The sequence below is a fragment of the Pristiophorus japonicus genome, chromosome 4 (assembly GCF_044704955.1).
Source record: "Pristiophorus japonicus isolate sPriJap1 chromosome 4, sPriJap1.hap1, whole genome shotgun sequence".
NCBI lineage: Eukaryota > Metazoa > Chordata > Chondrichthyes > Pristiophoridae > Pristiophorus > Pristiophorus japonicus.
In genome coordinates this window covers 182,991,744-183,063,832 of record NC_091980.1, presented here as the reverse complement: position 1 = coordinate 183,063,832, position 72,089 = coordinate 182,991,744, and the positions used below count along the sequence as shown (strand labels likewise).

The following is a 72,089-nucleotide window of genomic DNA, read 5'->3' as shown; positions in this document are numbered from 1 at the left end:
TCCATTGGTACTCCATGAATTTCATTGCCAATCAGATAGAGGGGAGATGCCAAAGACATTTAGTGCAATCGCAATTCAGGCATGGCTGGAATGCTGCTGCTGAGGGAACGCATATATTGGGCCCAAGTTTCGGGATGCGCCTAAAACGGCACAGCCCGGACCTGGACGCCCGTTTTTCGCGCCAGAAAGTGCGCCTAAAAAAAACTTCCCTATTCTCCGGCTCCCTGCAGGTCTTCTGCAGCCGGGCGCAGCGCAGCATGAGTTGTAGGGGGCGGAGCCAGGTCCCTGCGCCGAAAACAGTGCCGGGACCTCTGCACATGCGCGCTACAGTAGCTCCAGGTGCCCAAAACTGTGTGGGAGGGGCCCGAAGCACGCATCCCCTAGCCCTGGCCAAATGGCCTCACTGGGGCTGCGTGCATAAGGCTCCTCCCACGCTCCTCCTGCTTCCTCCCGACCCGACTCGACTCCCGCTCCCCCCCCCCCCCGGCGACCCGACTTCCGCGACTCTCTCTCCGCACCCCCCCCCCCCGGACCTCCGCGACTCTCTCTTCCCCTCCCCGGACCTCCGCGACTCTCTCTCCACCCCCCCCCTCTCCCCCGGACCTCCGCGACTCTCTTCCACCCCCTCCCCCCGGACCTCCGCGACCCCCCCCCCACCCCGAGACTCGACGCCACCGACCTGTAAATCTAGCCCGAGGTCTTGGGCCCGGCCGTTCAGCCTCCTTCTCTCCCTCCCCCCCTCCCTCCTTCCCTTACCCCCTCTCTCCTTCCCTCCCTCCATCCCTCCCCCCTCTCTCCTTCCCTCCCTCCCCCCTCTCTCCTTCCCTCTCTCCTCTCTCCTTCCCTCTCTCCTCCCTCCTTCCCTCCCTCCTCTCTCCTTCCCTCCCTCCCTACATCCTCTCTCCTTCTCCCCCTCGCCCCCACCTCCCTTCTCCCCCTTCCCCTCCCACCCCCCTTCTCCCCCTCCCCCCTTCTCCCCCTCCCCTCGCTGTCAGAAACACAGACACTGACAGACAGAGAGTGAGAGACACACACACAGACAGACAGAGAGATAGAGACACTGACAGAGACACACTGGGGGGACCATCCCAGCACGCTGTTGGAGGACTCACGGTGCTGCAGTCAGTAAGTAGAAAATGTTTTATTTATTGATTTTTTGAATTTTTAAAATTTTTTTATTAATTTTTTTTTGATTGATTTATTGATGTATTTATCATTTATTATTGATGATGGCTCTTTATTTGTAAAACTGAAGTGTTTAATGTTTGTAAACTTCCCTTTAAACCCGCCCCCCATTCCCTATGCCTAATTTGTAACCGACGCCTGATTTTCTAAAGTGTAGACAAGGTTTTTTCGAACGTATAAAAATCTTCACTTACTCCATTCTAAGTTAGTATGGAGTAAATTTTCACTGCCGAAACTTTGAAAACAGGCGTAAGTGGCCGGACACGCCCCCTTTTGAAAAAAAAATTCTGTTCCAAAGTGAAACTGTTCTAACTGACTAGAACTGGAGGAAACTAAATGCCGAGAATTTGAATTTCTAAGATACTCCGTTCTACACCAGTTGCTCCAAAAAATCAGCAGCAACTGAGGCCGAAACTTGGGCCCATTAAGAGGCACACTCCCAAATAAAGACAGCTTGGTTCATCACTGATATACACTGCAGCAAGCAGCAATGACAAATATCCCATTAAGCCAGCATAAAAATGTAAGTGAATAAAGTATGTGTTTATGCAGTTCGAAGCATCTTCCTGCTTTGATTCAATGTGTAAGAATCCACTATGCAGTGAAGTGCAAGTAAGCAAATTAGCTTAATTATAGACTGAAATTAAACTAATGTAGGATTGGATCATTATGTACACACTCCACATTCCACTTGTAATTTTCTACCTCGTCAGAGAAAATGATTCATAGCTCAAGTGGAAGTGGATCCAATTCCCTCCAGTGCCAGATGAATACAATAGCAGGGCCAAAAAATTATTTTCAAGGTGATCAGGGAAGTTAAAACAAAGGTAAGTTTTTCGAAAAATATCATCTTCTAGACTTTCCCCCAAAAATTCTCAGGATATGAGCATCCCTGGTGGCGCTTGAGAAGGCGGTGGTGGGCTGCCTTCTTGAATTGCTGCAGTCCATGTGCTGAAGGTACTCCCACAAAGCAGTTAGGGAGGGAGTTCCAGGATTTTGACCCCGCAACCACAAAGTACATGTCCAAGTCAGGATGGTGCGTGACTTGGAGGGGAACTTGGAGCTGATAGTGTTCCCATGCATGTGCTGCCCTAGTCCTTTGACATTTTCTGGTTTGAGAGGTGCTGTCGAAGAAGGCCTTGGTGAGTTACTGCAGTCCACCCTGTAGATAGCACACACTGCAGCTACAGTGCACCGACGGTGAAGGGATGGATGCTTAAGTTAGTGGATGGCCTGCCTGCACTGTCCTGGATAATGTTGAGCTTCTTCAATGTTGTTGCAGCTTCATCTATCCAGACAAGTGGAGAGTATTCTGTCACACTCCTGACGTGCCTTTTAGGTGATGGAGAGTCTTTGGGGAGTCAGGAGGTGAGACATGTATTACAGAATACCCAGCCTCTAACCTGTTGTAGTAGCCGTGACATTTGTGTGGCTGGTCCAGTTGAGTTGATGGTCAATGTGACTCACAGGATGTTGATGGTGGTGGACTTGCTGATGTTAATGCCATTAAATCTCATTGTGAGATGGTTAAACACTCTCTTACATAGAATTACATCGGACTTATAGCACAGAAACTGGCCATTTGGTCCAACCAGTGCTCCACACAAACTTTCTCCCATTCTACTCATTTCCTCTCACCCTATCAACATATCCTTCTATTCCTCTCTTCATCATGTACTTATCTAGCTTCCCTTGTTGTTGGAGATGGTCATTGCCTGACACTTGTGTAGTGCAACTATTGCTTGTCACTTATCAATCCAGTTTAGCCTGCATAGCGCAGGGCGCCATTTTGGTTAAGGAGTTGAAGGCTGTGCTAGGTATGGCTGCCCAGCAGATCGTTAAGGGGCTAATTGCCACTTAAATTGACTGCTAGCAGTCATTAAGGAGGGTTGCACGTAATTTTAGTGGTTAGCACTTGAACTAATGCCCTCTCCTCACAGCAATTCCCTGAGGACTTCACCTAAAAAGAGTAAGTGTGGTGCTACTATAACTTTATTGGACACCTTATAGGAGTCACCAGGAGAAAGGGAGTGCTTGGTCATTGGCACCTTGTTAGGGGTCCCCTTTATCTGCAGGAGGAATGGGAGGAAGACATGAGGCCAGGCAGAGCAGCACCAGTTATTGCAGGAGAGAGCACAGGAGAGCAAGGTGGGCACATTCCCCCTGCAGGTCTGAACCTCCACCTCTGGATCTCCTCCACCAGGACTTCCGGAGACACGCCCCAGGACCTGCGTGCCCTTTCTCGCAGTCCCTGAGCCACCTTGAAATGTGCCGCACACTCCACACTTTCAGTGGAAGTGGGTGCATGGAGCATGTTAGGTAGTGTTACACGTCTATTTAGTGGTGAGGGACAGGAGAATGTGACTCTGACTCCGGCAGGTGCAGTGCTAGAGGAGCGGAGGCCTTTTCCCTTATCCAACAGGTATGAGATTCTCTGTGGATGAGGCAAAATTCTGCAGGGTGGATGAGCAAACTGACCATGGCACCATGATACAGGAGGTCATTCAAGTGGGGGGAGTGAAAAGGAATGTGGTAGTGGTAGGGGACTGTATAGTCAGGGGGATATATACTGTTCTCTGCAGCCATAACAGTGAGTTCCAAAGGTTGTATTGCCTGCCCGGTGCCAGGCTTAAAGATTGTTCCTTATGGCTGGAGAAGAATTTGGAGTCTGAGTGGGAGGATACAATTGTCAAAGTCCACGTAGGAACCAATGGCATCTGTAAAACTAGGAATGAGGTCCTGCTGAGAGAGTTTGAGGAGCTAGAATCCAAATTCAAACACAGAACTTCAAAGGTAACACTCCCTGGATTGTTACTTGAGCCACGCACAAATTGGCATAGGGACAAGCAGATTGAAGAGTTAAATGCATGACTTAAAGAGTAGTGTGGGAGGCAGGGGTCTCGATTCATGGGGCACTGGCACCAGTACTGGGGAAAGAGGGAGCTGTTCCATTGGGACGGGCTCCATTTAAAGCAGGCTGGGACCAGTGTCCTGGCAAATCGAATAAATAAGGCTGTAGATAGGGCTTTAAACCAAAAAGGGGGGAGCGATCAGGTGAGGGGAAATTTAGAAATCTAAAGAGAAAAGTCAAGGCAATGGAGCAGTGTAGCTATTTAGGTAAAGATAAGTAGTGTGCGACAGGAAGGGACAGAGAGTTTAACGGTAATAGTGCATCAGCAAATAAGGTGAAAGCAGGGAACAATGATAACAAGTTAAAATTAAAGGCTCTTTATCTGAATGCACAAAGTATTCATAACAAGATAGATGAATTAGTGGCACAAATAGAGATAAATGGGTTTGATCTAATAGGCATTACAGAGGCAAGGTTGCAAGGTGACCTAGGTTGGGAACTAAATATTCCAGGGTACTGGACTTTTCGAAAAGACAGGCAGATTGGAAAAGTGGGGTAGCCCCAATAATAAAGAATGACATATGGACAGTAGTGAGAAAGTATCTTGGCTCTGAAAGCCAGGAAGTAGAATCAGTATAGATGGAGATAAGAAATAACAAGGGGCAGAAAACACTGGTGGGCGTAATTTATAAGCCCCCTAACAGTAGCTATACCATTGAACAGAGTATTAATCAATAAATAATAGGAGCTTGTAACAAAAGTTAATCATGGGGGAATTTAATCTTCTTAAAGACTGGTCAAATCAAATTGGAAAAGATAGTCTGGAGGATGAGTTCATGGAATACATTTAAGTTAGCTTTCGAGAACAATACGTCATGGAATCAACCAGGGAACAGGCTGTTTTAGATCTTGTGTTGTGTAATGAGACAGGATTATTAATCTCACAGAAAGAATAACCATAATGATAGATTTCACATTGAATTTGAAAGTGAAATACTTAAATCTGAAACTAGAGTCTCAAACTTAAATAAAGCTAATTACATAGGGATGAGGGGCAAGGTGGCTAAGGTAGATAACAAACTTAGATTAAAAGGTATGACGGTAGATAAGCAGTGGCAATCATTTAAAGAAATATTCCAAAATTCTTAACGAATATACGTTCCACTGAGAAATATAAACTCGACAGGAAAAGTGATCCATCTGAGGCTAACTAAAGAAGTTAAAGATAGTATTAGATTAAAAGAAAAGGCTTATAATATTGTGAAGAATGGTAGTAAGCCTGAGGATTGGGAGAGCTTTGGAAACTAGCAAAGGATGACCAAAAAATTGATAAAAAGGGATAAATTGGAATATGAGAGTAAACAGTAAGAAATATAAAAAACAGATTATCAGAGCTTCTACAGGTATGCAAAAAGGAAGAGAGTAACAAAAGTAAGCATAGGTCCCTTGGAGTCCAAGACAAGAGAAATTATAATGGAGAATAAGGAAATGGCAGAGACTTGAAACATATATTTTTTTATCTGTCTTCACAATAGAAGATACAAAAAGCATACCAAAAATAGTGGGGAACCAAGTAGCTAATGAGAGTGAGGAACTTAAAGTAACTAAGATCAGTAGAGAAAAGTACTTGAGAAATGAATGGGACTAAAAGCCGACAAATCTCCTGGACCCGATGGCCTACATCCTAGGGTTTTAAAAGAGGTGGCTGTAGAGATAGTGGATGCATTGGTTGTGATCTTCCAAAATTCCAGAACAATCCCAGCATATTGGAAGGTAGCAAATGTAACCCCACTATTCAAGAAAGGAGGGAAAGAGAAAATAGGGAACTGCAGGCCAGTTACCCTGAAATTAGTCATCGGGAAAATACTGGAATCCATTATTAAGGAAGTCGTTTCAGGGCACATAAAAAATAAAAATATGATTAGGCAGAGTCAACATGGCTTTATGAAAGGCAAATTGTGTTTAACAAATTTATTAGAGTTTTTTGAGGATGCAGTTAGCAGGGTAGATAAAGGAGAACCAGTGGATGTAGTATATTTGGATTTCCAAAAGGCAGTTGATAAGATGCCACACAAGAGGTTACTACACAAGATGAGGGGCCGATTTTGATCAAGGCCTCTGCCTGCCCAAGTGCCACCCAAAGTGCTGCCGATGGCCGCCGAGGTACCAGACGGTACTTTGGGCAGGATATTCATTGCCGAGGTCCCTCGAAGGTCGGCGGGCGGCAAATGGATGACGTATGCCGCCAATCTGGGCGGCAGCCGGCAGGAGGTCTCAGTCTCGGTGGCAGAGGCGCTTGCCGCCTAAGTACCACCGAGGATGGAGTCGGGCCCACGGAGGGTCGAACAGCTGAAAAAAACATCAGTAAAAAATAAAAAAACTATCGGAAGACCTTCAGGGGACCCCATCCAGGTAAGTCGCTGTGGAAAAAAATATATAAAATGTTCACTAACCTTTTTTTCAGGTTCTTCATATTTCCCGTCGGGGACAGACCAGCCTCCTCGTAGTGGTCCACCGCTGTTCTGGCGCCAACTCCCGCCGACTCCCGCCCGCATCAATATGGGAGCTCGGCGGGCAGGAGGTCAGTTGCGCCACTCAGCAATCCGCTGATGGCAGCAGGCAGTTCCCAGCGGCTCTCCCTTCCTGTCCGTTCCAGGTCACCTCGAAAGTGGTACTGGGCGGATCTTCCATAGGAATGTCGGCGGCAGTGGGTGGCAGTCGGCAGCACGGGGCGGTGAGTTGATGAATTTCTGCCCCAAGGACTTATGGGGTTGGGGGCAATGCAATAACATGGCTAGACTATTGGTTAATGGACAGAAAACATAGAGTAGGAATAAACATGTCATTTTCCAGTTAGCAGCCTATAATTAATTGTGTGCCACAAGGATCAGTGCTTGGGCCTTAACTATTTACAATCAATATTAATGACTTAGATGAAGGGACCGAGTGTAATGTAACTAAGTTTGCTAGCAATACAAAGTTGGATGGGAAGGTAAACTGAGGAGAACGCAAAGAACCTGCAAAAGGATATAGACAGGTTAAGTGAGTGGGCAATAAGGTGGCAAATGGAGTATAATGTGGGGTAATGTGAGTTTATTCACTTTGGTAGGAAGAATAGAAAAACAGAATATTTTTTAACTGGTGAGAAACTTTTAAGTGCTGATGTTCAGAGTGAATTAGTTGTCCTTGTACAGGAAACACAGAGAATTAGCATGCAGGTACAGCAAGCAAATAGGAAGGCAAATGGCAAGTTGACCTTTATTGCAAGGGGGTTGGAGTACAAGAGTAAGGAAGTCTTGCTACAATTATGCAGGGCTTTTGTGAGACCACACCTGGAGTACTGTGCTCAGTTTTGGTCTCCTTATTTGAGGAAGGGTATACTTGCCTTCGAGGTAGTGCAACAATGGTTCACTAGATTGATCCCTAGGATGAGAGGGCTGTCCTATGAGGAGAGATTGAGAAGATTGGGCCTATACTCTCTGGAGTTTAGAAGAATGAGAGGTGATTTCATTGAAACATGAAAGATTCTGAGGGGGATTGAAAGGGTAGATGCTGAGAGTCTAGAGCTAGCAGACACAGTCTCAGGATAAGCGGTCGGCCATTTAAGACTGAGATGAGGAGGAATTTCTTCAGTCAGAGGGTTGTGCATCTTTGGAATTCTCTACACCAAAGAGTTGTAGATGCTGAATTGTTAAGTATATTCAAGGCTGAGATAGATGTATTTTTGGACTCCAGGGGAATCAAGAGATATGGAGATCGGGTGGGAAAATGGAGTTGAAGTCAAAGATCAGCCATGATCTTATTGAATGGCGGAGCAGGCTTGAGGGGCCATATGGCCTACTCCTGCTGCTAATTCTTATGATCTTCTGTTCTTTTTATGTTCTGATGTTGATCCCATACATAACTGCTCCACAAAAATTGTGTTATTCAGGGCTTGAGTGCTAAACTTGCATGTGTTAGCTGTGGCTCAGTGGGTAGCACTCTCGCCTCTGAGTCAGAAGGTTATGGTTTCAAGTCCCACTCCAGAGACATAAGCACAAAAATCTAGGCTGTCTCTCAAGTGCAGTACTGAGGCAGTGTTGCACTGTCGGGGGTGCTGTCTTTCAGATGAGACATTAAGCCAAGGCTCCATCTACTCTCTCAAGTGCACGTAAAAGAGCCTATCGCACTATTTTGAAGATGAGCAGGGGAGTTATCCCCGATGTCCTGGCCAATATTCATCCCTCAATCAACATCACAAAAAAACAGATTATCTGGTCATTGTCAGAGGGGCATGATTAAAAAGTTTGCAGATGATACAAAAATTTGCCGTATGCTTGATAGTGAGGAAGAAAGCTGTAGACTGCAAGAAGATATCAATGGACTGGTTAGGTGTTCAGAAAAATGTCAAATGAAATTCAATCCAGAGAAGTGTGGGGTAATGCATTTGGGGAGGGCTAATATGGCAAGGGAATACATAATAAATGGTAGGATACTGAGAAGTGTAGAGGATCAGAGAGACCTTGAAGTGCATGTCTACAGATCTATGAAGGTAGCAGGACAGGTACATAAGGTGGTTAAGATGGCATATGGGATACTTTCCTTGATTAGCCAAGGCATAGAATATAAGAGCATGGAGGTTATGCTTGAACTGTATAAAACTGCTTACAGTTTTGGTCACCACATTACAGGAAAGATGTGATTGCACTAGGGAGGGTATAGAGGAGATTTATGAGGATGTTGCTAGGACTGGAGAAGTTTAGCTATGAGGAAAGATTGGATAGGCTGGAGTTGTTTTCTTTGGAACAGAGGAGGCTGAAGGGAGACTTGATTGAGGTGTATAAAATTCTGAAGGGCTTGAATAGAGTGGCTAGGAAGGGCCTCTTTCCCTTAGCAGATTAGTCAATAACCAGGGGACATAGATTCAAAGTAATTGATAGAAGGATTAGAGGGGAGTTGAGGAGAACTTTTTTCACCCAGAGGCTGGTGGGGGTCTGGAACTCACTGCCTGAAAGGGTGATGGAGGAAGAAACTCTCATCACATTTAAAAGGTACTTGGATATGCACTTGAAGTGCCATGACCTACAAGGCTACGGGCCAAGAGCTGAAAACTGGCTGGATAGCTCTTTGTCAGCTGGCACAGACACGATGGGCCAAATGGCCTCCTTCTGTGCCGTAAATTTCTATGATTCTGTGATCAAATTGGTTGCTGTGTTTCCTACATTGCAAGAGTCACTACACTTAAAATTACTTCATTTGCAGGAAAGCGCTTTGGTCCTGAGGTCATCAAAAGGCGCTATATAAATACAAGTATTTCTTTTTTTAGCATCTCCGGGCAAGCAAATGATGGTAATCAGCAATTAGGATCAAAATTGCGTGCTAAAACCAGACTTTTACACAGGTGTGCCTTATTATCACAACCCCCACTTAGCACCTGTTTTCAACCTTTCAGCAAAATAACCCCAGGATTTTTTTATTATCAAATAAATTTATTATCTCAGAAATTATGAATGCAATAGAGTATAAATCAAGAAATAATAGAAGCTTGTAAGAAAGGTGATTTTAATCTTCATATTCATTGGACAAATCAAATTGGCAAAGGTAGCCTTGAGGAAGAGTTCATAGAGTGTATGTGGGATGGTTTCTTAGAACAATACGTTATAGAATCAGGGAGCAGGCTATCTTAGATCTGGTAATGTGTAATGAGACGTGATTAATTACTGATCTCATAGTAAACGATCCTCTTGGGAAAAGTGATCGTAGCATGGTAAATAAAGGCAATTACAAAGGTATGAAGGCAGAGTTGGCTAAAGTGGACTGGGAAAATAAATTAAAAGGTAAGACGATAGATAAGCAGTGGCAAACATTTAAGGAGGTATTTCATAACTCTCAGCAAAGATATATTTCAGTGAGAAAGAAAGACTTTAAGAGAAGAATGAAACATCCGTTGATAACGAAGGAGCTAAAGGCTGGTATCAAATTAAAAACAAAGGCATATAATGTTGTGAAGAATAGTGGAAGGGCAGAGGATTGGGAAATTTTTAGAAGCCAGCAAAAGACGACTAAAAAAATGATAAAGAGAGAGAGATGATAGTGTATGAGAGTAAACGAACAAGAAATATAAAAACAGATAGTAAGAGCTTCTACAGGTATATAAAAAGGAAGAGGGTAGCTAAAGTAAACGTTGGTCCCTTAGAGAATGAGGTTGGGGAATTAATAATGGGAAACAGGGAAATGGCAGAGACTTTGAACAAATATTGGTCTTCACGGTAGAAGACACTAAAAGCATCCAAAAAATTGATAATCAAGGGGCTATTGTGGGGGGGGGGAACTTAAAACAATCACTATCATTAGAGAAGAAGTACTAGGAAAACTAATGGGACTAAAGGCGGACAAGCCCCCTGGACCTGATAGGCTGCATCCTAGGGTCTTAAAAGAAGTGGCTGCAGAGATAGTGAATGCCTTGGTGTAATCTACTAAAATTCCCTGGATTTTGGAGAGGTCCCAGCGGATTGCAAAACCGCAAATGTAACGCCCCTATTTAAGAAAGTAGGGAGGCAGAAAGCAGGAAACTATAGACCAATTAGCCCAACATCTGTCATTGAGAAAATGCTGGAGTGCATTATTAAGGAAGTAGTAGCAGGACATTTAGAAAATCATAATGCAGTCAAGCTACATAAGCATGGTTTTATGAAAGGGAAATCATGTTTGACAAATTTGCTGGAGTTCTGTGAGGATGTAATGAGCAAGGTGGATAAAGGAGAACCAGTAGATGCCGTGTATTTGGATTTCCAGAAGGCATTCGATAAGGTGCCATATAAAAGGTTACTGTACAAGATAAGAGCTCACGGGGTTGATAGTAAGCATGGGCAGAGGATTGGCTAACTAACAGAAGACAGAGATAAATGGGTCATTTTCAGGTTGGCAAACTGTAACTAGTGGGGTGGCACAGGGATCAGTGCAGGGGCCTCAACTATTTACAATCTATATTAATGTCTTGGATGAAGGGACCGAGTGTAATGTAGCCAAATTTGCTGATGATACAAAGATAGGTGGGAAAGCAAGTTGTGAGGAGGGCGCAAAGAATCTGAAAGGGATATAGACAGGCTCAGTGAGTGGGCAAAAATTTGGCAGATGGAGTATAATGTGGGAAAATGTGAGGTTATCCACTTTGGAAGGAAAAAAAAACAAATTATTATTTAAATGGGGAGAGATTAGAAAATGCTGCGGTACAGAGGGATCTGGGGTTCCTTGTACATGAAACTCAAAATTTTTAGCATGCAGGTACAGCAAGTAATTAGGAAAGCAAATGGAATGTTGGCCTTTATTGCAAAGGGGATGGAGTATAAAAGTAAGGAAATCCTGTTACAACTGTACAGGGCGTTGGTGAGACCACACCTGGAGTACCGCGTACAGTTTTGATCTCCTTATTTAAAGAGGGAAATACTTGCATTGGAGGCAGTTCAGAGAAGGTTCACGAGGTTGATTCCTGAGATGAAGGGGTTGTCTTATGAAGAAAGGTTGAGCAGGTTGGTCCTATACTCATTGCAGTTTAGAAGAATGAGAGGTGATCTTATTGAAACATATAAGATTCTGAGGAGGCTTGACAGGTTAGATGCAGAGAGGATGTTTCCCCTAGTGGGGGAATCTAGAACTAGGGGACATAGTTTCAGAATAAGGGGTCACCCATTTAAAACAGAAATGAGAAGGAATTTCTTCTCTCAGAGGGTCATGAATCTTTGGAATTCTCTACCTCAGGGAGCTTTGGCGGCTGGGTCATTGAGTTTATTTAAGTTGGAGATAGACAAATTTTTGAAAGATAAGGAAGAGGGCAGGGAAGTGGAGTTGAGGCGAGGAGCGGATCAGCCACGATCTTATTGAATGGTGGAGCAAGCTTGAGGGGCCAGATGGCCTACTTCTGCTCCTATTCTTATGTTTTTATGAACTGAACACTGCAGGTCAGTGTTGAAGCAGCTGCACATAGTTGGGCCTAGACTGCTGCCATGAGGAACTCCTGCAGCGATGTCCTGGGGCTGTGATAATAGGCCTCCAACAACCACAACCATCTACCTTTGTGCTAGATATGACTTCAGCCATTGGAGAGTTTTCCCCCTGAACTCCATTGTCTTCAGTTTTACTAGGGTTCCTTGGTGCTACAGTTGGTCAAATGCTGCCTTGATGTCAAGAGTACTCACTCTTATCTCACCTCTGGAAATCAGAGGGGCTAAATTGGATAGCCCCGAAAAAGGGATACGTGAATCGGGATGCGTGATCAGCGCACGCACGTTGTGTCCCATGCAGGCAGCGCGCCAACTTCGTGCTGCCTGCTCATTTAAATGATTTTATTATGCAGCCAGCACTGTTGAATGGTTGCACGCCTCAGCGAGGGGGACAATTTTGTGATAGGCTAGCAGCAGTTAAAGCTAGCCTGCACTACTTAAAGCAAGCCTGTAACAAAGGGGAGGTGCATTGTGGCTTGAGCAGGTGCTGGATGTCGGGCAGGAGTACATTCTGACATGAGAAAGGCTGAATAATGGTGCAACAGGGAAGAGAGCGTGCTGAAAGTTTCTCGGATGCTGCACTGAAGGCATTGATGGAGCAGGAGGAAAGGAGGAGAGATGTGATCTATCCACAGGAGGCCAGGAGGCTTTCCAGTCTAACTCGCAGAAGGCAGTGGGGCCAGATATCATGGCAGGCAATGCCAGGAGTCAAGCCCCGAGGACTTGGATGCAGCACCGCAAAAGTTTCAAAGACCTCACATGAGTGTTCAAGGTCACTGAATTCATCTTCAAATGTCATATCCCAGTATGTGAGGCACCACGTACTGCTCAATGCACCACATTCCCATCACTCACCTACCAACAATCTCTATCAGTCAGGACTCCTACCTAACATTCATAGCTTCACCTCACCCTCACACACTTAGCACTGCTGCAAGCCTCATCTCACAGCTTACACACACTGCCAGTTATTTAACCGTGACAGCCACATCACCCAAACAGATTGCACCACACTCACTGACAAATTTCCCACTCTCTCACAGAACAAAATGGCACACAACTGGAGGCAGCAGGAGCTACCCAGAGTGAGACAGGTGCGATTGCATGTCCTAACCCCCATGGAACAGACCGTGCTGGACATTATTGGAATGACAACCACCCCCACTCCCCGCACCGCAACCCTAGCCTTGTGCCTTTCTCCTTTCAGATACCTAAGAACTGCCACCTGGCCAGGTAGTGATGAAGAAATTTCACACTCACAGCAACCAGCTCAGGTACAGATACTGTGCATAATTTAGAGGATAGCTTAGAGGAATGAGCTGCATGTGGTGAGACACTGGGCACGAGTGGCCTGAAGCAAGGGCAGGGGGCAAGGGTAGCACAGGTGCCAGCTCACCGGAGGGCGAGGTTGCACACAGGTTCTGCTGCAGACGACACAGATGAGCACTTCGATGGGGCAGCCTGGAGAAGAAGGCTGATGGGTATATATAATGCAATGCTGCATGCATTGTCGAGGGGCATGGAGGTGTCCGCCACCAACTTTGCGCAGGGCTTGGATTCCAACATTTCCAGCATGGAAGTGGTGCCCAACACCCTTTGCACACTTGTGGACTCAACTATGATGCTGCATCTGATGGCCGATGTCTCACATTCCATTGCAGCACAAGCAGCAGCCACCCAACTGGAAGCTCAGACTGCTGCCATAATGACTGCAGATACCATTTCAAAGGGGCTTTCAGGGTGTCATAGCGGTCCAGCAATCTGTCTTCCAACAGATTATTAGGATTGCAGAGGTGCCATCCCAGGGGAGTGGCATTGGCTTCAAGGAGCACGAGCCTGCTATCCTCTCTCAGGATGAGAGCATTTGTCATCCACTACTGCCACTGCCACAGCAGCCCCTGCTGTTGCCTCTCAGCCAGCCAGCTCAGACTGCTGCCACCAATGCCAAGATGATGGAGTCTGAAGCCGGGCCTTCTAGGCCCAGAGCTGCTCAAGGTCATCATCCAAGGCCATCTGCCATCTCCCCCACTGAAAGTCAGCAGCCTTCCACCAGCCATGCTGCAACCATTAGGATAACACTGACTAGGAGCACGAAGACAGGAAAAGGCACACGCAACACAGGCACGAAGGGAATGCACAAGGGTGATTAGTTGTTGTTTGGATGTAATATGGTTTGATTAATAAATTAGATTTGGAATGTTAATTTTGTGTTGGATTTTATTTTTGCATTGTGGCCAAGAGGATGCTGTGCTGGTCAGTAACAGAGGGAAGGTAACGTGTGGCATGTTGGTGAATGGGGAATTGGGATTGCCTTCAAGGTATCACAGTTGAATGAGTCATTCATGAACAGCCCGGCCAGAAAGGTACTGTCTAGGTTGTCTCCTCCCTTTCTCTTCCTTGTCCTCCTCCTGCTCCTCAGCAGCTCGCTGTAATGCTGTTGGCAAGGGCTGTACCTTCACGATGGCGAGCTTGTCCACCACGAACCATGACTCATACTGTGCCAAGTACTGTAGGGTTCCTCCAGACTGGTCCAGGCCACAGAAGCATTGTTTCAGCATGCCATAGTGTGTTCTGTGACATTTTGTGTGGCAACATAGTTTTTGTTGTATGCTTGCTGCCCACGTTTGTGTGGGTTGCGCATCAGAGTCATGAGCTATGTTGTCAACAGATAGCCCTTGTCACCCAGTAGCCACCCTTTGGTTTGCTGCGGTGGCTCAAATACAGAAGGCACAGTAGAATGCCACTGAATGGAGGCATCAGGAATGCCGCCAGGATATCGGGCATTGACCTGCATGATTCGCTGGCTATGGTCGCATGCCCGCTGGATGTTGAGGGAGCCCTTTTGTTGGTGATAGATCTCAGAGTTGACAAGCGGTGCCCGCAAAGCAATGTGTGTGCAGTCAATGGCATCCTGCATCATTGGGAAGTCTGCGATCCTCGCAAGGCTGTGTGCTCACTCCGTCTGCTGCTCCCTGGCAAGAGAGAATGAAATGCTGTCAGCTCTCTTGGAATAGATCCTCAGTGACTTCTCTTGTGCAACAATGGATGGCAAACTCTGAGATGTTGCAAATATCTCCAGCTCCAGCCTGGAAGGAGCTCGACACATAAAGTTCATGGGCACAGTCACCTTCACAGCCACTGGAAATGCGGCCCTCGCCCTGCTCTGAGATTGCAGTTGTGGCTACAGCAGGTGGCAGATTTCAGTGAAGATGTCCTTACCGAAGTGCAGATGTCTCACACATGTTCCTCGCTGAGGTTCAGGTAGGAGAATGGCTCCCTGAAGACCCTGGCTGGATATGGACCTCTGCTGAGAGCCCTTCTCCCCCTCCTCCTCCCTCTTTTAGCAGCCTGTCCTGCTCTGTGTTGCCTCTGCTCATTCTCCCTGTCATGCTGCAGTACCAGAGGAATGCCAACTACTGCACCCATGTCTGGGAGTAAGTGCTTTGTGCAGAAGCCTTGAAGTCACAATAAAGTCTTTCAGCATGTGCCACACCATTCACTATAGACGGTAGCACCTATTAAGAACTTCAGAAAGCACTAAACACTTTTATAATCGCAGCAAGAGCCAGTAGAAATCAATCAACAACTAACTTGAAAGTAGTTGATTATAGCTTTAAATAGCGCTGGTGGAGTGGGCCCTTTCTGCTGCTGAACGCATGTTTAAGAGAGGGTGCTAGCTGGAGCAGTGGGCTCCAAAATAGCAGTGCTGGCGTCAAACCAACGTTGCACGTTGATTGACATCATGATCTACCTACTCTGCATTCTTCCGGCAGAATCTCATTGTGCGCATGCTAATGACCTCTCCAAGATGCCGCCTGGTGTGACTCACGGCAGAACAGTGAGCGCATGGCGCGGACACCATTTTGGATCTAAAGCAGTACTCATAGCACCGAAACAGCGGGCACTAAGGAGTCGAAATTTGTGGCCTAGTTCTTATGTCCATGTTTGGACCAAGGCTATAATGAGGTCTGAAGCTGAGTGGTCCTGGCAGAACCCAAACTAAGCTTCAATGAGCAGATTATTGGTGAGTGTCACTTGACAGCAGTGTTGACAACTCATTCCATCACTTTGCTGATGATTGAAAGTTGTCTGATATAGGTATAAGTTGTAAGACGGTAATTGACTGGATTTGATTTGTCTTGGTTTTTGTGGACAGGACATATCTGGGCAATTTTCCACATTTTCGGGTAGATGCCAGTGCTGTAGCTGTACTGGAACAGCTTGACTAGCAGCACGGCTAGTTCTAAAGCACAGGTCTTCAGCACTACAATATGAATGTAGCTGGGGCCCATAGCCTTTGAAGTGTCCAGTGCATTGAACCATTTCTTAATTGGCTGAAGACTGGCATCTGTGATGGTGGAGGCCTCAGAAGCAGGCCGAGAAGGATCATCCACTCAGCACTTCTTACTGAAGATGGTTGCGAATGCTTTAGCCTTGTTTTTTACAGTGACATGCTAAAATCCATTATTCATTGAGGATGGAGATGTTGATGAAGCTTCCTCCTCCTGTTAGTTGCCCAATTGTCCATCACCACTGGATGTGGCAGGACTGCAGTGGTTTAATCTGATCCATTGGTTGTGGAATTGCTTAGCTCTGCCTACAGAATTCTGCTTATGCAGAGGATTGATTACCTTTTGTCTAGAGGCATATTAGAGCTCAAAACGTGTACAACTATTATTAATTCAGCCCGGAAGAACCTCAGATCACCTCAGATTGCCTGCCTGTGGATCACTCTGCCTTACAATGGTGGATCGGGACAGGCACTGCTGAAGGGTCCTTGCAGGCACTGGTGGCCTTCCACAACCATGTAATGGACCCCAACTCTATCATTTGGGATGAGGTCTGTGGCCTACTCAGGCCAGACAGGAGTCCAGCTCCACCACGCTTTCACTGTTGAGGTACTCCAGGAAACTAAAGCCAATGATTTCTGCTCCACTTTAAAGCCACCAGAGGTCCGCAGTTTATATTAATAGCACCATTTTCCATCGATTCCACCATTTTCCCTTGTCTCTGCTTAACTCTGGTGTGGTGTTCATTTGCAGAAAGTAAACACAGCTACTGAGTATAGATTTATGATCTTTCCACTTCGTCTATTTTTAATATTACAAAATAAGACTTGGGAAATCTACTTTGATATTTCCTTCAGTGATTTTTTTTTAAGGCAATCATTTGATGCAGTAATTACATCTGAATTAAAGTTTTTCTCTCAATATATTTAGGCAAATCAGTGGTTGCTGAAGGAGCCCAGTACATTCACGGGGCGAGCATGAAGAACCCCATTTTTCAACTGGCCAAAGAATTTGGCCTTCTGGAGCAAGCACACAATAAGTCGGGCACTGAATGGTCAGTATTCACCAACACACAAAAAGAGCTATCTTCTGACTTTGTTAAACAAATTAGGAATCTATTTCATTATATATTGAGCCGTGCTTATATTCAATCTCAAGAAAAGGGATTCACAAAGGCTAAAAGCATTGGTAGTGCCTACTTAGAAGAAATAAAGAAGCTCATCACAAACTGGACTGGTGACTCTACTAACCTCAGGAGCCAAAAGCTCGGTTTCCTTAATATGATGATGAAGGAAGATTGTGTAGATATGGCATCAAATGACCTCAATGGTGTGTCACTGCAGGAATACAGTGAATATGACTATATTGAAGGTGGTAATCTCAATTCTCCACGGTTAGTAATAAACCTGTAAACCGTCTGTTGTTTGTCTTGCATTTATGTACTTGTACAAGATTGAATTAAGCTATTGCATAGGCTATTCATAGATAATTACAGTACTTTGTGCAACAAGTACATTTTACATTGAAAATACAAATTCGGCAACTGTTCACTTCTATATTTGTTCTCTGGCAGAGTGCATGGCATTGACCTTGATCACCACCTCCTGTCAGCGATGGTGCACTGCTATCCTTTTAGGAAAAATGCCCTTGAATGCAAAACTGAGCAACCCTCCTTTCATTCAGCCATCAAACAGGATGGGCACATGTCTATTACTGTGCAGTAGATGATGTTTAATGGGTTCTTTCATAGTCAGAAGGTTCCATCATATTGATTGGTTCCTATCATCTGCCACCTATTGTGATAATGTTTCAATGGGTGATACATGCAACTGGAACCATGACAAACAAGGTCACAATTGTGGGTATTTTATATACCTAGTTCTATATATATGTCAGATGTTCGGTCGTGAAAATGTGTGACAACATGGGGTACTGATTGATTATACTAATTATACATGACAATTATTCAAAATGTCTTGGGTAATAAACATTTATGTGATAGAGATGAGTTTTCAATAATATATTTATGCCTAAGAAAGTGCAGCACTTTAGATATGTCATTATTTTTAAAATAATACTCATCATGAGGTATTCACTTTGGTAGAGCCAGTATGGCTTGACAAATGCCATTCTTATTATTTTATTCATTCCTAGGATGTGGGCAAGGCCAGCATTTATTACCCATCTCTAATTGCCCTTGAGAAGGTGGTGGTGGTGAGCCGCCTTATACAACTGAGTGATTTACTGGGCCATTTCAGAGTCAACCACATTGCAGAATTACCGGATGAGATATTGGGATAGAAATTCATCTCTGCCCGAAACGGGGCGCTCCTACCATTTTTGAAGAGTTCGGGCCGTCTCAATGGATGGGGCGACCTATCCGTCAAAATTCAGCACTTTGTGGGGTTTTTGCCAGCAGGGCGGAAGTGGGGACGTCACTAGCGGGGCGGAAGTGGGGACGGGACGGAGTGTCCGCCACTGTCTGTCATCAGCGCCGCACTGATGATGTCATTGCGCTGGCGCGTCACAACATCGCTCCTCTCAGTTAAAGGGGAGAGCCGCTGCGAACTCTTCATTCATTTTAGTTAGGTCCACTGGGCTACCAGGGAGGATTTTGGCCGGGCCAGCAGCCTGGCACCCAGGAAGGGGTGCCAGGCTGCCTGTTGGGGGCCCGGCCGAACCCGCGGCCATAATTGTCGGTCTGACCTGACAGTCGGCCAACAAAAAAAAACATGCATCGACGGCAACGCCACCTTCCCTTTATGGGCGGCCGCGCTGCCATTTCACAGAGAGTGCACCGACAGCAAAAGCGCCGCTCCAACGGGTCAAATTCTGGTAAGGGGCAATTCCGTGAGGGGGTCCCCACCAGACGGTAAGGGGGTCGGTGTGTGCACGCCGCAGTGGGAAAACTGCTCCGGACCCGGACACTGCTCCGCTCCTGCGGAAGGGCAATTTCTAAAATGGCAGCCCCTCCATGGAGAATTATCGGCCATTCTGCGCCGTCCCGTGCCCACTGCTTTCCGGCGGTCACAGGCCTTATCGGAATGGGTGATTTCAGCCCCATTGTATCACATTGCTGTTAGATCCACTTTCACAGAATAATCTCAATGCTAGCATGCTTAATATGTGCTACTATATTCAGTAGATAATATTATTCTATTCCGTACTCAGCATTAAATTTTTCCAGGACAAGTAATGGATAGTGTAGAATGAATTTTATGATATTCATTAAGTCATCTTCAATGGATAACATCATAGTCATTGGGTGGTATTTAAATGGACCCATTATACTTGATGGATGCATTCAATAGGTCGAGTCACATTCAACTGATTTAGAGTCATTCGCATAGTCTGATTTAAGTTAAGATTTTGCTAGCAAGTAAATCTTGTGCTATTCCAGATTATTCTGCAAATTAATCTCAAATCTGGTGGAGGTTATCCCGAGGGAGAAGCTGCTGCTGGAGAAACCTGTCAAACAGATCCTGTGGAATGGAAGTTTCAAATCGGAGGATGGCACACACTATCCAGTCAGAGTGGTGTGTGAAGATGGAGAGCACATTCTCGCTGATCACATCATTGTGACAGCTTCACTGGGTAAAAGCAATAACACCTCATTTAAGTGCCTGCTTTAAATGAGAACTTAACGATCAACTTATTCTAAATATTGAAAGCTTGAAAGAATAACCAAGCAATAACATTATTAAAATTAATCAGATGTGATAACAGAATTGGGTCCAATCTCTATAAAGACAAACATAACTAACTTTGCAGTTAAAGGAGTTTGAAAACTGAACATTATTGAAATAGGACATTTTGGATGCTTTAGAATAAAAATCACTTGGAGCACAGCAGCTTTGTTAGAAACTCATGCTGACGGAGTGGTTATTCAGTATATTGGAGCACTTCATAAATGTCCCCACAGGAAAATCATAATGGATGCTTTGAGCAATATATGTGGTGTCGCAGAGCTGTAGGTTGCAGGGTTGATTGCCCCCTCTCTGCTGATTTCCAGATCTCGGTTGTGCTGCTGCAGGAAGGCAGAGCTGAGGAAGTTGGTGGGAAAGCGATTGTACTAAGAGTGAGTAGTACAATCTCAAAGACGATATACAAAGAAAAGTGTAATATTCGTATTATATTACTTTTGTAGTTAAACATTGGGAAGACCAAAGTAATCGTCTCAGTCCCTGCCACAAACTTTGTACCCTTGCCACTGACTCCACCAACGCCTGCCCCCCACCATGCCCCCTCACCCCCATCCCTCCGGCTATGTCTCAGGTTCAATCAGTCTCTTTGCACTTGTTCTATTTGGCCTTGAGTTGAACTTCTGACTCTATATCCTCTCCATCACAAAGACCACCCAGTCCACCTCCGTAACATCACCCACCTCTGTCCCTGCCTCAGCCCATCTGCTGCTGCAACCCTCATCCATGCATTCATAACCTCTAGACGACTATTCCAATGCTCTCCTGGCCAGTCTTCCATCCACCATCCTCCATAAACTTCATCTCATCTCAAACTCTGCTGCCTAAATCCTATCCTGCACCAAGTCCTATTCACCTATTACTCCTGTGCTTGCTGACCTACATTGGCTTCTAGTCTCCCAATGCGTCAAATGTTAAATTCTTCAAGATCCTGCTAAAACCCATCTCTTCGCCAAGCATTTAGTCACCCCTCCTAATGTCTCCTTCTTTGGTTGAAACACAGAAACATAGAAAATACATGCAGGAGTAGGCCTTTCGGCCCTTCGAGCCTGCACCACCATTCAATAAGATCATGGCTGATCATTCCTTCAGTACTCCTTTCCTGCTTTCTCTCCATACCCCTTGATCCCCTTAACCGTAAGGGCCATATCTAACTCCCTCTTGAATATATCCAATGAACTGGCATCAACAACTCTCTGCGGCAGGGAATTCCACAGGTTAACAACTCTCTGAGTGAAGAAGTTTCTCCTCATCTCAGTTCTAAACGGCTTGCCCCTTATCTTAAGACTGTGTCCCCTGGTTCTGGGCTTCCCCAACATCGGGAACATTCTTTCTGCATCTAGCCTGTCCAGTCCTGTCAGAATCTTATATATTTCTATGAGATCCCCTCTCATCCTTCTAAACTCCAGTGAATAAAGGCCCAGTTGATCCAGTCTCTCCTCATATGACAGCCCAGCCATCCCTGGAATCAGTCTGGTGAACCTTCGCTGCACTCCCTCAATAGCCAGAACGTCCTTCCTCAGATTAGGAGACCAAAATTGAACACAATATTCCAGTTGTACAGGGCCTCACCAAGGCCCTGTACAACTGCAGTAAGATTTCCCTGTTCCTATACTCAAATCCCCTTGCTATGAAGGCCAACATACCATTTGCCTTCTTCACCGCCTGCTGTACCTGCATGCCAACTTTCAAAGACTGATGAACCATGACACCCAGGTCTCACTGCACCTCCCCTTTTCCTAATCTTCCTCCATTCAGATAATATTCTGCCTTTGTGTTTTTGCCCCCAAAGTGGCTAACCTCACATTTATCCACATTATACTGCATCTGCCATGTATTTGCCCACTCGCCTAACCTGTCCAAGTCACCCTGCAGCCTCTTCGTGTCCTCCTCACAGATCACACCACAACCAAGTTTAGTGTCATCTGCAAACTTGGAGATATTACACTCAATTCCATCATCTAAATCATTAATATATATTGTAAAGAGCTGGGGTCCCAGCACTGAGCCCTGCGGCACTCCACTGACATCCAGTTTTGTCTGGTTACGCTTATGTGGAAAAATTTCCTATGTTTAAGGCGGTATATAAATGCAATTTGTTGTTGTAGTGTGTTAAGTTTCTTAAATACAATCAACAAAATTTAAAAATAATTAGCTCATTACTAATGATGGAAAGTGAAAACATATTTATTTGAGATAAAGACCTAGAAATTCGGGTCATCTGTGCCTCCCGTTAGCGCCCCCAGGCATTTCGCCCGGTCTAAATTACATGGGAGTTTAGTGGCGGCGGTAACCCGTAGCGCCCTGCTCCGCTGCGCCAGTGTCATCACCATGCGTAGCGCCCCGTTTTCTCCCCGGACCCTAAATTGGATATCACCCCCTGAAGCTGCGCCAGGCGCTGCCAGCAACAGCTCCAGGGGACAGGAACCGGGCTAGCAGGCCACTTGCGGGGCGCTACTGAGAGGGCAGGTGTCGGCCATTACAAAAAAACATTGTCCGAGTTTGCCCAGCTTTGAACGCGGGGTCCGTGCCGTGATCTGTCAGCCCGGCACTCTGCTTGTATGCCGGGCTGTTGGCACGGCACCCCAGCTCCCCAGAGGTCCAGGTAGGGCCCCGCAGACTTTGCAGCTTGGAATTAAGGGAAGAGCCCCCACGATGTGGCAGTGATATGCGGCCCAGTGCGTGGCCCTGCGCCCCGCTCCCGATCCGTCCACCCTGTTACCGCCCCAGATAGGAAGTTGAGCATCTTCTTTCGAGCTCCACTTCCCTTCGAGGACAGTAACCTCAATTTAGAGAGCGGGGCGGGACTTACACACATAGTGCAAAATGTCCCGCCTCGCAGATGTTACCACCCCCAAACGGGGAGCAACGGAATTTTCCCCAAAGGTGTGGAATGTGGCTGCCTGAAATGCTTGTTGTAAGTAAAGGAAGAGTCACTCAATAATCATTTGCAATTCTAATTTTTCCATTTAATAGAGTGAAGAGAATGTCTATAGGTAGCAAAATCTCTAACTAACTTAAAAACACTGTCTTCTTAAATTCTGATCAATACATTAAGACTGACACTGTTTTTGTTTAACAGGCTATCTGAAAGCAGAAGCTAAGGCATTTTTCCATCCAAGTCTTCCAGAAGAGAAGTTGCATGCTATCAAAAACATGGGCTATGGCACAACAGATAAGGTTTACCTGGAGTATGAGGTTCCATTTTGGGACCAAGATATCGGTCCGGAACAACGGATTGGATTAGTTTGGGAAGATGAAACTCCATTTTCTGGCCTAAAACCAAACCTAGCTGAATGGTGGCGACGCTTGTATAGTTTTGATGTGCTCCAACCAGCAGAAAGGTATTGAATAGTAAGGGAATAATTGAAGATGTAATAAAGAGTTATATAAATAGTTCTCTCTCTTTCTCGCTCTATGTTGCTTTTGACGTAGTAAGGAGGAGGAGACTGAGGCAGCTGAATGGATTGTCTCAGTCATCAAGGTGAAAGAAATCCACGAGGCCCTCATCCTTGATACCGAAAATAAGAATAGGAGGAGCAGAGGATGAGGGAAAGAGCAAGGGGGTTGTCATTGAGGACTTCGGGATTATCCTTACCCTACCAGAGGTTTGGGTCATGGAAAGGGGGGTGTTGCTTAAAGTGATCTGGCCAGAGCTGATGGTGAATAACCAGTCCAGTCATATGCCAGATCATGGTCTCAAGTCTGCGGGTCTCAGATTTAAGAATGAGGAGGTAGGAATTATACCACTGCAAATGGTACCAGTGGGGACTGAGGGGGTCAGATAGGATGAGTATTGAACTTAGAAGCAAGGGAGCTGTTGAACAGGTCAGGAGCAGCAGCAATGCTGTAACAGTGGAGGGCCAGAGGACAGGAAGTTGGGGCTTTTCAATAGGGAGCTGAGTAGGTCATTTTTTTCTGGATGTGGCTATGATGGTAGAGAGTTTGCAGGTGAGTAGATTGATGTGAATGTTGAGGAAAACAAGGCAGGGTCATGCTGACAGGATAGAATAGGACCCTACATTTGGAACTACATCTAATTTCACCTTTTCTGGAGAATGACACTGAATCATAATAAAAACTGGGGATTCTTGTCTGTTCTTCATGAAGTGCAATGAAGGAGTACTGAGAGGATAGAAATAGATCAACAGCACTTTCTCAATTGGATATCTAATCCTTAAATATTATAACATTTCTTTTTGGCAAGTTTGGGCATTGCCTGACATTTGTTATTTATTTGCTCGATAACGGTAATGGCTGAGGTTTGATCTATTTGATAGATATGGGCACATCCTCCTTGGCTGGATATCAGGGAGAGAAGCAGAGTTTATGGAAACACTCACTGAAGAAGAACTAGCATCAAACCTCACCAGGATTCTAAGGCAATTCACTGGTAAGAATTCTTAGAGTAAGTCCACTGATTCTGTGCTCCCAGTAGGAAGCTGTGCATGAAGACAATGCGGGTCAAACATAACAGTACAATACTGTAGCTTTGATTCTCCCTCCATGTTCCCTTCGACCACAGCTCCCTACCCGGGGCATTGCATCTATGAATTTCAGTAATATTATGGGATGCATATATTGTATAATCAAACACGCGGCCACCCTCTAGATCTCAATATCAAACATGATCTTGAGACTGCCACAGTCTCTTTTCAACCATTTCCTTAGCTCCCTTACAAGCCCCTGTCTCCCAATGATATTCCCACCCTGGACAAAATTACCTTCAACTGCCTCTCAAGCACCCTCTCAAACTCTGACTTCCCTATGCCAGCCACGAGAACATTGACATCTCAGTTGATCTGCTCCACAACTGTCTCATGCTTACAGTCAATGATCTTGTCCACTCCCCCATGCCCCCGCCACCCCACCCACAATCTCCTCCACAACCCTCCACAACCTCCTCCACAACCCTCCACAACCTCCTCCATAACCTCCTCCATAACCTCCTCCATAACCTCCTCCACAACCCTCCACAACCCTCCACAACCCTCCACAATCTCCTCCACAACCCTCCACAACCTCCTCCACAACCCTCCACAACCTCCTCCACAACTCTCCACAATCTCCTCCACAATCCTCCACAACATCCTCCACAACCCTCCACAACCCTCCACAATCTCCTCCACAACCCTCCACAACCTCCTCCACAACCCTCCACAACCCTCCACAACCCTCCACAATCTCCTCCACAACCTCCTCCACAACCTCCTCCACAACCCTCCACAACCTCCTCCACAATCTCCTCCACAATCTCCTCCACAACCCTCCACAACCTCCTCCACAACATCCTCCACAATCTCCTCCACAACCCTCCACAACCTCCTCCACAACATCCTCCACAACCCTCCACAACATCCTCCACAACCCTCCACAACCTCCTCCACAACCTCCTCCATAACCTCCTCCATGATGTCCTCCACAACCTCTTCCACAACCTCCTCCATAACCTCCTCCACAATCTCCATAACCTCCTCCACGATCTCCTCCATGATGTCCTCCACAACCTTTTCCACAACCTCCTCCATAACCTCCTCCACAATTTCCATAACCTCCTCCACAATCTCCACAACCTCCTCCATGACCTCCTCCACAAACTTCTCCACAACCTCCTCCACAACCTCCGCTCCTTGGGGATAAGCTTAAACACGGTGTGCAACTAAGCTGGCAGTCCACAACTAGATCAGCTTAATCACCTCAAGTTTTAAAATCACTCCCCTTCCATTGCCAAGTCTTCTTTCTAGTCCAGTAACATCCTGAAGAGCAGAACCAACTCCAAATTCTTCTTCTCACCTCATTCCTTCACAACATCCTCACTTCAATAACAGAATACATGCAAATAAGAACCTTTTTCAAATCTACAAATGAGGCCATATGCACAATTGCTTCTATCTCACTTTTCTGTCATTCCAAATTCCAGCTCTATAATTCCACCTTCTAATAGAGTCAACATCTATTTCACACTCATCTGCTTCTTCCCTATCTCCTCCTGCCCTCACTACATTCATTTTGTCCATAAGGCCCACCACGTGCTCCTGTGATCCCATCCCAGCTCCTGATCATCTTCAGCTCCTCAGTCACAAGCTCACCAGCATTATCAACTTGTGTCTAATTGGCAGCATCCCTATCCTCTGCAAAACTACCATTATCATCCCTCCTAAATATTCTCAGGCCCACCGTTCTCTCTAACTACCACCACATCTCCAACATTTCCTTCCTTAAAGTATTGGGATATGTTGTTACCTTTCACTATTCTCCCATCTTTCTCACTGTTTTCTATATGGACTTATATTTACTCTGTACAGCCACCAGAGGGCTCATCCCCTGGAGTCCCAAGGGACCCCACAATCCCTTGGGAGTACAGGTATTTAAGGAGGTTTCACAGGTTGGAGAGGCACTCTGGAGACCTGCAATAAAAGACTGTCATACTTTACTTTGAGCTCACAGTGTTCAATCTGACTTTTTCTCCATTCACAACAACTGGCGACGAGATACAGCTAGCGAACCCAAAGATGTAGAGAACAGTGGGCATCCTGGCGAAATTCTCAGAGGGAGATGATTGGGAAACTTTTGTGGAGCGACTCGACCAATACTTCGTGACCAATGAACTAGATGGGGAAGTGTGCGCTGCCAAACGTAGAGCGATCCTCCTCACCGTCTGTGGGGCACCAATGTATGGCCTCATGAAGAATCTGCTCCCTCCAGTGAAACCCACGTAGAAATTGTACAATGATTTGTGCACACTGGTCCGAGAGCATTTGAACCCGAAGGAAAGCGTTCTGATGCCGATGCGCCGGTTCTACACCTACAAAGGTCTGAAGGCCAGGAAGTGGCGAGTTATGTTGCCGAGCTAAGACGCCTTGCAGGACATTGTGAATTTGAAGGACATTTGGAGCACATGCTCAGAGACCTTTTCATACTTGCCATTGGCCATGAAACCATACTTCGCAAACTTTTGACTGTACCCCAACCTTGAGTAAGGCCATAGTGGTAGCCCAGGCATTCACTGCCACCAGTGACAATACGAAGCAAATCTCTCAGCACACAAGTGCTGCTGCAAGTACTGTGAACAAAGTGATGTTGTTTTCGAATCGTTACGTATCGGGCAGGTCACATGTACCTGCAGCTGCACGTCCGCAGATGACTGAGTCCACCATCAAGGGTGATGAATGCAAGACCATTAACACCTTGTTGGCGCTGCGGGGGTGATCATCATTTCCATTAATGCCAATTCAAAGAGTACGTTTGCAAGATCTGTGGAACAATGGGACACCTCCAACGAGTGTGCAGGCAAGCTGCAAAGCCTGTTAAACCTGCAAACCACCATGTTGCAGAGGAGGACAGATCCACAGAGGATCACGATGAATCAGAGCCTCAGACCAAGGAGGCAGAGGTACATAGAGTGCACACATTTCACCACGAATTGTCCCCCGATAATGCTGAAGGTTAAACTAAATGGACTCCCGGTGTGAATGGAGCTGGACACAGAGGTAAGCCAGTCCATCATGGGCAAAAAGATTTTCGAAAGGTTGTGGTGCAACAAGGCCTCAAGGCCAGTCTTAACTCCAGTTCACACGAAACTAAGAACTTGCACAAAAGAACTTATTCCTGTAATCGGCAGTGCTACCGTAAAGGTCTCCTACGATGGAGCGGTGCACAAGCTACCACTCTGGGTGGTACCGGGCGATGGTCCCACGCTGCTCGGCAGGAGCTGTCTGGGAAAGATACACTGGAACTGGGACGACGTCCGAGCACTATCACCGGCTGAGGACACTCCGTGTGCCCAGGTCTTAAACAAATTTCCTTCGCTATTCAAACCAGGCATTGGGAAGTTCCAAGGAGCACAAGTGCAGATCCACCTAATTCCGTGGGCGCAACTCATCCATCACAAGGCGAGAGCAGTACCGTACATGATGAGAGACAGGGTAGAGATCGAGCTAGACAGGCTGCAACGAGAGGGCATCATTTCACCGATTGAGTTCAACAAGTGGGCCAGTCCTATTGTCCCAGTCCTCAAGGTAGACTGCACCGTCAGAATCTGTGGCGATTACAAAGTAACTATCAATTATTTCTCCCTGCAGGACCAATACCCACTACCAAATGCCGACGGCCTCTTTACAACGCTGGCGGGAGGACAGATCCACGGAGGATCACGGTGAACCAGAGCCTCAGACCAAGGAGGCAGAGGTACATGAGGTGCACACATTCACCACGAATTGTCCCCCGATAAATGCTGAAGGTTGAACTAAATGGGCTCCCGGTGTGAATGGAGCTGGACGCAGAGGCAAGCCAGTCCATCATGGGCAAAAAGATTTTCGAAAGGTTGTGGTGCAACAAGGCCTCAAGGCCAGTCTTAACTCCAGTTCGCACGAAACTAAGAACTTATACAAAAGAACTTATTCCTGTAATCGGCAGTGCTACCGTAAAGGTCTCCTACGATGGAGCAGTGCACAAGCTACCACTCTGACGTTGACAAAGCTGGATCTGACTTCAGTCTACGTGATGCAGGAACTGGAGGAATCATCGCAGACCCTCACCTGCATCAACACGCATAAAGGTCTCTTTGTTTATAACAGATGCCCGTTTGGAATCCGATCAGCGGTGGCGATATTCCCGAGAAACATGGAAAGTTTACTGAGGTCGGTCCCGCACACCGTGGTCTTCCAGGACGACATCTTGGTCACAGGTCGGAACACAGTCGAGCATCTGCAGAACCTGGAGGAGGTTCTTAGTCGACTCAACCGTGTGGGGCTCAGGTTAAAACGCTCAAAGTGTGTTTTCCTGGCACCTGAAGTGGAGTTCTTGGGAAGAGGATTGCCGCGGACGGCATCAGGCCCACCAACGTGAAGACGGAGGCAATCGAGAACGCACCGAGGCCACAGAACGTGACGGAGCTGCGGTCATTTCTGGGACTCTTGAACTACTTTGGTAACTTCTTACCAGATCTCAGCACCCTGCTAGAACCACTGCATGTCTTACTACGAAAAGGGGGCGAATGGGTTTGGGGCAAAAGCCAAGAAAATGCCTTTGTAAAAGTGAGAAAATTATTATGCTCAAACAAATTGCTTGTGTTGTATGATCCATGTAAGCGTTTGATACTAGCATGTGATGCGTCGTCATATGGCGTCGGGTGTGTATTGCAACAAGCTAATGATTTCGGGAAACTGCAACCGGTTGCTTATGCATCCAGGAGTCTTTCTAAGGCTGAGAGAGCCTACAGCATGATTGAAAAAGATGTGTTAGCGAGTGTCTATGGGGTAAAGAAAATGCATCAATACTTATTTGGGCTAAAATTCAAAGTGGAAAGTAACCATAAGCCACTAATATCCCTGTTTTCCTAGAGTAAAGGGATAAGTACCAACGCATTGGCCCGCATCCAAAGATGGGCGCTCATGTTGTCTGCATACAACTACGCCATCCGCCACAAGCCGTGCACAGAAAACTGTGTCGATGCTCTCAGTAGGCTGCCATTGCGCACCACGGGGGTGGAAATGGCGCAGCCCGCAGATCTAGCCATGGTTATTGAATCATTTGAGAGTGACCAATCACCCGTCACTGCCCGGCAGATCAAAACCTGGGCAAGCCAGAACCCCTTATTATCTCTCGTCAAAAGCTATGTGCTTCACGGGAGCTGGTTCAGTGTCCCAGTGGAAATGCAGGAAGAAATAAAGCCGTTTGAGCGGCGCAAAGATGAAATGTCTATACAGGCAGACTGCCTTCTGTGGGGCAATCGAGTAGTGGTCCCCAAGAAGGGCAGAGACACCTTCATCAATAATTTCCACAGTATCCACCCAGGCATCTTAATGATGAAAGCGATAGCCAGATCCCACGTGTGGTGGCCTGGTATCGATGCGGACTTAGAGTCCTGCATTCACAGATGTAATACATGCTCGCAGTTAAACAATGTACCCAGGGAGGCGCCGCTAAGTTTATGGTCTTGGCCCTCCAAACCGTGGTCCAGGGTACACGTCGACTATGCAGGCCTGTTCTTGGGTAAAATGTTCCTTGTGGTTGTAGACGCATACTCCAAGTGGATTGAATGTGAGATAATGTCGGCTAGCACGTCCGCTGCCACTATTGAAAGCCTGCGGGCCATGTTTGCCACACGCGACCTACCCGATGTCCTGGTGAGCGACAATAGGCCATGTTTTACCAGTGCTGAGTTCAAAGAATTCATGACCCGTAATGTTATCAAACATGTCACATCTGCCCTCTTTAAACCAGCGTCCAATAGTCAGGCAGAGAGAGCAGTGCAAACCATCAAGCAAGGCTTGAAGAGGGAACATGAAAGCTCACTGCAGACTCGCCTATCCCGAGTCCTGCTTATCTACCTCATGAGACCCCACTCACTCACTGGGATCCCACCTGCTGAACTGCTCATGAAAAGAGTACTTAAGACAAGGCTCTCGTTAGTTCACTCTGATCTACATGAACAGGTAGCGAGCAGGCGGCTTCAACAAAGTGCACACCATGATAGCGCAAATGTGTCATGCGAGATTGAAATCAATAATCTTCTATTTGTATTAAATTATGGACAAGGTCCCGGCACTGTCGTGGCCAAAGAGAGGAGCAGGGTGTTTCGGGTCAAACTTTCAAATGGACTAATTCACCGGAAACACTTGGACCAAATCAAACTCAGATTCACGGACTATCCTGAGCAACCCACCTTGGACCCTACCTTTTTTGATCCCCCAAATTACACACCAGTGGCAACCGTCACCACGGTTGACCACGAAGCAGAACCCATCATCCACAGCAGCCCTGCAGGGCCCAACACACCAGGCAGCCCAGCAAGGCCAGCTGCACAGCAGCCCAGCGAGGGCCCAACAAATGACTCAACAACACCAGCTTTCATACCGAGACGATCAACCAGGGCAAGAAGGGCCCCAGATCGACTCACATTGTAAATAGTTATACCGTTGACTTTGGGGGGGGGAGTGTTGTTATATATGTGGACTTGTATTTACTCTGTACCACCACCAGAGGGCTCATCTCCTGGAGTCCCAAGGGATCCCACAATCCCTTGGGAGCACAGGTATTTAAGGAGGCTTCACAGGTTGGAGAGGCACTCTGGAGACCTGCAATAAAAGACTAAGGTCACACTTTACTTTGAGCTCACAGTGTTCAGTCTGACTCTTTCTCCATACACAACACTCACCACGTCCCGTTAGAAAGCTTCCAAACCAGCTTCCACCAACCCCACAGTCCGCCAACCTAGTCACTGTCTCTGCCTTTCCCTTTTTCCCTCCTGCTCAACATCATTTATTTTGCTCTTCAGACTGAAGTGCTTTGATAAGTTATCCTGTACGAGGAACGCTTTGGAACTATAGCAGAAGACATTCTACCTCTTTGTGTGTTGTATGGTATAATCTTCCTCCCATAGTAATGAAGAATATCCTCCAAATTACCATCAGAATCTCTACAAGGGATATGCTACTATTGGAAAACAATAGGACAAAAAACTTCTTTTATTGGATTATGTCCTGAAAACAAAGATGCTTTGAACATAAAAGACTTTCCTTGTTTTTTAGTAATGTTTTAGCATTGGGGAAGTCCCCTATAGATTGGCCTCACATTGTAATTTTTAACAATTGTGCATACCGCTAACAGATTTTTAAAATTTGCTATAAAAAGCAACTTCATCTAATGAGGTTGATGAAGAAATTAAATATTGATAATATTGGAGGCGGAGATTGTTTCAAGTAAAAATAAAACATGAATTTTATTTGTTAAATTTCCTGTCTTAGCAGTCATTGCAGGCAAGATTGAAAACATTGCATTCTATATTTACATCAACTCTACTATAAAATAATTAGCAACTGGATAATCTTCCTTCCCCATTGTTAATTTCTATCCATCACTGGTTTTGTCTCTAGGGAAACCTGTGCCAAGGCCTAAAAACCTTTACATAACAAAATGGTTCAGTAACTCTTACACACAGGGCTCCTACTCCCATATATCCATCAATTCAACTGGAGATATGATTGACACGCTGGCAGAACCTCTGCCACAGGAAGGAGGGGATAGATATCCTAGCAAGGTAAGTGAAGACAACCAGTGCTGTAACATTCTGTATCAAAGGGCAGGCTTCAAGCCACAGGGTGGGGTGATATCCCCATTTTATAAAAGGGGCAAGCTAAATTCAGTCATGAGAATGAATATTTTTATACCATAAGGACAGGAACTGTAGTTGATCAGCCATGACCTAATTAAATGGCGGAGCAGGCTCGAGGGGCCAAATGGCCTACTCCTGCTCCTATTTCTTATGTTCTTATGTTCTTATGTTGAGGTAAATTTTGATAAAATGGTTATAAGTGTTATGATTGACTGTGCCTTTGTTACCTCGAGACTTGACTACTCCAATGCACTCCTGGCTAGCCTCCCACATTCTACCCTACATAAACTTGAGGTCATCAGCAGCCCGTGTCCAAACTCGCATCAAGTCCCACTCACCCACCACCCCTGTGCTCGCTGATCTACATTGGCTCCTGGTTAAGCAATGCCTTATTTCAAAATTCTCATCCTTGTTTACAAATCCCTCCATGGCCTATCCCCTCCCCATCTCTGTAATTTCCTTCAGCCTCACAACCCCCCCGAGATGTCTGTGCTCTTCAAATTCTGCCCTCTTAAGCATCCCTGATTATATCTGCTCGACCATCAGTGGCCGTGCTTTCAGCTGCCTAGGCCCCAAGCTCTGGAACTCGCTTCCTAAACCTCTCCACCTCTCTACCTCTCTTTCCTCCTTTAAGACGCTCATTAAAAGCTACCTCTTTCTGCCGTAATTTCTTCTTACGTGGCTCGGTGTCAGGTTTATTTGTTTTGACTCATAACACTCCTGTAATGCGCCTTGGGACGTTGTACTACGTTAAAGGCACTATATAAATACAAGTTGTTGTTGTTGTTGTTGTTGTGATGCATTTAACTGGACCAACCAGTACATATTCTGGTAAAGCTACAAGGTTTAAACAACAGGAAGGCTGGGATGGGATTGAGTGTACACTTTACAATGTTCAGCCTCTGCTCTAAACCACGTTTTTGTGCAGTTTGAAAACAAAAGATTAGCAACAAAGATTTCCTGTGGCAATACATTTATTTCTGGAGATGCTGGAACAACTTGTGACTCAGCCATCTTAAAATGTACTGTAGTTTAATGTCCTCTATACAGTGTTCTTAATGAACTGGTTAATTCACATTAAATTCCAATCTGCACTATTTAATGCAGTTGTTAAATCATTTAAATAAACAGATGAATGACTCGCTAAATTACCTTAGACAAGAATTGAATAATAGGTTTTGACAAAAGCAATTTTTTGTTGTATATCAAATAAGGAAAATATTGGTATTATATTTTAGATGGTTTTAGATAGACGGGGCAAATGTGATTCAAAAATTGGCTTCTGCAAACTGCAGCTAAAAACAGTTCCTCTCACTGGGAATTTACTGAGGAATTCTCCCAATCAGCTCCATAACTTTGGTGAAACATTGCCAGACACTGGGTACATGTGTAATCCTTCCTCTTGCAGGTCAGAAATGGGCCTGTTTTTTACCTATCCATCAATCTTAAACAATAACAACATAGGAACAGGCTGAACAACATTCAGCCCTCGAGTCTGTTCTGCCATTCAGTTAGATCATGGCTGGTCTGTATCTTAACTCCATCCACCCACCTTGGTTCTATAACCCTTAATACCCTTGCCTAACTAAAATCTATTAATCTCATTTATTAATTTTCAGTTGAACCCCCAGCTTTTGGGGAACGAGAGTTCCTGATTTCCACTGAAAATTTATCAGTGGAATTTAGGTAAAACCTGATTCTTAAAGGCCTCTAAGCCTATATTACTATTACAGCATGGACACATGGGCAAAGTAAATGACTTTCTTTTCTAGTGTTGGGATACTGTTGGGGTACAGCTTGCTCTCCAAGACATTGCAGTAAAGTTCTGTATTGCATTTGGCTTGTACCCAACAAACCTGAAGTTGTTTGGTTTGGTGAAAAGTAAAAGCATAAAAATCTCCCAGCACCGCCTTTCCTTCACCTTGGGTTTCAGCCTTGGCTCAGTGATAGCAGTCTCATCTCTGTGTCTGTGGATTCAAGTCCCACTCTAGAGACTTGCACACAAAATCTCGGCCGATACTCCAGTGCTGTACTAAAGGAGTGCTGCACTGATGGAAGAGCCATCTTTCAGATGAGACATTTAACCAAGGTCCCATCTGCCTTCTCAGGTGGACGTAAAAGATCCCATGGGACAGTTCGAAGAAGAGCAGGGGGGTTCTTGTGTCCTGGTCAATATTTATCCATCAACAAACATACTAAAACAGATTATCTGGCCATGTAATTTACTGCTGTTTGTGGAACAATGCTGTGCTCAAATTTGCGACTATGTTTCCTACATTACAATAGTGACTACACTTCAAAAGTACATCATTGACATTGAAGTATTTTGAGGCATCCTGAGGTTGTGAAAGGTGCGATAGAAATGCAAATGCACACTTAAAAACTGTTTGCCCCTGCACTCCCCAGCAAATGACCATAATCATGTCCCTCTGATTGCAGAAGTTGCAGCTTTTATTTGCTGGGGAAGCAACACATCGGAGCTACCACAGCACCACCCATGGAGCCCTGCTGTCTGGGCAGCGGGAGGCAGATCGACTGATTGACCACTACTCCACCAGTGAGGAACAACATCCTCAGACTAAAGGGGTGTTTGAAGTGCAACCGCGTAGTAATAGGTCAAAGCATTTGTTATTTAGTTCATTAATATAATCAATTAAGTGACTTTTCTTCGCTTCCATTTTAAGTCCCAACAACTTTCCACCAGAAGGGCACAGCCCGAGGATCTCGCCACAGCTTTTATCAATGCAGCTGAAGAAAAGTGTTTTTATACTAAATCAAAGCTTGTCAAAAATGTCAACCATTTACATGTGATCATTATTGTGCTCGAAACAAATTAAAACCATTCTGATAGATTTCCTTCTCACCCTTTCCTCCATGGATCATATACAAACTCATATACTCTTGGTAATCCCTGGCCCAAGACCGCTCAAAGTGGAGGAGATTCATCCGAGAATGCACTGAACACTACGAGTCTCTTCATTGGGAGCACGCGGAAGCCAAGCGCAAATAGTGGAAGGATCATGCGACAAACCAAGCACCCCACCCACCCATCCCTCCCTTCAACCACCATCTGTTGTTTCCTTACACGCTACTATAAATTCACATGAGGCACATTCTGCAAACAAAGTCACTCTGTGACCTAACCTTTAGTCACAGGACCAAGAGGTGATGAAGGTGGGTGGAGCTTCCCCTTTTATACCTGAAAGACCAGGCTAGGAGTGTCTCCCACAAGTTCACCCGCTGTGGTCAAGGTGTGCATTTCTTAGGTGTATATAGTATGCAATGTTGTTACATGAAGGTTGCAGTTACATGAAGGTTACATACATGACATTACCTACCCCCCCACGTCTTGTAGGATCAAAGATTAAGTCTTCCAGGTGGTCGACACTCTCTCGTGGAGCGCCGCAGTTGGGGCTCTGGTTGTTGAGCCTTGGCATGCGTCTCTGTCCTCTGTGGTGATTCGGCTCATCCGGGCTGGCCGCAGGGACTGTGCATGCTGCTGAAAGTTCTTGTTGCTCATTCACTGGCGGTGGTGTGGGCAGCATCTCATGATCTTCCTCAGGTTCCTCAGTGTCCATGCTGAACCTTTTTTCTACTTGGACCAGATGCTTGCGGGATATCTGTCCATTGTTAAGTCTGACCACTATGACCTTATTCCCATTTTTGCCACTTACAGTACCCTCGAGCCACTTGGGCCCCACAGCGTGATTAAGAACAAATACAGGGTCATCGATTTCTATACATCTCCCTTTTGAGTTACGGTCATGGCACTCATTTTTGGATTGGTGCTTGCCCTCAACAATGTCTGACAGGACTGGATGAATGAGGGACAGCCGAGTTTTTAGTGTACGTTTCATGAGTAGTTCCGCGGGCGGGACCCCTGTGAGCGAATGCAGTCGGGACCTATAGACCAGCAGCAGGCGCGATAGGCGGCATGGAAGGGAGCGTCCTTGAATCAGGAGCATGCCTTGTTTTATGATTTGGACCGCACATTCCGCCTGGCCATTGGAGGCCGGCTTAAACGGTGCTGTCCTGACATGTTTGATACCATTACCCGACCTAAACTCCCGGAATTCATAGCTAGTGAAACACGGGCCGTTGTCGCTAACCAGGATGTCCGGCAAGCCGTGGGTCGCAAAGACCGCACGCAGACTCTCCACTGTGGTGGATGTCGTGCACGAATTCAATATGATGCACTCGATCCATTTCGAGTACGCATCAACAACAATGAGGAACATTTTTCCCATGAACGGGCCCACGTAGTCTACGTGAATACGTGACCATGGCCTGGTGGGCCAGGGCCACGGGCTGAGTGGGGCCTCCCTGGGGGCATTGCCCAGCTGGGCACACGTCGTGCACCTGCGAACACAGTGTTCCAGGTCTGAGTCAATTCCCGGCTACCATATATGTGACTGGGCAATGGCCTTCATTAGCACGATGCCTGGGTGCTCGCTGTAGAGTTCCCTGATGAATGCTTCCCTTCCCTTCTGGGGCATGACTACCCGGCTGCCCCATAGTAGGCAGTCAGCTTGGATGGACAGCTCATTCATCCGTCTGTGAAACAGTCTGACCTCCTCAGGGCATCCTCCGTGTGCGGGCGCCCAATCCCCAGTCAGGACACATTTCTTAATCAAGGATAGGAGGGAATCTCTGTTGGTCCAGATTTTGATCTGGCGGGCTGTGATGGGGGAGCCTGCGCTGTCAAGAGCATCGACAGCCATGACCATCTCAGCGCTTTGCTCCGCTGCCCCCTCAGTGGTGGCCAGTGGAAGCTTGCTGAGCGCGTCAGCGCAATTTTCGGTGCCTGGCTGGTGCTGTATAGTGTAGTCATATGCAGCCAATGTGAGAGCCCATCACTGTATGCGAGCTGATGCCTTGGCATTGATAGCTTTGCTGTTGGACAACGGGGATGTTAACGGCTTGTGGTCCGTTTCTAACTCGAACCTTCTGCCAAAAAGGTACTGGTGCATCTTTTTCACCCCGTAGACACATGCGAGTGCTTCCTTTTCAACCATCCCATATCCCCGTTCTGCTTTGGAGAGTGACCTGGAGGCACAAGCCACAGGTTGGAGTTGGCCCTCATCATTACTCTGCTGCAACACGCACCCGATCCCATAGGATGATGCATCACATGTCAAAACCAATTTCTTACAGGGGTTGTACAGGGTCAATAGCTTATTAGAACAAAGTAGGTTACGCACCCGATTGAACGCCAGTTTCTGACAGTCCCCCCAAAACCAATCGCAACCCTTACGCAGGAGCATGTGTAGCAGCTCCAACAAAGTGCTTAAGTTCGGCAGAAAGTTCCCGAAATAGTTCAAGAGTCCCAGACATGAACGCAACTCCGATGTGTTGCCGGGCTTGGGCGCACGACGAATCGCCTCTGTTTTGGATTCGGTAGGCCGGATCCCGACTGCGGCAACCCTCCTGCCCAAAAACTCGACTTCTTGGGCCAAAAACACACACTTGGACTTCTTTAGTCGCAGGCCTACCCGGTCCAGTCAGCGTAGCACCTCCTCCAGGTTGTGGAGGTATTCCTCGGTGTCTTGACCCGTGATAAGGATGTCGTCCTGAAATACAATTCTTCCAGGGATGGATTTGAGCAGGCTTTCCATGTTCCTTTGAAAGATAGCGGCTGCTGAATGAATGCCAAACGGACACCTGTTGTAGGCAAACAGCAACTTGTGCGTGGTGATGGTGGTCAGTAGCTTGGATTCTTCGGCCAGTTCTTGGGTCATTTAGGCTGAAGTGAGGTCCAACTTGGTGAACAGCTTGCCGCCTGCCAGTGTGGCAAAAAGATCCTCCGCTCTCGGAAGCAGGTATTGGTCTTGTAGTGACACTCGGTTGATAGTGGCCTTGTAGTCGCCACAGATCCTGACCGAGCCATCCGTTTTTAGGACAGGGACTATGGCGCTTGCCCAGTCGCTGAATTCAACGGGCGAAATTATGTCCTCTCTTAGCAACCTGTCCAACTCACTCTCAATTTTCTCCCACATTACATATGACACAGCTCTGGCTTTATGGTGCACTGGTCTGGCATCCGGGGTGATGTGTATCACTACTTTGGTACCTTTGAAAGTACCAACACCAGGTTGAAATAGTGACTGAAACTTTTGTAGGACCTGTGAGCATGAACTTCGCTCCACAGATGAAATAGTGTGCACATCCCCCCATTTCCAGTTCATCTCGGCTAGCCAGCTCCTCCCCAAAAGCGCGGGACCATTTCCCGGGACAATCCAGTGTGGCAGCCGGTTCTCTGATCCATTATGTGTGACCACCAACAGTGCACTGCCTAGCACTGGGATGAACTCTTTGGTGTACATCCGTAATTGCGTGTCAATGCGTTCTAGTTTGGATCTGCTAGCTCTGAGTGGCCATAGTTTCTCGAATTGTTGGACACTCATAAGTGACTGGCTGGCCCCTGTGTCCAGCTGTTTAATAGGACTTTCATCATCATAGGTGGCGTTTTTGTATATGAGCTGTGGATGTTTGCCACCTGAACCCGCTGAACTTCAGCATCCATTGCTGTGTCCCAAGCATCACCCTGCCTTGCAGACCCCTCTTGTGGTTCATCTGCCTCGTAAATTAGCCTCGCTGCGGGCTTCCTGCACATTCTGGCTAAATGTCCACTGAAGTTACAATTTCTACAGATGAATTGTTGGAACCTGCAGGTTTTTGCAGCATGTCTGCCCCTGCACCTCCAGCATGAGCTGAGATTGTTGTGAACAAAAGGGCTGTTACCAGGCATTCCTCTCTGATTGTCTCTTGAGCACTCTGTTAGTGGGTGTCAATGGCCCCATCCCGGGACGTATTGTCCCTTGTGATGGCGTAATTGTCCGTTCAACCTGCCATTGTCTCTGTTGATGACCCACTCTAGAGTCTGTTACTGCCTGGGTGGTGTCAAATTGCCTTTGCCTGCCTGCGGGGTTCTGAGTCACATTTACTATGTTAACTCCCTGCTCCATCGCCACGTTGGTAGCAGAGTTGCGCGCGTATATTATCTTGGTCTCCTCCCCCCCCGCTATAAAGGCCTGAGCCATCAACGCCGCCGCTTCCAAGGTAAAGTCCTTGGTCTCAATTAGCTTCCTGAAAATCCCGGCATGCCCAATGCCCTCAATGAAGAAATCCCATAACATCTCCCCCTTGCAGGCGTCTGTGAACTTACAGAGGCTGGCCATGCACCAAAGATCCGCAACGAAGTCCGGTATGCTCTGTCCTTCCCGACGTCGGTGTGAATAGAAGTGATGTCGGGCCATGTGTATACTGCTCGCTGGTTTGAGGTGCTCACCAATCAGTTTACTGAGCTCCTCGAAGGTTTTGTCCACGGCTTCTCGGGTGCGAGCAGGTCTTTCATCAGCGCGTATGTCTTAGGTCCACAGCTGATCAGTAGATGCGCCCTTTGCTTGTCAGCCGCTGCCTCTCCCAGCCAGTCCTTTTGACAAAGCTCTGCTGGAGCCTCTCAACGAAATCATCCCAGTCCTCACCAACACAGTACCGTTCCTCTGTGCTACCGGTGGCCATTCTCGTGAGTCGTTGATTCCCATTTCTCGTCGGCAAATGTTGTGTCCTTACACACTACTATAAATTCACATGAGGCTCATTCTGCAAACAAAGTCACTCTGTGACCTAACCATTATTCACAGGACCAAGAAGTGATGAAGGTGGGTGGAGCTTCCCCTTTTATACTTGAAAGACCAGGCTAGGAGTGTCTCTCACAAGTTCACCCCCTGTGGTCAAGGTGTGCATTTCTTAGATGTATATAGTATGCAGTGTTGTTACATGAAGGTTACAGTTACATGAAGGTTACATGCATGACACCATCTGCCCCACCTGTGACAGAGACTGTAGATCCCCCATAGGTCTCATCAGTCACCTTAGAACTCATATTCGTGTGGAAGCAAGTCATCCTCGACCCCGGGGGACTGTGTAAGAAGAGAAGAAGATATACAAATAGAAATGGTCTGCATAGGTTGAGAACAATGGAGGCTGTGGCGTGGACTGTGTCTAATACCAACAGTACCATGACGACAAACAAACCTAGGGTTGTGCAAACATTTCTGTGTATATCCGGGAGTCTGTAAGTTGTTTAGGGTGCATTCAAAGTGAAGTCAATTCAGGTGAACTACAGTCAATTTAAATGAAGAAAAGTTCAGACAATCCCTGTCTGAACAGAACATCCATTACTGTTAGTTCATTTAGTTCTTGTGCAGGCAAATCACGTCCGTTATAAGTGGAGTTCATTGTAGTGCGAAACATTTTATAATCATCAAAGTAAACCCATTGTTTACTGGGAGATGAGGACTGCCCCATCCAGGAGGTAACTGGACCACAGCATCATAAGGTTTAGATAAACTATGGAATATGACAGGGAGCAATCAACAATAAAAATACTGAATTGGAGGAGAATTGGAGGCCAATTTCAGTGGGATGAGAACAATCTGGCCCAAGTAAATTGGAATCAAAGATTGGCAGGCAAAACTGTAGTGCCTTTAAAGAGGAAACAGTTTGGGTACAGTCGAGGTACATTCCCACTAGGGGGAAAGATAGGGCAACTAAAGTCGGAGCTCCCTGGATGATGAAAGAGGTAGAGAGTAAGATGAAGTGGAAAACGAGCACGTATGACAGATGTCAGGTCGAGAATACCTCTGAGAATCAGGCTAAATATAGAAAGTTTAGAGGAGAAGTGAAAAAGAAAATAAGAGTGGCAAAGAGAGGGTATGAGAATAGAATGACAGCTAACATAAAAGGTAACAAAAAGTCTTCTATAGGCATATAAATAGTAAACGGATAGTAAGAGAAGGGGTGGGGCCGATTATGGACCAAAAAGGAGATCTACGCATGGAGGTGATGGTATGACTGAAGTAGTAAATGAATACTTTGCAACTGTCTTCACCAGGAAGAAGATGCTGCCATAGACATAGTGAAGGAGGAGGTTGAGGAGATATTGGATGGGATAAAAATTGATAAAGAGGAGGTACTAGAAAGGCTGACTGTACTTAAAGTAGATAAGACACCAGGACACAAGAACACAAGAAATAGGAGCAGGAGTAGGCCATTTGACCCCTCGAGCCTGCTCCGCCATTTAATAAGATCATGGCTGATCTGATCATGGACACAGCGCCACTTCCCTGCCCGTTCCCCATAACCCTTTATTCCCTTATCACTCAAAAATCTGTCTATTTCCACCTTAAATATATTCAATGACCCAGCCTCCACAGCTCTCTGGGGCAAAGCATTCCATAGATTTACAACCCTCTGAGAAGAAATTCCTCCTAAATGGACAGCCTCTTATTCTGTGACTATGTCCCCTAGTTTTAGTTTCGCCTATGAGTGGAAATATCCTCTCTGCATTCACATTGTCGAGCCCCCTCATTATCTTATATGTTTCGATAAGGTCACTCCTCATTCTTCTGAACTCCAATGTATTGTGTATGCAAGCACTCTCTTAATTACTTCACGAGGCAGGGGTATGGCACTTGAACTGTACAGATGGTAGTCCTTTATTGCAGCTCCTAGAGTGAGGATACCAAGAGGTGAGCTCCCTTTTATACTGGGTTACCTGCAGTGTACAGGTGACCCTTAGGTCTCCAGCAGCAGCACCCTCTGGTGTACAGGTATGGTATATACAGGGTGAAGGTACATTCAGATCTAGTGTTACAGTACAACATTAACATGCATACATAACAACACTCCCCCCTAAGGCTTTCCCAAGTCCTTATTGCCATGACTTGGGGAGGTGATCAGCAGTGGGCTGTGGGAGGTTGTGGTGAGGGTTGTGTGAGTGCCAGGTGTGATCCCTGTGCTCATGGCTGCACTCATCCATTTCCCCCCCTCATACAAAGACCATGTGGGTGTCACTGTTGGAGGATTCTGCAGTGGTGGAACCAGTGCTATGGGTAAGGTACATACACTGTAGAGTGGGTAAGTGGTGGTGTTTGGTGGTGGGCAGGGCCACAGGACGGTGTGGGCTCCTTGTCCTCCATTGGTGGTAGAAATCTGGTTATCCTAGGTTCCGCCGGGAAGGCTGGAAGGTACTGGCCTCTCGCTCCTGGTGCTGGCCCTAGTGGCCAGGGGAGTAGGGCCAATCTGGGGCAGGTTGCCAGTGGTGGTGGCAATGCTGCCCATTGACCGCTATCCCTGCAGTGGGTCTGCTCCCACTGGGTGTGTGTGGGCCCTTCCTGGGGCATCACATTGGTCCGAAAAGCGCAGGCTACATGGTCAGGTAGCCTGCTGGACCTGGGGGTCTCCCATGGGAGATTTCCTCTGGCATTGACGTTATACCTGTAGAACCTGATATCATTTATCATTCTACCTTTAGCATACATGACACATTGGCTCCAATTGCAACTGGTTGGCTCAACATTGTTATCTCTCTTTATACTTTTACATTTTGCACTTACAACATTTTCTTGTGTATCGGTATCTCTGTACAGGGTTACATTTATCACATTAGCATTTCTGGCATCACTGTTCAAAGGTACAAACTTGTTACTTACATCACTTTTAGAAGCATTCATTGCATTTCTCCCATTAGCTTTGCCGGCATCACCATTTAACATTACATTTGTATACTGCATTAATTTGCTGCACTTTTATCTTTAATATCACTGGCATCGCTGTGCCTAGAGTGGAACTGTCTCTTTAATTGTCTTGGGTTGCCAGTCTCCTTTAAGAGGGCCTTGCAATCTTTACCCCAATCCGGTTCGCCGCTCGGTAACATGTGTTGCTCCCTCAACGCTGCCCCTCGTGGTCTGATCGTGGCCATCTTGATTCCAGGATCTTCGCCTCGTGGTGCGGGCGCCATCTTCTCTCTCTCCGCGAGGGAGGCTGCTATGATCCTTTTATCCTCAGGTTCTGCCACTGACGCTGGGAATCTACCTTCTGCACCGATCTTCTTCCCTTGGAGTCCTGACATGGCCCGGAAGGTGAGGTCTGGTCGTTCAGGTTGGATCATCTCACCGTGGTGTTGTGCAGTCTGTGTCGTTGCCACGCAATCGAGCTGGACGGTAGGATTTCTAGATGCTGCGATGGATCCAAGTTTGGGGCCACGTGGGATGTCAATTGCCGGGGCCCGGAGTCCGTCGTCGCTCCGACCAATTTGGACTTGCTTCATCCATCTTCTTTGCAGCAGCATTGGAAGATCACCAGCAACGCCCCACAAAGGGAGCTTGTACATTGCGCCGCCATGGGACACCTGGACGTCCACACTGCCAACGACTGGGATGGTGCCTTTTGTTTAGGTGAGCAACTTTGCTTGGATTGGGGCCATTTTTGGTCGTTTGGCGGGATTGTCCCAGAGTTTCTCAAAGGCCATTTGATTCATCAACGACTGGCTCACCCCTGTGTCGATCTCCATCGAGACTGAAACCCCGTTGATTTCCACTTCCATTTTCCACGGGGAACTCTCGGTGGAGCAGGTATATATTCTGTACTCTTCTTCCAGGGGCTGAGCAGCTTCGTCTTCATCAGTGTCGGAGCCCAGGTGATAGGCCAACTCTTCAGTGACTCAGTGAGTAAAACTTTTTCTACACATTCGCTGAAGGTGACCTTTAGTGTTGCAGCCTTTGCAGGTATAGTCTTTGTATCGGCACTGGTGGGCCCTGTGGTTTGCTCCACAGCGACAGCACAGGACTAGCCGGTTGGCCCCATGTGGCGGACTCAGGGTTGCGGGACTCGGGGCAGCATTCTTGCCTCCAAAAGTCGCCATTCTGTTCAATGTGCTCATCGGGTTAGATTCCTGGGTGCGGGTCATCATCCGTTTGGAGTCGCAGACCGAGATCATGAAAGCCTGGCTCACTTTGATTGCCTTCTGCAGGGTGACCGTAGTGTCCGCAGCAAGCAGTTTATGGAGGAGGCCCTCGTGGCCGATTCCAATAATGAAGATGTCCCTTAATGCTTCGGTGAGGTGGTCGCCAAAATCAAACGGTGCAGCCAATCTTCTTAGATCTGCAGCATATTTCGCAATTTCTTGGCCTTTGGGCCACCGGTGAGTGTAAAACCGGTGAGGATGCTCTCTTTGGGTTTAAGTTGTTCTTGTACTAAAGTTACGAGCTCCGCATAGCTCTTGGTTGTCGTCTTCGCTGGAGCTAGCAGGTCCCTGATGAGGCCATGGATAGTGGGCCCAAAACTGCTGAGCAGGATGGCCCTGCGCTTGTTCACCAGCGAGATCGGTGAGTCCCCAGCTAGGTCGTTCGCAATGAAAAAGTGTTCTCGCCTTTCCACAAAGGCATCCTACTCTTCCCCATCAGCGAATTGTTGGAAGTTGCTTAGATTAGACATGTTGTGCATGGAAATTTGAAACCTCGTCGCCAGTTATTGTGTATGCAAGCACTCTCTTAATGACTTCCTGAGGCAGGGATATGGCACTTGAACTGTACAGGTTGTAGTCCTTTATGAGTCCTAGTGTGAGGACTCCAAGAGGTGAGCTCCCTTTTATACTTGGTTACCTGCAGTGTACAGGTGACCCTTAGGTCTCCAGCAGCAGCACCCTCTGGTGTACAGGTATGGTATATACAGGGCGAAGGTACATTCAGGTCTAGTGTTACAGTACAACATTAACATGCATATATAACACAATGTGTATAGGCTCAACCTACTCAACCTATCTTCATAAGTCAGCCCCCTCATCTCCGGAATCAACTTAGTGAACCTTCTCGGAACAGCCTTCAATGCAAGTATATCCTTCCTTAAATATGGAGACCAAAACTGTATGCAGTACTCTAGATGTGGCCTCACCAATACCCTGTACAGTTGTAGCAGAACTTCTCTGTTTTTATACTCTATCCCCCTTGCAATAAAGGCCAACGTTCCATTTGCCTTCCTGATTACTTGCTGTACCTGCATACTAACTTTTTGTGTTTTATGCACAAGGACCCCCAGGTCCCTCTGCACTGCAGCACTTTGTAATTTTCTCCATTTAAATTCTAATTTGTTTTTCTATTTTTTCTGCCAAAGTGGATAACCTCACATTTTCCCACATTATACTCCATCTGCCAAATGTTTGCCCACTCACTTAGCCTGTCTCTATCCCTTTGCAGATTTTTTGTGTCCTGCTCGCAATTTGCTTTCCCACCCATCTTTGTATCATCAGCAAACTTGGCTACATTACATTCGGTCCTTTCATTCAAGTCATTAATATAGATTGTAAATAGTTGAAGACCCAGTACCGATCCCTGCAGCACCCCACTAGTTACTGTTTGCCAACCGGAAAATGAGCCATTTATCCCGACTCTCTGTTTTCTGTTAGTTAGCCAATCCTCTATCCGTGCTAATATATTACCCGGCTTTTCCGATCTGTCAAGTTCTGGCATCTTGGGGAGAAGGACAGTCGCAAGGGCAAGATTGTGCTATTTGCCCATCTCTTGCCCAGCAAATGTCCTTAAAACTCTTACACCTGGTAAAAGCAGGCGCATAGCCTACTTTTACCAGCGTAAGTGTTTTAAAATATAAAAAAAACATGTAAAAATAAAATTAAAAAGCACATTTTTAATTTTAAAAACCCTGCCCGCTAAGGTAAGTTTATTTTAAACTCTAATTACAAAACTTTAAAAAAAAATCAGAAAAATATATATTTTTTCGAACACATTTATTAACTTTAATTTAAATTAATGTTAAATATGCGAGCTGTTTTTTAAATGTTTTATTTGTGTTTGGGTGTTTGAGGGGGTTGTTTCTCATTCATTATAATGAGAGCGCCTACTTACGGAGTTCCCATTATTATGAATAAGAATACTGTACCTTGATTGGCTGCCCAGTGCCACGTGACTCCAGCTTCTCCCTGCGCATCTGCAAGACATGAACATGCCCCGATGCGCCGGGAGAGGAAGCCATCAACCGGGATCGCTGGAGGGTGCAGCAACAAAAGGTAGGGGCGAATCTGTTTTACTATTTTCTGTTGAGCGCCCGTGGGAAGCCCAGCACCAGGATTTCAGGCCCAATATTTCTGCCATTTCACTGCCATTACTTGTGAGTTTATCATGTGTATCTTTTAGTGGCCCTATCCCTATCCTGATTTTTCTTTTGTTATTGCTGTGTCTGTAGAATACTTTACTATTTATTTTCATATTGCTTGATCATTTAATTTCATAGCTTCTCTTTGCCTTCCTATTTGTTTTATGCCTTCTTTCCTAATCCTTTCATATTTAATTTTGTCATCCTCTCCTTTTTTTGTCGATTTACTTAGCGTATGCCTTCAGTTCTTCAGTTTCAATTTTGCCCTTATTTCTTTATTCATCCATGGTGTGTCATTACTGGCTAGTTTGTACTTGCTTTATAGTGGAACTTTATAGATCACAATTTAACTGCTTCCCTCTGCTATTCTATTTCTTTTTTAGTCAGTAAAATTTTAAGGTTTATTTCCCCTAGTTCCATTCTCATTTCCCGAGGCCTGCAAAACCCGACCAACCACAGTTACATTTTAAACGGTGGTTAAAGCTGAGGCATGCCAGCCTCATTATATTATTTAAATGGGCGACCCACCTCCTGGAAGCGGGTTGGCTGCCTGCCCCCATCCCATTCTGCCTCCATTAAAACCGGACGTACAGGTGTTGGAGGCGGGTTCTGGTCAGGATTCAGTTTTTTGACACTTTAACGTCCCACGCGACCCCAGCCCACCTGTTTTTCAGGGTTAAAATTTCCCCCACTAACTCTTTTTGGACTAATTCTATTTTTATTGATTTCTAAATAATTGTACCATCAGTATGTGTCTTTCTGTTTTGATCGATTATCTTATTTGTAAGTAAATCTACTGGTTTTAGCCTGAACTTAAAAGTCTCACAATGTGGCATTTACTGCTTTTCAGTTTCAACAGAACGTGGTCTCGGGTGTGCTACACCACAATGATCACGTCGCTCCTTCGCCTCGACCCCGCCACTCCTGCTATACCTGCCCACGCTCCAATCAGCAACCTGGGTCATGGTGACGTCCAATCAAGTCGTCTTCTTCACAGCCGTCGCCCTCCCGGACCGGCTCACGCTGTACCTTGCAGTCGTATGTTCCTTTTATGGCCCCGACCTGCCGCAGATGGTTCCTCGCAGGTCGGGGCCTCACTGTGGGCTCGGTCGCCGTACCTACCTCCTCTTATGGCCCCAAACCTGCCGCAGATGTTTCCTTGCAGGTCAGGGCCGCTTTATTATACTACACAGCGCGTGTGTAGCAAATGTTCATTGTGACTGACTTCTATGGAGAATGAACCCAGCCGCGGGACCGGTGTCATTTTATTGTGCCTCGGCCCTTTCCGGAGAGGCTTTGGGGGCCCTGGAGAGGCGCGAGTTCGGGGTCCAGAAGAGGCGTGAGTTCGGGGCCCAGAACAGGTGAGGGCCCAGGAGCAGCACGGGCCAGCCCACACTGCAATATGTGTGCGCAGTAGGTCCATGCAGCAGAACTGGTCTCCAGTCGTCTTGGTTAATCCTTGCCACTGGACCAAGAGCTAGCTCTGTCCAGCCCGTATGCTGTGCAACGGCCACCATACATTAAAAAAAATCCATGCACAGGCATCTTCCACCATTCAATATGCAGTTCAGGACCTGGAATATTAGGTCCTTCATTGAAACACCTGTAAACTCATCCCTTTTTGGCATGGAAGCAAGTCATCCTCAATATGAGAGACCGTTTAAGAAGGAAGACACTATAATGGGGATATGGAGATAGGGCAGGAAAGTGGAATTCAGGTAGAAGATCAGCCATGATCATTTTGAATTGTGGAGTAGGCTGGAGAGGCTGTATGGCTACTCCTGCTCCTAATTCTTATGTTCTTACAATAAGGGACTACTGTTATTCCTGTGGCACACTAGTTCACTCATGGCATGCAAAATTGTGCAGGTTTCAATTCATAGGGACTCAGTCTGCTTATGAGTACATGTCTCTGTCTATAAACATTGAGGGGAACATCTGAATATTAAAGCTTCTGACAATACAACACTCCCTTAGCTAATTCCCTCTAACTTCTGGTATGGACCTGAAACGTACGAAGTTCTGACCCAGAGGCAAGTGGGGCCAACTGAGCCATGCTGACTTGCTAAGAACTGTTATAAGCTGAGAAAGCACTTTGTGTAAAGGACAAAGTTATAAAGAAATAAACCAATTACTATATACATATAACTGCTTGGCAATAAAATGCAAAAAGATTTGTGCAAGAAGTGCTCTGCTGTCACTTGGTGACAGTTACAACAGATTTGTGTGAAGTCTGATTTTTTTTAACCTCAACTGGAGTTTGGAAATACAAATATTGTGTTATTCATTAGCTTCAATTATATTGGACTTTCAATGTTTCATCACTTTGTACAGAAAAGCACATGAGTTGGACACCACCTTTGGCCCGCTATTAATTTATGGCTGTTTGAGGAAATAGTACTTTAACAGAAGGTAGGGAGATGGGTATTAGGTTCTCTGAATAGAATCCAGTGGGAGATACATCTGGTCTGAGAAGATCTGCCTTCTGATGCAAGCCATTTTTTCGAATCATCGAGTACAATTAAAGGTATGTAAGAAATTCCAAAATTAACAGATCTTATTGCTGCTAAATCGACAATAGTGAATACCAACAAATGGGTGGAATTTGGCAGAAAACTGATTATTTTTCAGAGACTCTCATGAGCAATGATAGAATAGATTCAAATATGAACTGCAGAATGCAGCTGAACAATTCGCCAGGTGTGGGTCACTATTGGAGGCTACTTGAGTGATTGCACATCAAGAAATGTTCTCTATCAAACTATGGATGCTATATTTTTGTGGTTACATTTACTACTTCGTTTACTGAAAAGATCTATCAGCAAAATTAATTTTGCATAAAAGTGGCTTCAAGTTGTTCAAAGAATAGTCGTTATGCTGATATTTCCCAATTTTGAACTATTTTACGGCTGCCTGATCTTGGGCTGATCTAAGAGAGATTTTAATTGTTCCTGAAACACAAAAGGATAGTATGCAGGTACAGCAGGTGATCAGGAAGGCCAATGGTATCTTAGCCTTTATTGCAAAGGGGATGGAGTACAAAAGCAGGGAAGTCTTGCTACAGCTATATAGGGTATTGGTGAGGCCACACCTGGAATACTGCATGCAGTTTTGGTTTCCATAATTACGAAAGGATATACTTGCTTTGGAGGCAGTTCAGAGAAGGTTCACTAGGTTGATTCCAGGGATGAGGGGGTCGACTTATGAGGAAAGGTTGAGTAGGTTGGACCTCTACGTATTGGAATTCAGAAAAATGAGAGGTGATCTTATCGAAACGTATAAGGTTATGAGGGGGCTTGACAAGATGGATGCAGAGAGGATGTTTCCACTGATAGGGGAGACTAGAACTAGAGGGCATGATCTTAGAATAAGGGGCCGCCCATTTAAAACAGAGATGAGAAGAAACTTCATCTCTCAGAGGGTTGTAAATCTGTGGAATTCGCTGCCTGTGGAAGCTGGGACATTGATTAAATTTAAGACAGAAATAGACAGTTTCTTAAACGATAAGGGGATAAGGCGTTATGGGGAGTAATGAGAGAATAGATTCTAGGGCGGGGAAGTGGAGCTGAGTCCATGATCAGATCAGCCATGATCTTATTGAATGGTGGAGAAGGCTTGAGGGGCCGTATGGCCTACTCCAGTTCCTATTTCTTATGTTCTTATGTTCATATGTTCTTTGTATTTGTCAAATGTGCATTTTTTACTGGACAGTTGTGTCAAATTTCAAACAAAGAACATCCATTTGTCGAAAAACAAAATCCAATATGTGAAACACATCATCAGTGCCCAGCAGTAGTGTTTTGTTTTGTCGAACTAAATGAGTCTTGGGGGACGAATTTGCCCTTTTTCATAGTCCATTAGCGTCTCTGAGGGGCGCTAATGAGCTGCAATGAGGTTATCGCCCGGGGAAAGGGATCGTAGGTGTCTCCGGGGAAAATGGCCCAGAGGTTTGGGGGGGCATTGTGCCGTTAGCGTCGTGCCCTGCGATTTGCACCCCAGACTGGTGAACGCCATCGATGACATCATCGCCGCCCCTCACCGCCCCGCACTGATCCTTTTGCGTGCCACAGGGAAAATTGCCCTGCGGGTGGCAAGGATCGCACTAACGGATGTCACTGTCAGCCTCGCGGGTCGCAAAGCTGGTGGACATAGAAACATAGAAACATAGAAAAATAGGTGCAGGAGTAGGCCATTCGGCCCTTCGAGCCTGCACCACCATTCAATAAGATCATGGCTGATCATTCCTTCAGTACCCCTTTCCTGCTTTCTCTCCATACCCCTTGATCCCCTTAATCGTAAGAGCCATATCTAACTCCCTCTTGAATATATCCAGTGAACTGGCATCAACAACTCTCTGCGGCAGGGAATTCCACAGGTTAACAACTCCCTGAGTGAAGAAGTTTCTCCTCATCTCAGTCCTAAATGGCCTATCTCTTATCCTAAGACTATGTCCCCTGGTTCTGGACTTCCCCAACATCGGGAACATTCTTCCCGCATCTAACCTGTCCAGTCCCGTCAGAATCTTATATGTTTCTATGAGATCCCCTCTCATCCTGCTAAACTCCAGTGAATAAAGGCCCAGTTGATCCAGTCTCTCCTCATATGACAGCCCAGCCATCTCTGGAATCAGTCTGGTGAACCTTCGCTTCACTCCCTCAATAGCAAGAACGTCCTTCCTCAGTCTAGGAGACCAAAACGGAACACAATATTCCAGGTGAGGCCTCACTAAGGCCCTGTACAACTGCAGTAAGACCTCCCTGCTTCAGTATTCAAATCCCTTAGCTATGAAGGCCAACATACCATTTGCCTTCTTTACCGCCTGCTGTACCTGTGTGCCCACTTTCAGTGACTGATGAACCATGACACTCAGGTCTCGTTGCACCTCCCCTTTTCCTAGTCTGCCGCCATTCAGATAATATTCTGCCTTCATGTTTTTGCCCCCAAAATGGATAACCTCACATTTATCCACATTATACTGCATCTGCCATGCATTTGCCCACTCACCTAATCTGTCCAAGTCACCCTGCAGCCTCTTAGCGTCCTCCTTACAGCTCACTCCGCCACCCAGTTTAGTGTCATCTGCAAACTTGGAGATATTACACTCTATTCCTTCATCTAAATCGTTAATGTTAACTGACACCCACGGCCAGAGCTCCCCTCAAAGGGGAGGCTGTTTGTGCCCTGGGCTGCGATATTTTTCTGTCAGCCGACTCTTCTGCCGGCCCGACAATGGCAGCCCTCGCCTCAACCGGGCTGCCATCCTGCAGCCCAGCACGCCGCTTTGGGTGCCGGGCTGTTGGCCCGGACGAGGGCGTCCCTCGTGGCTCAGTGGTGGCTGCGAAAGGGACTGCAGAGCGCGCAGTGACCCTCCCCTTTAATTGAAGGAGAGGGATGTTGTGACGTGTGAGCGTGGCGTGGCATGTTCGCAGCGCACTGATTCATACCACTTCCGCCCCTCTAATGCCCCGCGGAGACGCAGGGCACCTCCGATAGCATCCCGGATATTTTTCAGAGTTAAAGAGCCGAATTCTGGGTCACTTACCAATAATTCGCGCCGGGCAATAAATTTTCATATAATTCGAATTATGAGCCCCTAATGGCTTGTGCCATGACAGAAATATGCTGATGCTGAGTTGCCAAGACAGCACCCAGTACTGGTGGAAGACCAGCACACCCAGGAAAAATCGGGTCTTCACTACAACCAACTGAACACAAGTCAGTAGGTTTATATTTCAAAAGGCCATTGACTGTCTGAGACTTGCGCATTGGGAGATGAATTACATCGGATTAAATAGGATATACTACACAGAAGAAAGCCATTCGGCCCAACCAGTCCATGCCAGCATTCATGCTACACTCAAGCCACCTCCCATCTTTCCTCATCGAACTCTATCAGCATAACCCTCGATTCCCTTCTCCCTCATATGCTTATCTAACCACCCCTTAAATGCACCCTAGACCAATGCAACCTTGCCACTGGACCTAGCTCTGTCAAGCCTGTGTGGTGGCTGGTGTGCAACGGCCACCACACATTAAAAAATCCACACACAGGCATCCTCCACCCTTGAGGATGTAGTTTGGGTTCTCCATTCGAAACACCTGTGAACTCATTCTTTTTTTGGCGTGCAAGTCATCCTCATTTTGAGGGACTGCGTATGATGATGATGATGAAATGCACCCATAATATTTGCTTCAACTAATCCCTGTGGTAGAGAGTTCCACATTCTCACCACTCTCCGGGTAAAGTAGTTTCTTCTGAATTCCCTATTTGATTGTGTAAAGTCCTGTCCCCTCAGTACAGATTCACACGAGGTACATAGTGAAGTCAAGGTCACTCAGGACCTGCACCTTTATTACACAGCTCTCAAATGTCACACTTGCCTGAGACCTGTCCTTATATACCTGTCTGGGACAGGTATCCAGTGTCTCCTGCAAGTGCACCCCTGGTGGTAAGTTATGCTGGTGGTTACAGGTCATATTTAGTTACAGTCATGTATAGCATGGTAAGATACAGTTGTGTACAGTAGTGTGAGATACATGACATCACCCTCCCCCAAGGTCTTATTGTCTTTATAGGTTCAGTCTCTCAGGTAGTCTACGCTCTCGCGTGGAGAGTCTGAGTTGTGGTTCAGTTGTTTGCCTTGGTGCCTGTTTTTCTTTGGGTGTGATTGTTGGTGTCTCGCCTGGGCTGTCTGTTGGGATTGCCCTTTCCTCAGGTTGTTCCCTCTGTCTGTCCACCAGGTGTGGTGTGAGTTCCACATTGTAGTCTGCCTCTGGTTCAGCAGTGTTGTTGGTGAATCTGCTTTTGACTTGGTCTACATGCCTCCGGCAGGTTTGGCCATTGTCCATTTATACTATCAGTTGCCTGTTTCCTTCCTTGCCCGTTAATGTCCCTGCAAGCCATTTGGGACCCCTGCCACAGTTTAGTTCAAACACTTTGTCGCCTATCTTATTCCACCTCCCTCTCGAATTTCAGTCATGGTACTCGGTTAGCTTACGGCGCTTTGCCTCAACAATTTCGTGCATGTCTGGGAGGATTAATGAGAGCCTTGTTTTTAAAGTCCGTTTCATCAACAGTTGCGCGAGGTGGATCCCAGTCAGTGAATGCGGATGAGATCTGTATGCCAGCAGCAGTTGCGACAGGCGACCATGCAGCGTGGGACCTTGGATTTTAAGCATGCTTTGTTTAATGATTTGCACTGCTCGCTCCACCTGGCTGTTGAAAGCCGGCTTGAACGGTGCCGTCTTAACGTGATTTATGCCGTGATTAATTATAAAATCTTGAAATTCTGCGCTGGTGAAGCACGGACCATCATCATTGACCAATATGTCAGGGATTCCGTGCATTGCAAACATGGTTGCGAGGCTCTCCACACTGGTGGAGGTGGTGCTCGAGTTTAAAATGGTGCATTCGATCCACTTTGAAAATGCATCTACAACTACGAGGAACATTTTACATGACTGGGCCCGCATAGTCTACGTGCACCCGCGACCACGGTTTGGTGGGCCAGGGCCAGGGGCTCAGGGGACCCTCCCTGGGGCATTACTTAGTTGGGTACAAATGGTGCACCGTCGGACGCAGAGCTCCAAGTCCGCGTCAATGCCAGGCCACCAGACATGGAATCTGGCTATGGCCTTCATGAGAACGATCCCCGGGTGCTCGCGGTGGAGCTCCCGGACAAATGCCTCTCTGCCTCGCAGTGACATAACTACTCGGCTGCCCCACATCAGGCAGTCTGCTTGCAGTGATAGCTCATGCATGCGCCTGCGAAAGGGTTTGATCTCCTCGGGGCAGGCATTGCGAGCCTCTGCCCAGTCACCGGTAAGGACACATCTTTTTACTAAGGATAATGTGGGGTCGCTGGCCGTCCAGGCTCTGATTTGGCGAGCCATCATGGGTGAACCTGTGGACTCAAAGGCATTGATTGCCATGACTATCTCACAGTCCTGTTTGTCAGACCCTTCCGTGGTCGCCAGGGGTAGCCTGCTAAGCGCGTCGGCACAGTTGTCTGTGCCTTATGGTGTAGTCGTAAGACGCCAGCATGAGTGCCCACCATTGAATGCGCGCAGAGGCATTGGCATTTATTGCCTTGCTCTCGGATAGGAGGGACATGAGGGGCTTGTGGTCGGTTTCTAACGCGAACTTGGCCCCGAAAAGGTATTGATGCATCTTTTTGACACCGTACACGCACGTGAGCGCCTCCTTCTCCACCATTCTGTACCCATGCTCCACCCGTGAAAGTGACCTGGAGGCATAAGCTATGGGTTGTAATTTACCCGCACTATTGACATGTTGTAAAACGCACCTGACCCCGTACGCTGACGCATCACATGTGAGAACTAGCTTTTTACTTGGATCAAAGAAAGTCAAAACACTGTTGGAACACAGAAGGTCGCGTGTCTTATTGAAGGCGCGTTCCTGGGTGACCCCCAAAACCAATTGCACCCCTTTCTGAGTAGCACGTGGAGAGGCTCCAGCAGCGTGCTTAAGTTCTGCATAAAGTTCCCAAAGTAATTGAGTAGCCCGAGAAAGGCGCGCAGTTCTGAGACATTCCGGGACATGGGTGCCATGCGAATTGCTTCTGTTTTGGACTTTGTTGGGCGGATTCTATCAGCGGCAATCCTTCTGCCCAAAAATTCAATCTCGGGTGCGAGAAACAGGCACTTGGATTTCTTAACTCTTAGGCCTACCCAATCCAACCGCTTCAGTACTTCCTCCAAATTGCGGAGATGGGAGTCGGTGTCCCTGCCCGTGATGAGTTTGTCGTCTTGAAACACAACCGTCCCCGGGATGGACTTGAGCGGAATCTCCATGTTGCGCTGGAATATGGCAGTTGCCGACCTGATGCCGAATGGGCATCGATTGTACATGAAAAGGCCTCGATGTGTGTTGATGGTGGTGAGTAGCTTGGACTCCTCGGTCAACTCTTGCGTCATATATGCAGATGTGAGATCTAGTTTTGAGAAAAGTTTACCTCCAGCCAATGTGGCAAATAAGTCCTTCGCTCTGGGCAGCGGGTATTGGTCCTGTAGGGAGACTCTGTTAATGGTAGATTTGTAGTCCCCACAGATTAGTACGGATCCATCAGGCTTCATTACTGGGACGATGGGACTTGCCCAGTCACTAAATTCCACAGGTGATATACTGCCTTCCCGCAGAAGCCTGTCCAGTTCATGTTCAATCTTTTCCCTCATCATATAGGGCACAGCTCTAGCCTTGTGATGGACCGGTCTAGCATCCTGTGTGATGTAGATTTTGACTTTAGCCCCTTTGAAGGTGTCCACACCTGGCTGAAAGAGATGTTCAAATCGACTTCGAACTGTTGAGCAGGAGGTCCGTTCCTCTGACGACATGGCATGAACATCATCCCATTTCCAGTTTAGTTTTGCCAGCCAGCTTCTCCCCAGCAGTGCTGGAAAATCTCCGGGGACAATCCACAGGGGAAGTCAGTTCACTGTCCCTTTGTGTGTGACTGAGAGCATGGCGCTGCCAAGGACTGGGACGATTTCTTTGGTATAGGTCCTTAGTTTGGTGTCGACCCTTGTGAGTTTTGGTCTGTTTCTTTTGTGCGGCCACAGCTGTTCAAATTGTTGAGCGCCCATGAGAGATTGACCCGCTCCCGTATCCAGCTCCATGTTGACGGGTATCCTGTTGAGTAGGACCCTAATCATTATTGGAGGCCTCTTGTTGTAGGAGCAGTGGCCATTGATCGTGTTGACCCGCTGTACATCGGTGTCTCAGGTACTGTCCCCACCGTCTTCTGGTCCGCTTTCCGACCCTTCCGATTCGTATACCAGCCAAGCTGCCGTTTTTCTGCACATGTGGGCCAGATGCCCTGTATAGTCGCAGTTTCTGCAAACAGCCTGCTGAAATCGACACCCCTTGATGAGTGCATTCCCCCACATCTCCAGCACAGACCGCTTCCATTGTTTCCAAAGAATGAGCTGCGTCTGGCTGATCTCTCTTGAGCTTCTCTCAGTTTGTAGTTGATTGCTCGCATTGTGGGTTGATGAGGTGTGAACGGAAGTTCATGTGGCCCTTGATGGCTTCTGGCTCCACTGCCTGTTGTTGAGGGCCTGCTCTCATGCCTTTGTCTGTGTGTGAGGGTCGCAACTTGTTTCACGCTGTGAACCCCTTGTTCCAATGTTTCGTTAGTTGTCATACCCGCAGTGTAGATCAACCTCGTTTCTTCTTCTCCTGCCAAGAATGTCTGTGCAATCAGTGCTGCTGCCTCTAGGATCAAGTTCTTGGTTTCTATGAGCTTTCGGAATATGCCTGCGTGGCCTATTCCTTCAATAAAAAAGTCTCTCAGTACTTCTCTCCTTAGTTCATCGGAGAACTCACATAAGCTAGCCGACCTCCGAAGTTCCGCTATGAAGTCGGGTATGCTCTGGCCCACACAGCGTCTGTAGTTGTAGAACCTGTATCTGGCCATGTGTAGGCTGCTCGCTGACTTCAGGTGGTCTCTTACCAGCGTGCTCAACTCTTCAAACGACTTGCTTGCTGGTTTCTTGGGTGCCAGCAGGTCCTTCATTAACGCGTATGTTTTCGAGCCACAGCTGGTCAAGAGATGGGCTCTTCTCTTGTCTGCCTTGTAGTCGCCTAACCAGTCTTTGGTTACAAAGCTTTGCTGGAGACTTTCTATAAAGTCCTCCCAATTATCTCCAGCATTGTATTTTTCATCTGAGCCATTGTTCGCCATTCTGTGGATTCTGTAATCCCATAACTCGTCGCCACTGTAAAATTCTGTCCCCTCAGTACAGATTCACACGAGGCACATAGTGAAGTCAAGGTCACTCAGGACCTGCACCTTTATTATACAGCTCTCGAATGCTACACTTGTCTGAGATCTGTCCTTATATCCCTGTCTGGGACAGGTATCCAGTGTCTCCTGCAAGTGCACCCCTGGTGGTAAGGTATGCTGTGGTTACAGGTCATATCTAGTTACAGTCATGTATAGCATGGTAAGATACAGTTGTGTACAGTAGTGTGAGATACATGACAGATTGCTTGGTGACTATCTTGATTATATTGATGGCCTCTAGTTTTGCTTTTTCCCACAAGTAGAAACACTTTCTCTATATCTACTCTATCAAAACCTTTCATAACTTAAAGACCTCTATTAGGTCACCTCTTCTAGGGCTGTAGACAGGGCTTTAAATTAAATAGTGGGTGGGGGAAGGAAATTTTAAAAGTCAAAGAGAAAGGAGAAGGCAATGGTGCAGTGTAGCAATAGGAATAATGATAACCAGAGTGTGACAGGAAGAGACAGAGCATATAAACATACGAATGCACCAGAAAGTAGAGTCAGAGTAGAGAAAATGGTAAAAAGACTAAATTAAAAACTCTCTATCAGAATGCATGCAGCATTCGCAACAAGATAGATGAGTTGACGGCACAAATAGAAATAAATGGGTATGATCTGATAGCTATTACAGAGACATGTTTGCAAGATGACCAATGCTGGGAACTAAATATTCAGTGGTATTTGACATTTCGGAAGGATAGGCAGAAAGGAAAAGGAAGTGGGGTAGCTCTGTTAATAAATAATGAGATCTGTGCAGTCATGAGAAATGATATTGGCTCAGAAGATCAAGATGTAGAATCAGCTTGAGATAGGAAATAATAAGGGCAATAAGTCGCTGGTGGGAGTAGTCTATAGGCCCCTTAACAGTAGCTACACAGTAGGACAGGGTATAAATCAAGAAATAATGGAGGCTTGTAAGAAAGATACGGCAATAATCATAGGCGATGTTAATCTTCATATAGATTGGACAAATCAAATTGGCAAAGGTAGCCTTGAGGAATAGTTCACAGAGTGTATTTGGGATTGTTTCTCAGAACAATACATTGTGGAACCAACCAAGGAGCAGGCTATTTTAGATCTGTTAATGTGCAATGAGATAGGATTAATTAATGATCCCATAGTAAACGATCCTCTAGGAAGCGTGATCATACTATGTTAGAATTTCAAATTCAGTTTGAGGGTGAGAAACTTGGGTCTCAAACTGAACCTAAATAAAGGCAATTACAAACACAGAGTTGGCTAAAGTGGACTGGGAAAATAGATTAAAGGGTAAAACAGTAGAAAATCAGTGGCAGACAGTTAAGGAGATTTTTCATAACTCTCAGCAAAGATATATTCCAGTGAGAAAGAAAGACTCTAAGAGAAGGATGATCCATCCGTGGCTAACTAAAGATGATAAAGATGGTATCAAATTGAAAGCAAAGGCATACAATGTTGCAAAGATTAGTGGTAGGCCAGAGGATTGGGAACATTTTAGAAACCAGCAAAGGACGATTAAAAAAAAATAATAATAAACAGAGAGAAGATATATAATGAGAGTAAACTTGTTATAAGAACATAAGAACATAAGAATTAGGAACAGGAGTAGGCCATCTAGCCCCTCGAGCCTGCTCCGCCATTCAACAAGAGCATGGCTGATCTGGCCGTGGACTCAGCTCCACTTACCTGCCCGCTCCCCATAGCCCTTAATTCCCTTATTGGTTAAAAATCTATCTATCTGTGATTTGAATACATTCAATGAGCTAGCCTCAACTGCTTCCTTGGGCAGAGAATTCCACAGATTCACAACCTTCTGGGAGAAAAAATTCCTTCTCAACTCAGTTTTAAATTGGCTCCCCCGTATTTTGAGGCTGTGCCCCCTAGTTCTAGTCTCCCCGACCAGTGGAAACAACCTCTCTGCCTCTATCTTGTCTATCCCTTTCATTATTTTAAATGTTTCTATAAGGTTACACAAAAGGTTACTGCAGAAGATAAAGGGTCGCGGAGTCAGAGGAAATGTATTAGCATGGATCGAGAATTGGTTGGCTAACAGAAAGCAGAGAGTCGGGATAAATGGGTCCTTTTCGGGTTGGAAATCGGGTTAGTGGTGTGCCACAGGGATCGGTGCTGGAACCACAACTGTTTACAATATACATAGATGACCTGGAAGAGGGGACTGAGTGTATTGTAACAAAATTTGCAGATGAAACATAGATTAGTGGGAAAGCGGGTTGTGTAGAGGCCACAGAGAGGCTGCAAAGAGATTTAGAGAGGTTAAGCGAATGGGCTAAGGTTTGGCAGATGGAATACAATGTTGGAAAATGTGAGGTCATCCATCTTGGAAAAAAAAACAGTAAAAGGGAATATTATTTGAATCCTTCTGAACTCCAACACGTAAAGACCCAGTCTACTCAATCTATCATCATAAAGTAACCCCCTCATCTCCAGTATCAGCCTAGTGAATCATCTCTGTACCCACTCCAAAGCTAGTATATCCTTCCTTAAGGAAGGTGACCAAAACTGCATGCAGTACTCCAGGTGCGGCCTCACCAATACCCTGTACAGTTGCAGCAGGACCTCCCTGCTTTTGTACTCTATCCCTCTCGCAATGAAGGCCAACATTCCATTCGCCTTCCTGATTACCTGCTGCACCTGCAAACTAACTTTTTGGGATTCATGCACAAGGACCCCCAGGTCCCTCTGCACCGCAGCATGTTGTAATTTCTCCCCATTCAAATAATATTCCCTTTTACTGTTTTTTTTCCCAAGGTGGATGACCTCACATTTTCCGACATTGTATTCCATCTGCCAAACCTTCGCCCATTCGCTTAACCTATCTAAATCTCTTTGCAGCCTCTCTGTGGCCTCTACACAACCTGCTTTCCCACTAATCTTTGTGTCATCTGCAAATTTTGTTACAATACACTCTGTCCCCTCTTTCAGGTCATCTATGTATATTGTAAACAGTTGTGGTCCCAGCACCGATCCCTGTGGCACACCACTAACCCAATTTCCAACCCAAAAAGGACCCATTTATCCCGACTCTCTGCTTTCTGTTAGCCAGTCAATTCTCTATCCATGCTGATACATTTTCTCTGACTCCGCGTACCTTTATCTTCTGCAGTAACCTTTTGTGTGGCACCTTATCGAATACCTTTTGGAAATCTAAATACACCACATCCATCGGTACACCTCTATCCACCATGCTCGTTATATCCTCAAAGAATTCCAGTAAATTAGTTAAACATGATTTCCCCTTCATGAATCCATGTTGCGTCTGCTTGATTGCACTATTCCTATCTAGATGTCCCTTTATTAACAGAGCTACCCAACCTCCTTTCCCTTCTTGTCTAGCTTTCCGAATTGTCAGATACCCCAGTATGTTTAATTCCCAGTCTTGGCCATCCTGCAACCACGTTTCTGTAATGGCCACCAATTGTATGTAATAACTCGACAGACTGAATACTGTAAACTAAGACAGGTACAAACCTGGCTCTGCTTTATTCAGGCCCAAAGTGATTAAATTACATGATGGCTTGCCTTTTATACCTGGGCTGCACACATGTGCGTATAGCCCAATGACCTCTGACAGTGGCACCACCCAGTGGCTAGTAACCCCAAGCATACATACATGACAATATCCCCCTTTAAGATATTAGTAACAATCTTTTTATAAATTGAGAAGATCTGGGGCTTTCCGCTCCCGAGTTGATTCTCAGTTCAACTCCAGCCTTGGGCAAGCGTTCTGAGTCTGTTATGACTGGGGGCTGGGTAACCGATCTGATGGGAGTGGCAATGACCATGTCAGTGATTGAAAGTCCAGATTTATTGATGACAGTGGAGTCCTCTGATGACTGAGGGTAGATTGGTTGGTCACTGATTGTGTCTTCCTCAGACTGTTCCGGTTCATCCGTGTGTCACAGCTTTATCTGATCAACATGTTTCCTGCATGTTTGCCCATTCTTGAGCTTGACGATAAACACTCTGTTACCCTCCTTGGCCAAAACAGTACTGGCAATCCACTTGGGACCTTGACCATAATTTAGTACATACACAGGATCGTTAACAGAAATGTCGTGTGGCATAGCAGCGCAAACATACCACTGCTGACTTTGACGTCTGTATTCAACATGATCATTCAAGTCAGGGTGGACAAGAGAGAGCTTGGTCTTGAGACCTCTCTTCATCAATAGTTCAGAAGGGGAGCCTCTGGTAAGCATGTGAAGTCTTGTCCTGTAACTAAGCAATATGCATGACAAGCGAATCTGCAGTGAACCTTGAGTTACACGTTTCATACTCTGTTTGATGATTTGGACAGCATTCTCTGCTTGACCATTAGATGCGGGTATGAGTGGTGCTGACCTCACATGTTTGATACCATTGAGTTTCATGATCTCTTGAAACTCCAGGCTAGTGAAGCAAGATCCGTTGTCGCTTACAATGATGTCGGGCAGACCATGAGTGGCAAACATGACATGAAGGCTCTCAATGGTAGCTGTGGATGTACTGGATGACATGATTATACACTCTATCCACTTGGAATATGCATTCACCACAACTAAAAACATCTTTCCCAGAAATGGACCTGAAAGTCGATGTGGATCCTGGACCATGGTTTAGATGGCCACGACCACAGACTCAGCGGCGATTCCGCTGGTGCTTTACTTAGCTGCATGCAAGTGTTGCACTGGTACACACATGATTCCAGATCAGAGTCAATTCCAGGCCACCATATATGAGACCTGGCAATGGCTTTCATCATGATAATACTGGGATGAGTGCTATGTAAGTCATGTACAAATTTCTCTCTGCCTTTCTTGGGCATAACAACACGATTACCACACAGTAAACAATCTGATTGAATGGATAGTTCGTCGTTGCGATGATTGTAAGGTTTGGTCTCACCACCCATTTGCTTGGATATGGCAGACCAATCACCACTAAGGACAAAATGTTTCACAACCGATAATATCGGGTCCTGGCTGGTCCATGTCTTAACTTGTTGAGCCGTGACAGGGGTTCCTTCACTTTGAAAAGCATCTATAAATAACAGTAGGTCTGCAGGTTGTGGCATTTCCATCTCCGGTGTGGGCAACGGCAGAGGGCTCAGTGCATCGGCACAATTCTCGGTGCCAGGTCTATGGTGATTGACATAATCATAGGCATATAATGTCAGCGCCCACCTCTGGATGTGGGACGATGCATTGGTATTGGTAGCTTTGTTTTCCGAAAACAATGAAATGAGTGGCTTGTGATCTGTTTCCTGTTCAATCTGAAGACCAAACAGGTACTGATGCATCTTTTTAACCCCATATACACAGGTTAATGCTTTTTTTTCTACCATGCTGTCGGCTCTTTCTGCCTTTGACAAACTTTTACAAGCATATGCAACAGGTTGTAGTTTACCCGACTCATTAGCTTGTTGGAGCATGTAACCACTCCATATGACGAAGCATCACAGGCCAATACTAGATGCTTGCACAGATCATAATGTACCAGCAGCTTGTTAAAGCAAAGCAGATTACTAGCTTTCTCAAAAGCTCTATCTTGACTCGCACATCAAATCCAGTTGTCACCTTTTCTTAGCAGCATGTACAGCGGCTTTAATGAAGTGCTCAATCTAGGTAGGAAATTACCGAACTAGTTGAGTAGACCAAGGAACGAACACAGCTTGCCACATTCTGAGGCTTGGCTGCATTTTTGATGGCCTTGGTTTTTGAGTCCGTAGGCCTGATGCTGTCAGCAGCAATTTTCCTCCCCAGGAATTCGACTTCCGGTGCCATGAAGACGCACTTCGAACATTTCAATCTGAGTACCACTATGTCCAGACAATGTAGAACCACTTCCAGGTTGTTCAGATGTTCGGCGGTGTCACGACCTGTGACCAGGATTTCATCTTGGATAAAGACGGTTCTAGGGACGGACTTCAGTAGACTCTCCATGTTCCTCTGAAATATGGCTGCAGCCGAGTGAATTCCGAAAGGACACCCGTTGTAGTCCTTTATGAGTGTTGATGCACGTAAGTTTCTTTGACGTCTCGACCAGCTCCTGTGTCATGTAGGCCGACATCAGATCCAATTTAGTGAACGACTTCCCCCCCCCCCCCCGCTAGCGTTGCAAACAGGTCATCAGCCTTCGGTAATGGGTATTGATTCTGTTTCGAAACTCGGTTGATCGTAACCTTGTAGCCTCCACAAATCCTGACAGTGTCATCACTCTTCAACATAGGAACAATGGAGCTGGCCCATTCATTAAATTCGACCGGTGATATGACCCCTTCACACTGGAGTCTGTCCAGTTCGATTTTGACCTTCTCCCTCTTCATGTACGGAACCGCCTGAGCTTTATGATGGACGGGTCTTGCATCCGAGTCAATGTGGATCTGCACCTTGGCTCCTGTGAAATTGCCGATGCCTGGTTAAACAGCGAGGGGAACTTGCTCAGCACTTGAGCACATGGAGTATCATCCTCCAACGACAACGCTTTGATATCGTTCCAATTCCATTTGATTTTTTCTAGCCAATTCCTGCCGAGCAGCATTGGATCATTGCCCTGAACAATCCATAATGGTAAATCATGAACCATACCATCATACGACACCTTGGCTACTGCACTACCAATCACCGTTATGAGTTCTTTAGTGTATGTATGCAACTTGGCATTGACTGGACTCAGCTTAGGCCTCACAGCCTTAGTATCCCACAGCTTGTCGAATGTCCTCTGGCTCATTATTGATTGACTCGCACCCATGTTCAATTCCATTGGTACCGGCACACCGTTAAGTTTCACAATAATCATTATCGGTTGGCTCTTTGTTAGGAACAAATACAGTCCATACACTTCCTCCTCTGGTATCTCAGATTGCATATCCAGATCTGCACTATACTGGTCATCATCCATCACGTGGTGTGTCGCAGTACGCTTGCTCGGTTGTGGACACGTGCTGGAGATGTCTCCGTCTCGAACAGCCTTTACAAATGTACTGTTTAAACCGACACTGATGAGGCCGATAATTTCCCCCATAACGCCAACACAGTGAAATCGGATTCAGTCCCGTTGGCGGACTTTGAGCAGCCACAGGTTTTGCATATGCAGTCGAATAGGCCCTGCCATATGCAGCTCTGCCAAGCGACGATACAATCTTGTTTACAGTTCTTGCCAAGTTCCGATTTTTCAATGATATCTGCTTTAAGCTTTTGTCCTTCGTCATGCATGCCTGGGCAATCGTGATGGCCTTGCTCAAGTCCAGCGTTTCTGCCAACAGTAGCTTATGCAGGATCACCTCATGGTTGATGCCGATTACAAAGAAGTTCTGCAGCATGTCTCCCAATGCATTTTCGAACTTACACGGTCCAGCTAGACGTCTAGGTCGGCAACGAATTCCGACATGTCCTTGCCCTCAGAACGAACGTGCGTACACAATCGATATCGTGAGATGATGATGCCTTCTTCTGGTTTGAGATGGTCACGTACCAGAGCACACAATTCCTCATAGTCCTTGTCCATTGGACTTGCAGGCGAGAGAAGATTCTTTATGAGTCCATAGATTTTCAGACCTCAAACCGCGAGGAAGACCGCCCTGCGCCTAACTGCGTCAGCGGGTTCCTCCATTTTGTTTACCACGAAGTACTGGCCCAGGCGAGCTACAAAATCTGCCCAGTCCTCTCCCTCCACGACTCTCTCCAGAATTCCAAATGTGCTCATTTTTGCATGCGAAGGTTCTTAAATTACCTCGTCGCCAAATGTTATGTATGTAACCCCAAGCATACATACATGACAAAACTAGCAAGAAATATAAAAACGGACAGTAAGACTTCTACAGGTATATAAAAAGAAGAGAGTAGCTAAAGTAAACATTGGTACCTTAGAGGATGAGACTGGAGAATTAATAATGGGAACAAGGAAATGGCAGGGGCTTTGAACAAATATTTTGCATCAGTCTTCACGATAGAAGATACTAAAAGCATCCCAATAATTGATAATCAAGGGGCTTTTGGGAGGGGGGGAACTAAAAACAATCACTATTACTAGAGAAAAAGTACTAGGAAAACTAATGGGACTAAAGATGGACAAGTTCTCTGGACCTGATGGCCTAAATCCTAGGGTCTTAAAAGAAGTGACTGCAGTGATAGTGGATGCATTGGTTGTAATCGACCTAAATTCCCTGGATTCTGGAGAGGTCCCAGCGGATTGGAAAACTGAAAATGTAATGCCTCTATTTAAGAAAGGAGGGAGATAGAAAGCAGGAAACTATAGACCAGTTAGCCTAACATCTGTCGTTGGGAAAATGCTGGAATCCATTCGAAAATCATAATACAGTCAAGCAGAGTCAGCATGGTTTTATGAAAGGGAAATCATGTTTGACAAATTTGCTGGAGTTCTTTGTGGATGTAACGAGCAGGGTGGAAAAGGGGAACCAGTAGATGTCGTGTATTTGGATTTCCAGAAGGCATTCGATAAGGTGCCACATAAAATGTTATTGTACAAGATAAGAGTTCATGGAGTTGACGGTAATATAGTAGCATGGATAGAGGATTGGCTTACTAACAGAAAACAGAGAGTCGGGATAAATGGGTAATTTTCCGGTTGGCAGGCTGTAACTAGTGGGGTGCCACAGGGATCAGTGCTGGGGCCTCAACTATTTACAATCTATATTAATGACTTGGATGAAGGGACCGAGTGTAATGTGGCCAAATTTGCTGATGATACAAAGTTGGATGGGAAAGCAAGTTGTGAGGAGGGTGCAAGAAATTTGCAAAGGGATATAGACAGGCAAAGTGAGTGGACAAAACTCTGGCAGATGGAGTATAATGTGGAAAAATGTGAGGTTATCCACATTGGTAGGAAGAATAAAGAAGCAAATTATTATTTAAATGGGGAGAGACTACAAAATGCTGCCGTACAGAGGAATCTAGAGTTCCTTGTACATGAGACACAAAAAGTTAGCATGCAGGTACAGCAAGTAATTAGGAAGGCAAATGGAATGTTGGCCTTTATTGCAAGAGAGACGGAATATAAAAGTCGGGAAGCCTTGCTACAACTGTATAGGGCATTGGTGAGACCACACCTGGAGTACTGCGTGCAGTTTTGGTCTCCTTATTTGAGGAGGGATATAATTGTATTGGAAGCAGTTCAGGGAAGGTTCACTAAGTTGATCCCTGAGATGAAGGGGTTGTCTTACGAAGAAAGGTTGAACATGAATAAGAGTTTTTACAGGTATATAAAAAGGAAAAGAGTGGCTAAGGTAAATATTGGTCCTTTAGAGGATGAGACCGGGGAATTAGTACTGGGGAACATGGAGATGGCAGAAATTCTGAACAAATATTTTGTATCAGTCTTTACGTTAGAGGACATTAACAATATCCCAACAGTGGATAGTCAAGGGGTTATAAGGGGGAGGAACTTAACACAATCACAATCACTAAGGACGTGGTACTCAGTAAGATAATGGAACTAAAGGCAGATAAATTCCCTGGACCTGAGGCTTGCATCCTAGAGTCTTAAGAGAAGTAGCGGCAGGGATTGTGGATGCATTGGTTGTAATTTACCAAAATTCCCTGGATTCTGGGGAGCTCCCAGCAGATTGGAAAACTGCAAATGTAACTCCCCTATTTAAAAAAGAAGGTAGACAAAAAGCAGGAAACTATAGACCAGTTAGCCTAACATCTGTGGTTGGGAAACTGTTGGAGTCCATTATTAAAGAAGTAGTAGTAAGACATTTGGAAAAGCAAAATTCGATCAGGCAGAGTCAGCATGTATTTATGAAGGGAAGTCAGATTTGACAAATTTTCTGGAATTTTTTGAGGATGTAACAAACATGGTGGATAGAGGGAAACCAATGGATGTAGTGTATTTGGACTTTCAAAGGCATTTGACAAGGTACCACATAAAAGGTTACTGCACAAGATAAAAGTTCACGGGGTTGGGGGTAATTTATTAGCATGCATAGAGGATTGGTAACAAACAGAAAACAAAGAGTCGGGATAAATGGTCCATTCTCTGGTTGGCAACCAGTAACAAGGGGGGAGTCGCAGGGATCATTGATGGGACCCCAACTATTTACAATCTATATTAACGACTTGGAAGAAGGGACTGAGTGTAACGTAGCCAAGTTTGCTGATGATACAAAGATGGGAGGAAAAGCAATGTGTGAGGAGGACACAAAAAATCTGCAAAAGGACATAGACAGGCTAAGTGAGTGGGCAAAACTTTGGCAGATGGAGTATAATGTCGGAAAGTGTGAGGTCGTGCTCTTTGGCAGAAAAAAAATCAAAGAGCAAGTTATTATTTAAATGGAAAAAGATTGCAAAGTGCTCCAGTACATCGGGACCTGGGGGTACTTGTGCATGAAACACAAAAGGATAGTATGCAGGTACAGCAAGTGATCAGGAAGGCCAATGGAATCTTGGCCTTTATTGCAAAGGGGATGAAGTATAAAAGCAGGGAAGTCTTGCTACAGCTATACAGGGTATTGGTGAGGCCACACCTGGAATACTGCATGCAGTTTTAGTTTCCATATTTACGAAAGGATATATTTGCTTTGGAGGCAGTTCAGAGAAGGTTCACTAGGTTGATTCCGGAGATGAGGGGGTTGACTTAGGTAGGCATACAAAGGAGGCTTCTTTCCTTATAAGGTGGACTAACTGATATAGTTAATCGACACCTCGCCCTAAAGGGGTTAAAAGGAAGGCTTCTCTTCCCCAGGGTGGATTAACTGATATGGATAATCGACACCTCGCCCAGCTCCCACTAGATAACGACCATGGAAGTAAACAATCAAAACCTCAGGTTTACCGGTTTTATTACGAACAATGCACGGGAAGGTTCAGCCTAAAACCTCCAAAATACAAGAGGTTTCAAATACAATTTAAACAGGTTTTGGAGAGGAGCACCCTCCGACAAAATCCCCGATAGGTCTAATTCTATCAGCGAAGTTACATTGATTTGTCAACTCTTATCAAACTGTCTCGGAGTGGTATATGCAATTGCCCATCTTCTATGGTGTTGTTCCATGACTTGCACTTTGTCACAGTATAATAAATGCCTAATCTGGCTTCCTTATCTCTTCCTCAGAGACTTCTGATCAACAACTGCTGATTTTGCTGTTTAAGTATTACAGAGGTTACGGATTCAGTTTAATGAGTTATACATTTGTGCCATACCTACATAAGCAAGTGTTACAAACATAGGCAATTATACAGACCCTCCTAATACTGATAAGTTCACTACCTTCAGCATAATTCTGACCACCTATTTGCAACTCTTACATTTTATCCCTTACAATTCTCCCCTAATTGCCATTGGCTATATTCCCAAGATAGGCCATTTCCCAATTAATACCTCACGGGTGAGCTTCCAGGATTGTCCTTTCGCTTGGGTAGCGCTACAGGCAGGACCTACCTGTTGGTTTCCCCATCAAGGTTATACTAAGTAAGTCCTTTCTGCCGGACTGCCCGATTTCCCTTTAACCAATGTTTTAATTATAGTACGGGCTAGAGCCTGCCTCTTACATCAGTTACACCTTTTTTCAGGATTAATACTAGCAAGATGAGTTCCCTTGCACTACAACCAGTACACTGAGTCCAGCATAGTTCGTGTATAAGTTCTTTTTAGCCAACATTTTCTCAGTGTTCAAATTATGCCCCACCTGGGGTATCCTCTGTTTCTTCTATCTTTCCTCCACTTAGGGTCTTCTCTATTCTGTGAATTTATGGCCTGCCTGGGGTATCCTCTATGTTGTCGAATGGTGTCCAATTCAGTCGACTTTGTTCCTCTTTCAGTTCGAGTATTGGTTTTCCTTGTGGCCCGATGGCCTTCGCATAACCTCCTCAGGTAATGTCCATCATTGTCCCATTGATCTTTCCTCCTTAAGCTCAGGGGTTATAATAAACCCGTTTATATCTGTCTCGTCAAGCGGAGTAAAGCAGAAGTCAATATCCATCATGGTGCATGAGGTGTTCCTTTCTTCATTTCAGTTGCCGTGGTGCTCACACATCAATCTCCATTTCCTTGTGGAACACCGATAATTTCGTAGTCCTGTGTTAGGGGGGTGATACTCAAGGTGCACCCGTCCACTTGGTTATATTCACAGTCATCTTTGAGCCTTCGTAGTGGATTGCAACACAAAGCAACTTGGTTATTTTTATAACAATCATCTATGCTGAGACTCTTAGTACTGTTGTTCTCTTCAGTTACATTTCTGGTTTGTCATGGTACTGCACACGAGTTTGATTTTTTATTTCTCCTACGTTGTTTGGTATAGAGGATCTCCCTTTGTCACATCATACTGTGGTATAGATAATATAAAACCTATAATATTTAAATGTCCGGTTACACATCTGGCCTTTGGGATCCAAGCATGACTATTTCTCCGCACCTCGCAGGCATGAGTCATGTTTTTGTCCAAGGTCCAGTTAGTAAATACATCAAGTGTTATCCAATCCGGCACCTTTCCAATCTGAAGCTGCTCTAGGTTATGTTGTATTCCATTGAGCAACCATGCTCCATATCCTGTACATACTAGTTCTGTCTGTATGATTTCACTTAAGTTCCGTTCTGCTCTATTCATCGAATTTATAGTTCTGGCGAGGTCTCGCAATGTGTGGGCCACTTGTAATAATTCCCTTTCTGCGCCATTACCCAGTTATGCCTGTATCTTTTCATTATCCTCACCCCTTTCCAGCAATCCCTGTAAGGTTCGTGTTAGAGCGTTAACTCGATTATCTATCGAGTGTAGGTCTATAGTGTTCACCGTCGCAACTCCCGCCGCATATCCCGCCGCATATCCCGGTGTATCTTATCCTTGGTCTGCCTTATCAATCCCCCTTTTGCCCTAGCGTTCAGAGTTGGACACGTTTGTGGCGCTGGGAGTGTGATAGTCGGGGCCCAGGTAGTGCTCACTGTTGCTAATGGGTGGGGCCGTGTTGGTGGGTCTATGTTGGAAGATATCCCTCCAACACCAGTCATAGATGTTGAGTGAAATCGGCAACCCCTTCCCCCGGGTGCGGTATCTCTGTCCCTCCTGATTATAAAACACACCGTGGTCTTATTCCCACTAATTATTGGTCCCGTATTCCTGGCCCATCCCCAATGTTGTTTTGTTTCCTCGTTACGTTGTTTTAGGCCTGTAATTCAAGTCTACTGTTGCTCCGTGCGTCACCAGCAGTGTTTTTGATTCTTTTTTAACGAATGTTGATCGAGTCCCTGTAATACAGGCCTTGTTGTCCCTCAGCCTGTTGTCCTTGATATGAGGCTGCGTTACCCCACGTTGTTTCCATGAGCACTAGAGTCCTGCAAAAAACAATACTTCCCGGTCGTCACCGGTTAGTTAATAACCATGCTTTTTTAACTGGGTCTAGTGTTTCCACTTGCCAATACCCCTTATAACTACCATAACTTACCATTCTTACCTGATAGGGTCTGGTCCATTTGGGTGCCAGCCTGAACCTCTCTGGGGTTGTTGAGACCTTAACTCTTAAACATAATCACACGAGGCACGTACTGCAGACACAGTCACTCTGTGACCTTCACCTTTATTACCTGGACCAAGGAGTGCTGGCCCTGCGAGGGACCCCACCTTATATACCTGAATCTCCAGGTAAGGAATGTCTCCCACAAGTGCACCCCCTGTGGTCAAGGTGTGCATTTCTAGTAAGTATGTACAGTATGTAATGGTTACATGAGGGTTACAATTGTATAAGGGTTACAGTAGTATGCTGGTTATATACATAACATCACCTCCCCCCTCACGTCTTTTTGACTCAAAGGTTAAGTCTATCAGGTGGTCGACGCTCTCTCGTGGAGCGCCGCAGTTGAGGCTCTGGTGGCTGAGCCTTGGCATGCGTTGCTGTCACCTGAGGTGATTCTGGCCTGTCTGGGCTGGCTGCAGGGACTGTGCATGCTGATGATTGTCCTTGTGACTTTAATATGCACATAGATTGGGCTAACCAAACTGGAAGCAATACGGTGGAGGAGGATTTCCTGGAGTGCATAAGGGATGGTTTTCTAGACCAATATGTCGAGGAACCAACTAGGGGGGAGGCCATCTTAGACTGGGTATTGTGTAATGAGAGAGGATTAATTAGCAATCTCGTTGTGCGAGGTCCTTTGGGGAAGAGTGACTATAATATGGTGGAATTCTACATTGGGATGGAGAATTAAACAGTTAATTCAGAGAACATGGTCCAGAACTTAAAGAAGGGTAACTTTGAAGGTATGAGGCGTGAATTGGCTAGGATAGATTGGCGAATGATACTTAAGGGGTTGACTGTGGATGGGCAATGGCAGACATTTAGAGACCGCATGGATGAACTACAACAATTGCACATTCTTGTCTGGCGTAAAAATAAAAAAGGGAAGGTGGCTCAACCATGGCTATCAAGGGAAATCAGGGATAGTATTAAAGCCAAGGAAGTGGCATACAAATTGGCCAGAAATAGCAGCGAACCCAGGGACTGGGAGAAATTTAGAACTCAGCAGTGGAGGACAAAGGGTTTGATTAGGGCAGGGAAAATGGAGTACGAGAAGAAGCTTGCAGGGCACATTAAGACGGATTGCAAAAGTTTCTATAGATATGTAAAGAGAAAAAGGTTAGTAAAGACAAACGTAGGTCTCCTGCAGTCAGAATCAGGGGAAGTCATAACGGGGAACAAAGAAATGGCAGACCAATTGAACAAGTACTTTGGTTCGGTATTCACTAAGGAGGACACAAACAACCTTCCGGATATAAAAGGGGTCAGAGGATCTAGTAAGGAGGAGGAACTGAGGGAAATCCTTATTAGTCGGGAAATTGTGTTGGGGAAATTGATGGGATTGAAGGCCGATAAATCCCCAGGGCCTGATGGACTGCATTCAGAGTACTTAAGGAGGTGGCCTTGGAAATAGCGGATGCATTGACAGTCATTTTCCAACATTCCATTGACTCTGGATCAGTTCCTATCGAGTGGAGGGTAGCCAATGTAACCCCACTTTTTAAAAAAGGAGGGAGAGAGAAAACAGGGAATTATAGACCGGTCAGCCTGACATCGGTAGTGGGTAAAATGATGGAATCAATTATTAAGGATGTCATAGCAGCGCATTTGGAAAGAGGTGACATGATAGGTCCAAGTCAGCATGGATTTGTGAAAGGGAAATCATGCTTGACAAATCTTCTGGAATTTTTTGAGGATGTTTCCAGTAGAGTGGACAAGAGAGAACCAGTTGATGTGGTATATTTGGACTTTCAGAAGGCTTT

At 45.9% G+C, this 72,089-nt stretch overlaps 1 protein-coding gene across 1 annotated transcript; it reads left to right on the top strand.

The window, feature by feature from the left end:
- Positions 1-14,752: 14,752 nt before the first annotated feature.
- LOC139262731 (peroxisomal N(1)-acetyl-spermine/spermidine oxidase-like) lies at positions 14,753-51,779 on the top strand. Its single transcript, XM_070877882.1, has 9 exons — positions 14,753-14,990; positions 17,235-17,697; positions 19,705-19,898; positions 23,088-23,349; positions 24,286-24,398; positions 31,882-32,045; positions 34,560-34,677; positions 39,270-39,324; positions 51,686-51,779. Exons 1-9 carry the CDS (start codon positions 14,753-14,755, stop codon positions 51,777-51,779), a joined length of 1,701 nt encoding a protein of 566 aa, XP_070733983.1.
- The last annotated feature ends 20,310 nt before the right edge of the window (positions 51,780-72,089 follow it).

What these genes read in the sequence shown, in the direction of transcription:
- LOC139262731 (XM_070877882.1), top strand. Translation starts at nt 14,753, where the DNA reads ATGCCACTGAATGGAGGCATCAGGAATGCCGCCAGGATATCGGGCATT. An exon ending in GATTCTAAGGCAATTCACTG is followed by an intron (nt 24,399 to 31,881) that starts GTAAGAATTCTT and finishes TTTTGTCTCTAG; the next exon opens with GGAAACCTGTGCCAAGGCCT. An exon ending in GGGATAGATATCCTAGCAAG is followed by an intron (nt 32,046 to 34,559) that starts GTAAGTGAAGAC and finishes CTCTGATTGCAG; the next exon opens with AAGTTGCAGCTTTTATTTGC.